At 44.3% G+C, this 72,089-nt stretch overlaps 2 protein-coding genes and 3 pseudogenes across 3 annotated transcripts; 3 read left to right on the forward strand and 2 right to left on the reverse strand.

Moving 5' to 3' along the window:
* Window positions 1-7,072: 7,072 nt before the first annotated feature.
* LOC147464353 (uncharacterized) lies at window positions 7,073-10,301 on the reverse strand. The gene is made up of 3 exons (XM_086517646.1): window positions 9,209-10,301; window positions 7,345-9,101; window positions 7,073-7,276 (listed from the first exon to the last, which is right to left on the reverse strand). The coding sequence occupies exons 1-3, from the start codon at window positions 10,299-10,301 to the stop codon at window positions 7,073-7,075; spliced, it is 3,054 nt and encodes a 1,017-aa protein (XP_086373772.1).
* Window positions 10,302-11,910: 1,609 nt separating this feature from the next.
* LOC147464354 (uncharacterized) lies at window positions 11,911-12,539 on the reverse strand (annotated as a pseudogene).
* An 18,701-nt stretch (window positions 12,540-31,240) lies between these two features.
* LOC147464355 (uncharacterized) lies at window positions 31,241-31,787 on the forward strand (annotated as a pseudogene).
* A 5,113-nt stretch (window positions 31,788-36,900) lies between these two features.
* Window positions 36,901-37,542, forward strand: LOC147464356 (uncharacterized). Its single transcript, XM_086508971.1, has one exon. The coding sequence runs from the start codon at window positions 36,916-36,918 to the stop codon at window positions 37,540-37,542; it is 627 nt and encodes a 208-aa protein (XP_086365097.1). The 5' UTR covers window positions 36,901-36,915.
* A 4,944-nt stretch (window positions 37,543-42,486) lies between these two features.
* On the forward strand, window positions 42,487-45,095 carry LOC147464357 (scarecrow-like protein 33; annotated as a pseudogene). The gene is made up of 2 exons (XR_015187593.1): window positions 42,487-42,945; window positions 43,025-45,095. The product of XR_015187593.1 is annotated as a scarecrow-like protein 33 (transcript).
* Window positions 45,096-72,089: the final 26,994 nt, after the last annotated feature.

The raw sequence follows: 72,089 nt of genomic DNA on the forward strand, positions 1-72,089 counted from the left end.
CACTAAACCTAGGTTTTTTTTTAGCACTTAAATACACAATAGTTTTCCCAAAAAAAACTTGGAAAACCTACGTATGATTACAGTAAGCGTACACTCAAATACATTTCTACGTGGGATTGAACTAAACCTAGCCCTTTTTCCAGCATTGGGATACATAATATCAATGTTACAAGAGATGAAATCTTTGAGATTTTTAGTAGGGAGAGGAAGGTGTCGCAATGCCTTATGCATTATTTGTTGAAGGTGCCATTGATCCAATATCTAATGATGATGGTGAAGATGGAGATTATCCCTCATCTAAACCTTGCAAGATGTTTAACACATTAATGCTTTCTTGAAGTGTTGGTTTGCGTGAATGTGGGATGTGTATGGAGATGATCCATTGAAAGCTAGTGGCCCAGCAACATGCTTCTATGTCCATAAACCATTCTTCATTTCTTCCTACATCAAGTTAGGGGCCAATCCCATGGACTTGAGAATGTCGATTCTGATGTGTAAGTCATCCAATGAGAAAACATGAGCTATGCTTCTTTTCACCTCTTCTAAAGGCTTGGGATTATCCATCTTTAGCATACCAGCTCGATGTGAGTGCAACCAAGGGGTGATGGTACTCCTCACAAGATGGGCTCATTGGGTGGCAATGACACTACACAATGTCTTCACTTCCATGGCCAGCTACATCTCTCAAATGTGGTACACATAGGCACAATCATCGTCCATGTTGACCAAAGATGTGCAGCATCTCCTTTGAGAAGCTATTTAAGGTTAAATTCTCCTTCATCATGGAGATAGCAGGCCCTCTGTCGCTCTCTTTTTTCTCAGACAATTAGACTCTCTCTCTTTCTCCCCCTCTCTCTCTCTCTCTCTCTCTCTCTCTCTCTCTCTCTCTTTTTGTGTGTGTGTAGCATGCTTCTTAACAAGAAGCGACTTATATTGTATGACAAACACCATAAAAGTTGGAGATTTCATGAATTGGGAGAAAAGCTCAAGAAAAAAGTGTAATGTCACCTACAAAATTTGAAAGGTTACCTCTAAATTTTAAATTAGAAGGTAAGAAAACCTTCAAAATATGAAGGAATTTAGTATTTAAAGGTTTTTTTGGGCATTGGGGGGGAGAGAGAATTAAACAACTGCCACCAACCCAGAGAACTATCCAATTAAACAGAGACAATGGAGGAGGAGGAGTAGAATAGAAATATTAATCTGTGTGTGTGTGTGTGTTCTCTTCAATAGCTATAAAGAACCTAGATCCATTGAATAAGGGCTAGAAAATCCTATGTAATGTGTGAGACCTTCCAAGATTGGTATTAAAGGAATATTTGTTGCCTCTTGGATGTATATCTTTATTTGAGAATCCATAGAGAGATGTTGTGAATCATTTTTTTAAATTCAAGAGAGTGTGTACATGTAGAATAACAGAATCTATATAATTTTTCACATTTGTAGTTGTAAGAATAGAAGACATGCATTTTCTAACCGCAACAACTCGCGGGTCACATACTAGTTTTCTTTACGTTTCCTTTAGCCTGTTCTTCTCTTTAGAGTTTCCTTGCACTAATTTCCTTCAACATTGTCCCCCAAGAGTTGGTCTAAGAGTAAGGCTTTGGCCTATCACCCTACAAGGCTTCATTGGGTCACCTTGTGCTCACCTGGTTCGTTGCTAGGGATCTTGCCCTTGGACACTCGAGTGCATCCTCTTCTTGGGGTGGGTCACTTGAGGAGGAGGTTCCTAGCTGGTTGCTATGAGTTCTTTTCGTCGTTCCCAGCACATGGTGCATCAATTAGGTGGCCATAGTGATGCATATGCATGGCTCTTGCCCGATGGTAAGCAGATTTTCCTTCAACATTTTCTCCTCTTTAGATTTTTATTGAGCTATTGTATTCAAGTTTTGTTTGAAAGCCATGAAGAAGAGATATAGATATAAATAAAGCTATATAGATGACATCCCTCTTTTATAGATGTCACAGATGCATAAGAGCACCAACCCATAAGTTGAATAAAAATAGGGCTGCAAAGAGGACCTCTTAAGTAAGAGGGCTATGTTTAGTCGCATATGCACTCCCATAAACGAGGTTGCAATTGGATATAGTTCCTCCAATGTTTAGTCATTGTATTTCAGTCCATAGAGCATTGTAGATGTTGGGTCACTAGCAAGAACCAATTAAAGAGGTGCTGTAGAGCACTAGAAGGTGATCCCAAACACTGGAGCAAATGGATGGTTAAGTCACGACTCACATGAGTCGCATCTCTCTCTCTCACACACACACACACACACACACACACACACACACACACACACACACACACACACACACACACACACACACACACACACACACAGAGGCCCAAGATAACATGTGGCAGAGCACGAGGGCCATCTTAAGTTAAAGGGCTACTTACAATCGCATATGCACTCCCATAAATGAGGTTGCACCTGGACATAGTTTCTTCAATGTTTGATCACTATCTCAACCTATATGGTTTGTTTCGGTCATTACAGCATTGTACATGTTGAGTCACTGCCAAAAATCGATTAAAAAGGCACCTTAAAGCAATGGAGGGTGGTTGGACCACCCTTCGATCTTGGGGCGACAACACTTGCGAGTTTTACGTGATTTCGATATAGGGTTGTATTTCACCATTGCACGGCCCTTCAAAACAACCTCACTTTAAAATGCTACCATGCAGTGTCTCTTCTTGTTGGATCTCACCTCCCATTATATCATTCATACGTACGTACATATATTATAAAGACAAGGATAATTTTGGAGAAGTTGATTACGTCAACTATTGATGGACATTTGTACGCAGGCACAAGTAGCGTTTTGCTAACGCTATTGGTTTTCGGCTATTTTTGTGAAACAAAGCTTTCACAAGGTAACTCAACCAAAAACGGCAAAATTGGCTTGAGCAAGGCTTCATTTAGCTGGAAGACGACAATAGGCAAGGAGACACTACTAAATTGCTAGCACATACTCTTGCTCACATAGCGGACTTGCAACAACAAACTCAATACTCTAGCCGTACTATTATGGCTTGGTCGCTACGATATGAATCTAGGGCAATTTTTGCTTTCATGTGTGGACCCTTTCACCACACCAACAACAAGAAGTAACCCTCACACCATTGTAGGGACCCCAAGCGAGAGAGAGAGAGGGGGGGGAGAGAGAGAGAGAGAGAGTATATGCGCAACACGGACCAATAAACATTCATCAATTCACAACGAGTAGATCTCCCTACGCACATGCATTCCCGGTTGCATCCCCACCGGGTGAGGCATACTGCATATTGGCACACGAGTAAAGAAATTCTGGATGCTGCACCAATATTCTCTCCTCACAACCCCCAAAAACAAATCCACGTCAGATGCCCCCTCTGTCCCACACGTGTCTCCTCAGGCCCCTCTGCTCGTGCAGCTCGATAGACCTCCCTCGCCCTGCTCCTGGCCCCGCCCCGCCGTGCCTGCCAACTACCCCCTCCACTTCCCTAACCTCCCGCGTGCACACTGCAGCACTGGAGGAACTATCCCGTGCGAAACAAGAAGAGCAGAGAAAGAGAGAGCCCTTCGGCTGCAGCACTCAAGGAGCTCTCCCCTGCGATCGGCACAAGAAAGAGAGCGATGAGAGAGAGAGAGAGAGAGAGAAAAGAAGAAGAAGAGTATGTGTGGCTAATTTTGAAAAAAATCGCCAAAAGCTAGCATCTTGGTCAAATTCGACTTTTTTAGTGGCTGCTCTCAGGTGTGGCTCTCTCCCTCTCTCTCTCTCTCTCTCTCTCTCTCTCTCGCCAGGCGTCTGGGTGCCATGCGGCTCTGAAAGGTTGGGCGGCAAGTGGAAGAATCCACAATGAGAGTGCGCAGTAGATGACAGGTGGCCTCTCTCTCTCTCTCTCTCTCTAACCCTGTTTGGGCGACGGTACGTACTGGCAGCTCTCGGAGACCTTCGACAAGCAGGCTATGGTATGTGAGCAGCCCCGCAGGAGGATCAGAGAGCAGACGGGAGTGTGGCCTCTCTATGGATGAGGCGATGGAGGTGGATGGAGAGGCAGGCGCACAGAGGTGTCCAGTGGAGCTTCCTGCCTAGGGTAGTGATATGCGTGTGTCTCTCGCTCCGGCAGCTACCCAGGACCTCTCTCTCTCTCTCTCTCTCTCTCTCTCTCTCTCTCTCTCTCGCGTGCGCATGACGCCGTAGAGGAGCAACTTGCAGACGGTTCGAGGGAGGTCGAGTAGGCGTGGAAGCACCGTAGAGGAGAAGGCGGGGGGGGGATTAGAATATCTGCATGGTGCTTCTTTGCGAGCACCTCTTTGCCAATACGTACGTGATGGGTGTGTAGAGGCGAATGGCGACAAAGATCGAGGAAAAATCAGGGGGCCAAGGCAAACTCCAGGGAGGACGACAGGGCGAGGGAGGACGACAGGGCATCGCGAGCAGACGAGGCCCAGGAGATGGGGGGTTTCCGACGTGGAATTTTTTTAGGGGTTTGGGAGAGAGAATATTGCATCTCTGAAGAGATTGAATTTCTTTATGGGTGTCCCAGTAAGTACGGATTGTGGTATGTCTCTCACTTGACATTAAAAGAAAGGAGAATTAGGAGGAATCTTTTATAGATGCTTATACTCTCCTCTCTTCGTCACTATATGGCACGGCTCTGGCCAGGGGGGATCTAGGGTCCAAATTTGGCGGCACGAGGCGGCTTTGATCTCGGTCGCCGGAGCACGCAGTGAACTTGGGGTGAACTAGGGGTGAACTCGGGGCAAAAATGGCGCCCTGAGTTCACTCCTAGTTCACCCCCCTAGTTCTTCCCTAGTTCACCCGCCTCGCAAGGTGTGGGTCGAACTGGGACGTCTCGGTTGCCACACGAATGCCTTACCACCACGCTAGCGAGCGTCACTATCCATGTTGACATGGCACATGATCATACCTTAGTTTATGTGCCCTTAGTTCACCCCTAGTTCAACCACCCCTAGCTTACCCGCCCCTAGTTCACCGTTAGTTCACCCCCAAATCATCCACCCCTAGTTCACCCCTAGTTCAGTGCATGATCCGACGGTTGAGATTAAAGCCGCCTTGCCCCCCCAAATTTGGGCCCTAGATCCCTGTGACCCAGAGCCGTGCCATATAGTGACGAGGCTCTCAATTTCAAGTTACAACCCACAGTTTCTATTGCAGGGTGTGCGAGCCACACCCTCTCTCTTGTCTCACCAACTTGCTATTTGACGCAAGCCGCATGTAGCCTCTCTCTCTCTCTCTCTCTCTCTCTCTCTCTCTCTCTCTCTCTCTGCGGGCGCCCGCGCATAGGGATGCTCTTATGACTCTTTGTCCTTGTCCAACCACTTGCAAAATTCCTCCCTTGTCATTTGAGTTGTATGTTTGCCTGTTGCTGCCGCAATTAAAGGAAGGTCGACAGGGCATGGGAGAGGCGAAGAGAGGACATAGACATGGATTAGAGCGCGTCCGCACGCTGGGGTAGAACCCCCGCCGGCTCAACTCCCGTCCAACCCCCGTCACCCCCGCTGCCTGACTTTGCACAGCGTTCGCACGCTCGTTAGCAAACCGCCACGTGGACGTTGTTGACGCTTGGCTAACCGGATCCAGCCAGTGGCGCTCCACAGCTGAGCCGAAAATGAGATGTCCCTGTTGACGCCCACACGCTCAAGTGAATGCGCCACTAGTTAACTATGCTGAGGATGGCCAACTCTGCCGTTTTTGACAGAGTTGAGATTTCCACGGCTTCGTTCAACGATGCCTTTTAACTACGCCGCGTGCGAATCCAAATCACCCCCGCCAAGTTGGAGTCAACCCCCGCCCGTGCAAAAGTGCCCTTACTTTGTGTGTTTTCTATTGTGTGAAGGTTTGAGGAGGATCTCAATAATTAAAATATTTTTTAACATTCGAGCTAGTATGTGACTACGATTTTAAAAAAAGAAAAGATGTAAGAATCTCATGAGATGCCTTGAAAAGAAATGAGTGGAAGCAGGCGACGTGGATGGAGGAAAATGAGATTAAAAACAACGTGAGAACTCACAATGGCCTGCAGGAAGCAAGGGAAGGTTGGTTTTTGGCGATGAGGAGGTATGTAGTGGAGTGATCGGACCAGTAGTTGTAGTTGGTGCCAGACATGGTTTGGGGCAGGTCATTGCTAACCCATACGTGGTCTAGCATAGAGTTGTGCACTGTGGTTGGATGGTGTATCAATTGGTGGAGACTGTGCTGAAGAATGAGGTTGGAAAGGGTTCTATATGTGTTGGTTTCCTCAAGTGCGTTAATGTTGAAATCTCCCATTAGGATTAGTGGTCGTATGGTGCGGGTTGAATCAAGAAGATTGGAGATGCTATGCAGGAATCGTGGGAGTGATGATATCGGTGCCCTGTAGAGTGAAATGACTGTCGCCAGGCACTTGGTGGCGCAGTGGAAAGTTGCATGGATCGTTTCAAGTGTTTGATTTATGCAGATGTGTATTTGTGTAGGTACTAGGTTGTTTTTATGGAGAATGGAGATGCCGTGTAGTTGTGTTGAGGATATGCTGTGGAAGCCTGGAATGGTTGTCGCATGTTGTCGAGTCTCTTGCAGGCAGAGAATGTCGGAGGCCATCAGGCTTTTGTCGTGGATGATATCGTTTGCATGCTTTCCAAGGGAGACGACGTTCAGTGATTGCACAATGTAATGTGTATCTTGGTGGAGATGTAGCTACTTCTGGATGGGGGAGTAAGCTGCTTCTGTTCTCAATCTGTGGAGCTCTTTGAGGACAGATGCGTCGGTGTGAATGTTGCAGGGTAGCAAGCTCTCTATCAAATATAGATTTTCAATGTCACGAATCCGTGTGAGAGCAGTGTATGTGAGGCCGTGAGACCTAATTCCTTTGGGGTTGAAAGCCAGTGTGTTGAGTGTAAGCCCTTGTGATCGATGAATTGTGCGGGCCGCGGCGGGCTACACTGGGAATTTCTTGCGTGTGAGGGTGTTGAAGTAGTTCTTGCCAATTTGGAATTCACGTGCGATACGGAGAATCGGCGTCCAACCAAGCAATGTGAGTGGGTTGCGAAGATGACGGTGGTCATATCTTTGTTTTTTCCCTATGCTAGGGTTGGTGAAATGAATCCAAAGGCATGTCGTGTCGGAGAATGTAGTGCAGAGCTTGTAGACGCCTTCTGCACCGTTCACAAGGCCGTCGAGAATGTCCAGATTTCCAGCGCATAGCTCGACTACTAGGCATGGCTTCAGACACAATGTTGCTTGGAGACCTGCAGTTTGTCTGACATCCAATGGAATTGGTATTGTTTTGCTGCAAGAACCAGCACGCTTGTCAATCGCTTTGAATATGTGTGGCTCACCGGGCAATTGTGCGAATACCTTTTCATTGTGTTCATCCTTTGCCTTGTTAGAGTAGAATAGGTCTGATATGGTTATGTCAGCAGGCAACTCTCTGTGGAAGGAGTTGTTAATGTATGCAAGGTCGCTGCTGGTGTGCGAGCCAATTCTCATTCGGTTGAGCACCTCTATAAACTGTCCATCGGTTTGTCTCATTGTCATCGTTAGTTCGTAGCACTTAGGGAATTCATGCCAGTACGAAGGTGCAATCGCCTCTAGAAGAGGCTGCTTGCTTGTGAATATCCAAGAGTCTTTGACTGGGCTAGCTTGGTAGAGGTCACCACAAAGTATGAAATCAAGGCCACCAAAAAGTTGGTCATGTTTTCTCTTGATGGCACGAAGACGTGAGTCAGCCAATGAGAAGACACTTGATCCTATCAAGGAGACTTCATCAAATACTACAAGCTCCAAGTCTTGATAAAGTAAGGACAATGCATCTAGCTTTTCTGCTCCGAGGCTTGTGTGTGCCGTAGTTATCAAAGGAAAATGTAAAGCTGAGTGTATAGTTGTACCACCAATGTTGAATGCTGCCTTGCCTATATATGCCATCAAGAGTGCCTTAGGAAAGTCAGGATTGTCGCCCGACTTATGTGTGTAGAAACAAATGAGGGCTTCGACTAGCAAGAGCAATGTGAATGTTTTTCCAGTGCCTGCTCCACCTGTGAGGAAGAGATGTATCTTTTTTGACGGCGCTATGCGTTTTCTGAGCATGACATCATCGAGGATAAGTCGCTGTTGTGGGTTTAGCTTCTTTATTGATGCGTGGAAATCCTCATTGGTCATGCCAATATGTTTGGAAAAATGCAAAGCAAATGGTTTCTTCATCGGTTGCTTTGATGGGGTGTTGATCATCACGTTAGCATTGTCAGAATCGTTCAAGGAGCTTACACTTCTCGTGCTGCGTGAGGTTGTGATGGCTGTTGCGAATCTGTCGAGCGAAGTTGGTTCGACAACGAACTGTGATTCATTGCTTTTCACTGTCTCAATGTTCAAAGTGTAGACATCGATCCAAGAAGAACCTTCGGGTAGGTGCTCATTCTCATTGCTTGACCACGGCAAAAAGAGAAGGCATTGTTCTCTATAGTGGCTGTCAGGGTCTTTGGATTTATTGTATCTAACGTAGCGTATAATGCGTGCCCTCCGCAGCAACGTGTCAGGCCTGGAGGGATTTTTGGTTGTGGAAGCGAACTGGGCCAAGCACATAGCAAAGAAAGAGTGTGGTCTGGAGGCATATTTGTCAATGATGGAGGCAGAGAAGATTTCTGTCGTGTCGGGGTGTATTTTCTGCAAGGCATTCTTTGTTTTGAGAACAAGAGCACGCTCTTCAGGTGGATTAGTATTTATGTATATGAATTCTCTAGAGGATCTATGCAATGGAAGTGACAGACATATGTAAGCAGCTTGCTGTGAACTAATCTGCTGTGTGTTAAGGATTGTGCTACCAACTTTTCGTAGTCTCTCCAATGTTTTTGCATTGTTTGTGACACAGTGATCAACCTGTGACTTGATTGCTTCTATTAATGTGACTTGATTGCTTCTATTAATGTATTGTCCATTTTTGTCATGTATGAGGTGCAGTAGCTTGCAGCTCCATGTGCGTTTAGCACGAACTGTATATCTGTGTTTGCATTCCAAAGCAAAGCTATTGACTTGTTGAAGTTGTTTGTGAATATATCTCTTGGTTTGCGGTTGAGGAAAATAGTGGGTCCCGAGATAGTTGCTTGCAATGCAAGCAAGTACTGTTCCATGGAGAGTTGTACTTGTTCCAGCCATTCTTCAAATGTAGGGGCATTTTGTAAATCAATTTGGTTGAGTTGTCTTTCCACTCGTTACAAATAAAGCTTACCTTGTCTAGCTATGTTCGACTCAAGTATTCCTTGCCGGATAATAGTTGTGAATGGCATGGGGAAACGTGGAAATCCAAAACGGTAACTTTTGCTCTTCTTTAGGCAAGTCTTATGGTGCTTGTGCTTGTAAGCTTCAGAAAGGTCATTGGGCAAGATGGATCCATCTGTGCTAATGTGGGTATCTACAAACTTTACAATATCTTGATCTGAGTGTGTTGTGAGTGATGGAGCATTTTCTAGCCACAAAAAACCATGATCATGTTGTCTACCGCGACTTTGGAACTCCGTGATGAAAAAGAAGTCTTGTATTTTGCCACATATGGAGGAATCAGTCCGCAACAACCGTTTCATTGCATTGAACCTGTTGACGTAGAAACGAGCAGTTGTAATGGGATCGGCACGAATGAGGCGACGTTGGTACGAGCTCAGGCTCTCCGCGGGCTCTTGGCTCAGCGGGATTAACTTCTCTAGTGCATCAAGAAGCTCTTTCCATCTCCGCTTTGCGGAGGAGAACGTGACAAAAAATGTGGGCGGTCCAAGTTGTCGGATCATTGCGAAGACATTTTTTTCCATCTTTTCCTTGTAGTCGGGGGATGTGCCCAATGCCTCGAAGTCTCTGAAGCCTAACCTTGAGTTGAGAAGCCTCTCTATGTTTGTGTCTTCTACAACTTGCCTTGCAGTCAGCACTGCACCTGCTAGCTTTCCCTTGCGCATTCGCACCCAAACAGAGGAAGCAACTTGTTGTGACATGATTTTGATAGACTTGAAAAATAAATTCTCAATGTCCAGGGCGAATCTTCTGTCGACGTTCAGGAGCTCCCACTTTGCAATTGTTTGGTAATCTTTGGTTGCGGCTTCTCTATATCTTCTAGGGGACCCAAAGAAAAGAGTTGGGAAGCTCAACTCCTCGTAATACTCGTCCGTGAAGATGCTCAACGGTGAATTTCCCTCGCAAGGCGCAACATGAAGAATCTTGCCACTGTAATCGACAACCTCTGCCGCACTTGTGACCGCATGAAGCATGACATCAGTCTGTTCATCCTCAAGCTCAACATCATGCGCATTGGCCTCAAGGGTATTCATAGGAGCCATACTTAGACTAGAAAGGTGTGCAAGCCACTTGTCGTTGATGGTGACACCTTCTGTCGTGTAGAGTGGTGTGGACAATAGCGTAGTGGTTGCAGGCATTGTGAGCAGGGGTCGCACAACACCGCTTAGGTAACATCTATCGTATTCGAGCTTCCGTTTGATTCCCACAAGGACAAAAGCCTCATCCTCAATGAAGCGAGGCAGCACAGCCTGGCTCTTCTCCAAGTTGGCAAGCAAGCACATTGACAACGCTACCTCTAAGCCCGTACTGACCATCATACGTCAGTTCACGTATCTTGGCAAAGGGGATACGAATGGAGACCAAGCGTGCCTCTACGAGGTTAAGATCTGACACGAAGGGAAGCGCTGGATTGAATCCTGTCTCTTGCAAGCTCCACATGCGATTGCTATCACTTGTCAAGTGTTTCTTGCACTGGCTGCAGACGTACACATCCCCATAGCGTCTTTGCTTCCTCGAAGTCGATCCCACAACTGAACCCAGCTGGCGTCGGAATAGCAAGCGTCCACATTTTTCGCAGGGTGTAATGGGCTTGTCCTTGATTCTTTTGTTGTATCTCTTAATTGGCTTGCTCAAGTTGGCATGGGTGCGTCGTATCTGAGCACCAATGACCAGGCCCTTCTCTTTCTTCAGGCGTGAAAGCTTGCATTTCACGGCCTGGGTTGTGTGCAACGTGTGTGGGTGCTTGGCCTGGAACATGCGGAACACCTCGACATCAGGCAAATCCTCATGCAACAAGGATAGCCTATGCAAAGTGGCCACCTCATCTTCTTTCCATCCAACACGTGCATGGCTTGAGCACGTTGTGAAGGTGGGAAGGTATGCGATGCCATTGCTTGTTTCGGAGAGCAAAATGCCCTTTGCAAGAAATGATTTTGATGGCATCCCCAAGATGATTGTTCTCATGCTTCCATTTCTTTTCAAATACACTTTTAACCTACAGGTCGCAAAGCAAGCAAAGGCCGTTAACACGTCGAGGCTAAGAGCAAGTGAGTTGGCGCATGTTGAATACAAAGATGAGAATTTTGTGGCCGTCATTGCGTTAGTGGCCCTGTCAGCAGGGAAGAAGAGGCATGCACCCGGGACATCACATCTTTCAAGCAAGAAGCTCTCAAACAAGTCGTTGAGCAAATTTGATCTAAGGTCATGCGGTGCACCTGTCGAGTTTTGGAGATGGTGTAGCGCGAGGAAGATGTCTGAATTGTTCGGAAACTGTGCCGAAAAAACGGTATCGACATCGTGTTCGGGCAAGTTAGTCATTGAAAAGACACGGAAAGATTGTAAATATTCAGCCATCTTGTGTGTTTGTTTGTGTGTGTGTGTTAGAGAGAGAGAGAGAGAGAGAGAGAGAGAGAGAGAGAGAGAGTGCTTTGGAAGGTTGAAAAGATGGAGAGGAAGGAAGAGTAGAGAGCGAGTTATGGAGAGACACCACGGCAACAAGGCTTAAAAGCAGGATACCATTTTCTTATGAAACTCGATATACAATGGACAAGCCAAAATTTAGTTCATCGATTATAGAGGGATCTAGGTAAGGAAGCATAGTTATTCGTGGTGAAAGGCCAAAAGCTATGGAAATCCATGCTCTCAAAGCATCTAGGTTTCCAACAGAGGAGTGAAAGATATCATAGACCCATTTGTGCCAATTTTGAACACACCCTCGACAACAGATGTCGATAAAATATCCCTCGCCTCTGGAATGCTCTCCATGTACACCTCCTTAAAGCTCCTTGGCAAGGCCAAAAGACGATCCACCATAGACCCTGACACTTGAACCGCCACAACACTTCTGTCAATGCTGCTTCGGATCTGTGCCTCCAGCCTGAGAGTCGTCTTGATGACGTGATCTTTATCGCAAAGAGAACAACACAGACGACCTTCAACTTTCTTCACCTTCGGCGAGTCACAAACTGAGCACTGGGAATGCAAGAGAGCTCTATTGAAGTTCACAAAGCGCAAAGTCCCCACAACCTATAAAAAAAACAAACGTGTAAAGACCACTAAAGATGTCTTTATCCGGTTGAGTACAAAGCATGGAAATTCACCTCTCTATTCTAGCCGAGAATCTCACACTGTCTATGAAATGTTGTGGTCAATTCTTGCTTTAAGCGTGATCCTCGCACGGGGGCCAAAGTTGTGACGTCCAGAACAGACAATGTGCGCACCTTGCCAACAAAGAGGCCAATATTCCTAGCCACAAACATAACAATGTCCTCCCTAGCCATCTGGGCCATGACTTGATCATAGTCATGCTTTCGAGAGTTGACAAATCTGACCTACATATGACAAAAGGTTTGTCAATATCGAAAGAAAGAAACGTTGAAGTCAATGCTTCTGCTACATACAACTGCTTTGTCGTCTGGGGTAAAAATTAAAAAAAGCCCAAGCCCAAGCCCAAGCCCAGGCCTCAGTCCTCAGTCTTATGATATATACCAGACTCACTCTTATATATATACCCTACCCCCTCAAGAGGGAATGAGAGCATGTGGGGCAAGTCCTCCACTCTCCTCCCTTCTCTTCCCACTTGCACCCTTAGACTTTCTAATTTGGGCCTAGTTCCCTACTAGAAATTGACGGTTTTAGGGATTTCGAGGGCATAAAGTGACCAAACGGAGGGTTGTAAAGCAGCACGGCACGTCCCTCTGACCGAGAAGCTCGTTTTGAGCTATCATACGTTCTATTCTATAGATGGGTCAGAAAAAAAAGACCAAAAAATCAAAAAATAAATAAATAAGAAAAGTCTTGGGTTGCAAAACACCCAAAATTACTAGGTGAGCAGCCTTCACGGGCCCTCACTGACACTTCTAGGGGATCCAAGTCATATGAACCTACGCTCTGGACGAGTGTTAGAGCACGAGCATATTGGTAGTGCCTCCATTTACGCGGGCACCCATTATTCCTCCACCCTAGGTTCTGGACCTTCGGCCGGGACTCAAGGTAGCGCGACCCAAGATCCTCATATCGCATCTAGTGATTCTTCCTCTGACTACGAAGTCATGGAGGGGTATCCTACACCAAACTTTGATATTTCAAGTCAAGACATGCATGCCATGGGCCCACGGCCCGGGTCCAGCGTGTTTAGCCGCTTAAAAGAGACCCTTAGTAGAGCTACTCGCTCCGAACATGCGGTTAATGAAATAAATGAAGGGAGTGGGGAAGTAAATTCGTCATTCATGCCTAAAATGGACCCTATGCTTCTTGAGAGTGTGCATGTGAATGTTCCATCCACTGCACCTCCTGATCCTTTAGGACTATCTCCCTCTGAGGTTTTACTACCCGATGGTAGGAGTCTTGCCAAAGTACAAGAGATCGAACGCTATATGCAAGCAACAAGGGAGAGGGAAATTGAGAACCTACGAAGGCTAGAACAAAGTCGAGCCCTGAAAGCAAAGGCTCCTATGACAACAATCATGCCAGCCGAGCAACCGAGTGCTCCCAAGGTAGCAGTCACGGAGGGGCAAGCTATGGGGAGCAATAATGCTTCCACTTCAAGGGAAACCTCCAACACGCCAGGCCTAGATGGGATATTCCTAAACGAAAATTGGGAGTAATAACTACAAGCAGAAGCTTTAACTGATCGGTACACAGGACACACCTATCATGTGGGTTGGTTAGATGTTCTACAATCCACATCGGGTGCTACTAGCATAGATGAGCAACAACAGAAAGTCTGTGATGTCCTCCATAGGATTGTCGAGTTAGAAAGACAGAACACAGGGATCAACATGCCTTCAACAGGCCTAATGAGATTCTTGGATACGGGAAAGGCCAACCAACCAACCCTGTCACAAATGGAGACTCCCTCAGTGAGCCCCATTGATCCTTCATATGTTGTTTCGCCAGGAGCCTCAGTACAATCTGAGCCCACAAGTGGCAGCTTTACCTTCCCAGATCTAGCTCATCTTTCTCTTAATGACACTACGGCTACCATGCATATCCCAATGGTGAGCATGACAAGAAGTACACCATGGAGTTCATTTGTTAACACTGCGCCGATGCCTAGTAGCACAGTGCCCCCAACTATACCTACATGTATGTATCAATCATATGCACGTGTCGTACCTCAGCCTCATGTAGCTCCTACACCTCCGATTATTCCAAGAGCTTACAATCCACAATGGAATTATCCAAGCTCTTATACAAGTGGAGCCATGCCATTTAATAATCACATGCCATATCAGGCACCCCCTATGCCTAGGGCCACGCCTGTAAACTTTGGACCACCGTCTGGTACACCACCATACGAAATTTGGGACCCAAGAGCCGCGCGTATGCCAAGGCCAAGGCCAACTCCCATCTCACATGTGGTTCCAGGAGCACATACACCCATTATACCTGCTCAAATAGGAGATTTGGCAGCATTTGCTCAAACTATCAATCGCTCTATTGCGGAAAACATGCGTAGTGCACCTGATAGAGAGCCTAGGAGCAAGGCAGTTCAAGTAGCTAAGCTCACACAAAAATTCAGTGGACACAGAGATGCTAGAAAGCATATGGAAGTCTTTGAACATGTGTGCGATTCCTTGGAAGAGCACAATGAGCTACATAAGTGTAAGGCTTTGAGTTTGACCCTAAGCGGAAAGGCTGGAGATTGGTATAGAACCTTAAGAGTAGAAGAGAAAACGATCTACTCTACTCTTAGGAGACTGTTCTTAAAAGAATACATACGAGAGGGAGTACTTTGGGGTGTAGCCTCTCAGCTCCAGAAAGCCCAACGAGAAGAAGGTGAATCCGTGAGAGACTTCATTAGTCGCCTAAAGAATTTGAATTCTCGATGCAATCCAAACGAGCGATTCAACAACAAGCAATTGCTCGATAGATTCATTAGGGGACTATGACATGAAAGTATCTATAATGGCCTAGTCATTAGAGGTATCACTAGTTGGGAAGCAGTCACCATGAATGCAATCCAATTGGAGGATAATTTAATGATTGTAGGAGAAAGAGTGTCTGCCGAGCCGAAGTCAAGTAGCTCGCAAGCATCAAGGCATGAGCCAATAAAGATAAAGCCAATCGTGAAAGAGCAAACGATATCTGAGATGACTTTGGCAGATCTCACCAAGGCCATCCAAGAAAGCCTTAGGGGTAATCGTGCTCCACAAAACACTCATATGTATCCAAGAAGGGAGCAACAATGGTGCTCAATTTGCTTGGGCCCACATACTACAAGTGAATGCCCTACTTTCAGAGTAAAGTTTAACGGGACTTGTAACGCGTGTGGTAGGTATGGCCATCAAGCGAAGGATTGCCTAATGCTTAAACGCATCATGGAAAATGGACCGCCTATAGCTTGGACAGACTCACCTCGAGTTCCTGCATAGATGCCTACCCCACCCATGGAGCAACAGGTCCCATTACAGCACATGGTCCCTAGAACCCAAAATGTGGTCCAGGCCACACCGTTGCCACCTCCAGTGCTAGGACCGCAACCCCCTCATCCAAGAGTTACACCTATGAACCAAATAGGTTGCGAGTCATCTAGTACTTATGTAGATTGCGAAGGGGACATAGACCCTAGTATCACCTATGGAGTCGACATGCTTGAGGAGTGTCCCATGTACTATATGGAAGACCATTGGGGACAAATCAAACCGGTATATCAAGCTACTGCGCTAGCAGCAAGAGGCCAAAATTAATAGTTTTGCCAGGAGACCACCTCTTCAATGCTACGAATGTGGTGGACCACATCGAGTAGCTAAGTGCCCCATTAGAATGCAAAAGAATGCTGCACTAATGCAAACAAGTCAAGGGAGTGCATTGGCAATGCCAATACTCATTTGTAATCGTTGTGGGATAGATCATTTGATCGCACAGTGTCCTAACAATCCAAACGCACCGAAAATCACACCATTGAACTTAATAGAGATTGTTGATGGGACACCACCAACTATAAACATAGCACCAGTGAATGCACTCACACGGTCGATGCTCCAAAAGCAAAATTACATCCTCGAAGAGAGAGATGCTGCATCCATTGGCCGAGCGAGAAAGAAGAAAACACGAAGAAAGAAATCCCTTAATGCTTCTAGCTCAAAACCTAGTTCAAAGACTAACATAGGGATAGGAGAGGATCCCGTGTATATGAATGACCCTGAGGATGACTCAGATTCGATAGAGACCACGGAGACCAAAACTATTACTACAAAGGAACAAGCCAGTGAGGGGGATCACGAGAGGGAATTACGACGAACACCAAAAGAGTATTCAAAGTTAAACCACCCAATTGCGAACCCCCAAGATAAGCCACGAGAGACGAAAAATGAGGATTGCAAGAGAAAGATTGGAACCTATCCAAACCCAACAGTGGAAATTGAACGAGTCCAACAACTGAGGGGTTTGGTGGAAGAAACTCAACGAACATTAGAACCTGAACCCAAACATATCCAAATGTCGGACACAGTGTTTCCCACACAAGTTCAACCTCACAAGAACTACAGGCCGTTAGCTATACCCAGTATCATTCAGGAAGAGAGTGAGGGTAGGACATCTGAAAGTGGACACACACCTTTCCTACTAGAGAGAATGTTTGGTGAGGGAATGCCCGACCCCCTTGAGGAAGTGGAGATTCCATCTTCACCATTCTCTTGTCAGGGTCCTACGTCTCACAAGATGCCATTAAATGTTGCCAAATTGATGGATTTCATGTCTTCAGAAGTTAGAACCACCATCATTTCCAAACTATATAAAGACCCCGAGCTAGTCTCAGCTCTTCGAGCCTTCCTCAATGGAGAATTACAGGCCGGATTACCACAGTTTGCACATATGAACAAACCTGACTCGGTAATGAATGATGAGGAACATTTAGCACCACCATCTGACCTAGCGGGACATGAATCTGTAATTGAAGTACCCGTTAACAAGTTGGGGCAATACTTTGAAGGTGATGAATCTAATGCTACTCTGCCAATCACTACTAAAGGATTAACTGTAAAGGGAGTCCTTGACGGTGGTGCGGGAGTCAGCATGGTGGCAAAGAGTTGTTGGGAGTCTATGGGGCGACCTCACCTTGAAGCCACAAGCGTAGTGGTAAAAATGGCTAATGGATCTATTGTTATGCCTATTGGAATGCTTAAGGATCTCAGGATCAAGGTCTTGGGACACAAGGTAAGGCAGACTTTCATTGTTATGGATTTTTCCAAGCATCCTATGTCATTTGAGATGATCTTAGGGCGTCCATTCATGAGGGAAGCAAAAATGGTGCATGACTGGTCCAAAAACCACGTCTACTTACAGTTCCAAGACTCTGTCATTCGAGTTGATCTTTTAAGTGGTCGAACGCATTCTCTAGGAAATAAATTCATCATTGATAATCGATCAGACACAACAATTCACTCAGCTCCATTACAGTATTGTTACACGTGTAACGAAGACACGGATATTGGGGAGAACTCTCCTTATATGGATATCCTACCCGGAATGGCTGAGTCAGACAATGTCGATTGGTACACCTAGCGGCAACTATAGATACATGGGGAGCTAGAGGAACAACCTGGGTAACACCAGATGGGAAAGAGATACCACACATTGCACCAGTAAACATGTTAGGTGTAGCGCATGTAACATCCAATGATAAGAAAGAGGCACACCTACCTGAGAGTGAAACTGATGATTCCTCAAAGACTTCAGGCCAATACACATCAGAAACGGAATCTCAGGGAGAAATGGATTCAGAACTTGAGGAAACATCGAGTGAGCCAAGTATAGAAACTGAACACTCAAAGGTCTAGTACGACCATCTATGGTAATTTATATGAGAGTGAAGAAGATACAAGCGAAGACCTATCAAGCGAGTCGAGTTCAAACATTTACCAAAATCAAAACCTTAACAAGAAACAAAGGTCATATAAGAGACGACGATATCGAGCAAATGTGAGAGCTAGGATAAACAAGGAAAGATCTACTGCAGAATGGCTTAGCTATCTAGGGGCATGTGATGCTCATCGAAAGCTAGTAGACAATTGGGGTGAACATCTCCAGAGTGTCATGTGGTGCAGCCCGCGACCCATTGACCTCGCTCAATTGGAGGTTACAGAGCCGAAATTGAGTCAAACTATAAGAAGACGTCAAAACCGAGAGTTAGCACAACAACAAAAGGAGGCAGAACTAAAAGAAAGGTCTCCGTCAGGACAAGAGCCTACTGACTTACATACGGCTCCTGAACATTTTAAATCTTATACCATGGGGGAGCGAAAGGTTGTGTATGCCAAAGCCCAACGAATACCTACCAATGGAAGCAGTGGAGTCTATGATGGTCCAGCGGTAGTTAAAGAGATAGAATTAGCAGAACCAGGTGAGGAGTCTAAACCAGTCTTTATTGCTCAAGACCTTACCGAAACTGAAGAGGTTGTACTTAAGGAGCGCCTCAATGAATACAAGGATATCTTTGCTTGGACATATCATGACATGAAGGGATCTCCACCTTTTGTGGTGCAACATACAATTCCCATGATCAACACTGCTAAACCCGTCCAGCAACGACCCTATCCAATGAATCCTAAGTACGCCAAAATTGTACAAGAGGAGATTGAAAAACTTATCCAATGTGGATTCATATACCCTATTGAGCACTCATAATGGGTTTCTCCAATAGTCATTGTGCCAAAAAAGAATGGGAAACTAAGAGTGTGCGTGGACCTCAAGAAAGTTAATTCAGCCACTAGGAGAGATCATTATCCCTTGCCATATTCAGAACATGTGCTTGAAAGAGTTGCGGGCAAGGAAGCTTATAGCTTTTTAGATGGGTACTCTGGTTACAATCAAATCACAATTGCATTAGAGGACCAAGCTAAAACTGCTTTTATCACAGAGTTTGGAGTGTTTGCATTTCGTGTTATGGCTTTTGGCTTAACGAATGCCCTTGCTACATTCCAACGATTAATAAACACTGGGTTTAAAGAATTTCTAAGGGAGTTTTGTGAAGCTTTCCTAGACGACCTTTGTGTTTATTCTTCTTGGAAGAAGCATTTGTTATATCTACGAAAAATATTTGAAAGGTGTAGATTTTATCGCATCTCATTGAACCCTTTCAAATGCCAATTTTGGGTTAAGCATGGAGTCATTCTAGGGCATATAGTGTCCAAGAACGGGATATCCACAGATGAGAGTAAGATTAAAGCCATTGCCGATTTGCCACCACCTACTAACTATAAAGGAGTTCAAAGATTTATGGGCCATGTTGGTTATTATCGAAGGTTTATTTTAAACTTTGCCGAGATAGCGCGTCCATTGTACAAGCTCCTTATCAAGTTTCACTGGACGGAAGAATGTCATCAATCTTATGAGTTATTAAAGAAGGCCCTAACAAGTGCTCCAATCCTGCGAACACCTGATTGGAATGTACCTTTTCATGTGCATATTGATGCATCAAATTTTGCTATTGGGTGTGTTCTAACTCAACCAGGAGAACATAAATTGGACTACCCTATTACCTTTGCAAGTCACCAATTAAATGATGCTGAGATGAACTACACTACTACAGAGCGCGAAGGTCTAGCTATGATTTACGCAGTAAAGAAATTTCGCTATTACCTTCTTGCTACCAAGTTTGTGTTTTATGTTGATCATCAAGCATTGCTATATTTGGTAAACAAGCCGTGTTCCACAGGTCGAATTACACGATGGTTGTTAATTCTTCTTGAGTTTGACTTCACCGTTGTTGTGAGGCCTGGGAGGAAACATGTCATGGCAGATCATTTATCTCGTATCCCTAATGGCGAAGCTCCTACGGGGGTTGATGATGAATTGCCTGATACTCCTTTGTTCATTGTTGAGACAATGCCTGAATGGAGTGAAAAGATTGTTAACTTCTTAGTTAATGGTTTTCCACCCAAAGAACTACGAAAAGATATAGCTCGAAAATTAATCAAGGAATGCGAACCCTATTGCTTACTGGCTGGAACTCTCTATAAGAGAGGAAAAGATGATGTTCTTAGACGATGTGCCCGCGAGGATGAGTATTTATATATTCTACAAGAGGCACACATGGGCGTAGCTGGTGGTCACTTTTCAGGAAAGTTGACTGCCCGAAAGATCTTACAGTCAGGCTATTGGTGGCCTACTCTGTTTAAGGATGCATCACTTTTTGCAAAGGGATGTGATGAATGCAACGCTTCAACAAGCCACAAAGAAGGGATAGGATGCCTCTACATCCCATCAAGGTAACCCAACCATTTGAAAAGTGGGGCTTAGACTTTGTAGGACCGATTAGTCTGGCTGCACGTAACACGCAATCACGATATATCATTGTTGCTACCGACTATGTAACCAAATGGGCTGAAGCAAAAGCAACACGAAAGGCGGATGCAAAAACAACAGCTAAGTTCCTCTTTGAGAACATTATCACACGTTTTGGATGCCCCTTTGAACTTGTGAGTGACAATGGAACTCATTTTATAAATGAAGTAATAAAAGATATCTCACCACAAGTCTACACCCTATTATCCCCAAGCAAATGGCCAAGCTGAGAGTACCAACAAAACTCTCATCTCCATTTTGACAAAGACAGTCGAGGCTCATCGCACTGATTGGGACCTAAAGCTTACATCAGCTTTATGGGCTTATCGTACTGCGTATAAATTTGTTAATAATTGCAACCGTTTAAGATGGTGTATGGCCAAGAAGCAGTTATGCCATGGGAGTTTGTCATTCCTAGTCTTCGAGTAGCTTCTCAAGAAGGTTGGGATGGTAACCCCTCAGTGGAGCGATTATATATCTTGGAAAGGCTAGATGAAGAAAGGCAATTAGCTGTGCGAAATGCTCTAGTGGACAAGGATAGGAGAAAGAAGTGGTTTGATAGCCATTTAAAGGATAAAGACATCAAGGTTGGTGATAAAGTTCTTATGTACGGGGTACGTAATGAAAAGAAGAAATTGAAATACGCTGGTAAGGGACCATATCGAGTGTGTGAAATTACTCCGCAAGGTACCATTCGTGTAGAGACTCTAGATGGAGTTGAAACCATTGGATTCCTTAATGGGATTAAATTCAAAAGATATTATGATCCTCTAAGCCAGGAAGAGTTGCAAGCCATCCATCAAAAGAAGGCTGCCAAGGAACAAGCAGAGCTTTAAAAAATCCAAGCAAGAGTTGAGGCTCGAGAACGACAACAACGTCTTAGACGCCAACGAGAGGCTAATCTGGGAATCACGCAAGCATTTTTCGAGGACACAGATGACGACTCATTAGAATCTGAGCCACCCGTACGATAACCAATTGAGCTAAATAGCCCCTATGGGAAAGTACTATACAATGCCTTATTAGATACGGGAGCTAAACACAATTTGTTATCCTCTAGAGTTTGGTGTCAATTAGGGAAACCGACCCTATCCCCGAGTACAATGCAAGTCAAGGGCATTAATAAAAAGAAAACTGCTATTCTTGGAGTCCTTCAGACCCCTGTTGTCTATGACAATGGAAGCATAGTGCAGAGGTTTCTAGTCATGCCTGCAGGAGCTATGGAAGGCAACGTAAACCTGGGACGCACGTGGATGTTGGCAACCAAATGCACTATTGATTAGGATACTGGTAGTGTCACGACGCGACCACCGACTCTTACCCCAATCATTCAAGCAAAGTCACCTACGTTGAAAACTCTAGCAAAGTTGAAGGATAGCCAACATTCACAAGCCAAGGTGGTTAACTCGTCTTTGCCGGCTACCCATGAATCTAGCACTTCAACACTTGTAGTTGCAGCAAGCAGTAATATTGCAAGTACTCAACCTGCACGACCTAAGAGTACATATCAATGGGTCCCTAAGGCCTTACTTCCAACTACCACAACCCTCCCATCCATTCCAAGAAAAAATTTCCGGGGAAAACCAAGAGCGCGCCCTAGGAGAGTCAAGACCAAATCACGATGGATTCCAAAACCACTATTAGAAGCCCAAGGCTACTATGATGGAAATGAGCAAATTTGGGTACCTAAATGTAAAATGTGTCCTTCCCTATCGACAACAAACCCATATGAGTCAAACAATATACGCTAAAGCCAATGGCAGACCGTGGGAAGGGAAAGATCACAGAATGCTACACACCTAGTCTAGAGCTAGTTTGGGCTCCAAGGCAAAACCAATTTATTCCACCTAGCTCAGGAAGGGGGGAGTTCCATGAAGCTTCTAGCTCCTCATGTAATACATCCATAGAGGTAAAAGCTTCTACACAGCCTCCATCTATAGTAGTAGACCTCCATGAAGCTACAAAAGAATCCACACCTCCCAGTGTTCAAGAATCACTTGATGAACCACTTCAAGTTCGATCCTGGGAGAGTACCTTACCACCCTTGCAACTTGACGAGGCACCTAGGGTAATAGAAAACTCCTGGCAAAAATCCTCACCTATTACCAACTGGAACAATTGGTTTCAAAGGGTGATGACATCATTTCAAACAATATGATCTACCCAAGGAAGGGGGGAGTGTTTGTGGACATCCATCATTCACTTGCTTCCCTCTCAACCTTTCTCCCTGACCTCTTAATCTCCGATCTTAGGGAATGTATATATAAAGCCTTATACTCACAAAAACAAGATAAAAAAGTAAAAGAGCGAGCCATAACACAAATCATAAAAAAATTATGCACAAGAGCACGACCCTTGTAATATTTTCACTCTAACCATCATCTATTTGCGTGTACAGATATGGCTAGTACGCTAGGGTCATCCACTCCTGCCTTGGGTGAGAGGTACCTCGTTACTTTTCACAAATATTTCACATGGTCTTTCCAGTGCTTGCATGTGAATCACTACAAGAGGCTCTTCATATTAGCGACGCTCATAGCGACGCCGGCTGGGGTAAAAAAATAACCGAGCGCGGCCAAAAACTCAGATCTCATATCTGAGTTTTTCGGCGCCCTCAAGCAAGGAGCAGGTAACGCTCTTCCTCACTCTCTCTCTCTCTCTCTCTCTCTCTTTTTCTTCTCCACACACACACACACACACACACACACACACACGAGGAGAGGAAGGAGAGCCAGGTATGCTCCTTCCCTCTCCTCATTCTCATGTTCCCTTCCCCTCTTTCTCTCTCCCTCTCTCTCTCTCTCACACACACACATACACACACACACATAGTGTTTTTGAGAGAGAGAGAGAGAGAGAGAGAGAGAGAGAGAGAGAGAGAGTACAAACAAAAACAAAAACGCGCACACACACATACATAAACAAAGAATGCACACACACATTGAGAGAGAAAAAGAGAGAGAGAGCATGCATAAACAAAAAACGCACGCATTGAGAGAGGAAAAGAGAGAGAGAACATGCATAAACAAAAAACGCACACATTGAGAGAGGAAAAGAGAGAGAAAACATGCATACGATCCAAAAAAACGCACACACATTGAGAGAGAAAGAGAGAGAAACTAATTTAACGTTGTAGGAAACTAATTAAAATTAAAAGACCTAAAGATCTAGTCGACGAGGAGTTGAACTCAAGACCTATTATTCAAGAGGGAAATGGCATAATCAATCTATCATACTTGGCATGGGTGATAGAAAGGTTATACCATTTATCTCTTTTTATTGGCACACACATCCACACACCGCACACACACAAGAAGAAGAGAGTTATAACGTCGTAGGAAACTATCTTAAAAGACGTTAAAGATTAGGTTATATGTAGACTTACATTAAATTAGATTTAGGTTTATTTTTAACTAGATTTACGTTTATTTAAGCTAGATTTAGATTTACGTTATATTAGATTAGATTTAGGTCTCCATAGACTACGACGCCTGCATGAAGCGGGTGAAGAAAGCCCTCAATGGAATATAGGGTATTGCTGCCTTCACTCATGGTGGGCTCCGTCGATCCAAAAGTACTGGTGAAATGTCTTCAGAAGATAGGGAAGAAGGTGGATCTTCAAGGCGGCAAGAGTCACTACATCCCCGACACAATGACCATCTAGACAACCTCTAGTCATTAGACTTACGTTAAATTAGATTTAGCTTTATTTTTAGTTAGATTTACGTTTATTTAGATTTACGCTTATTTACGTTAGATCGAGTCCACGCAAGAATTACTTACGGTTTAGGGTTTAGAGTTAGACGAACAGTGAAAAGATCTACTGTGAAAAGATGTTAAGATGAAGTGAAGTGCTACAGCTAGAGAAGAGGCAAAGGGGTTTTGTCCACTACATGCAGTATCATGTAGACGTGGGTGTTGTCCAGGTTATAAGTTTTCTATCCTCATTATGAGTAGCGACGAAGATGTGGGACCGTCCAACCGAAACACCTATCTCTCAACGAGGGTCTTATGTCCTTGTAATCAATGCAAGCATGCTGTGCGACGGACAAGACGTGTTTCTTTGCAGCACGTTCGCGAATTTGGCGAGTTCGATCCATCTATTATAGATCGAGTTGTTGCCAATTATAACTCGTCGGACTCTGACGCTGGCCAACAAGCAGCAATCTTGCAATCCAATAGACGTGTTCGCAGGCGCTTTGGTCAAGCAGCATATGTGAGGCCACAAGATGTAGCCTCTGACAGCTCGGGGGATGATCATGCAGAGCACATTCCCAACGAGGCAATGTTTGAGCCCGAGATTGATGAAATGATCGAGACGATCATGGATTCAGAAAGGCTTATCTATGATGATATGAAAAGTGAAGCCGATACGCCATTGTATAATGGAGCACGTATGTCTAGATTGAAAGCACTCCTGGTTCTTTTCAACATGCAGGCAAAGTTTGGATGGAGTGACACTAGCGTCACAGCGCTTTTCAGGTGATCTATTACAATTAGTTTACTTTAATAGAACTCTAAATGTATAATGATCTGATAGATTTTTACACGACTGTATCATATTTTTATGTTGTGTAGATTGCTGAAAGAGCACATACTACCAGCTGACAATCTGATGCCAGATTCCCGAGATGAAGCAAGAAAGATTTTGCGAAACTTGGGGATGGATTACAATTCTATCCACGCTTGTCCTAATGACTGCATTCTTTTCAGAGGGGAATACATAGACATGGAGAAGTGTCCGAAATGTGATTCCGAAAGATATCGAGTAGATCTCCACGGGACAAAAATTCCACAAAAGGTTTTGCGACATTTCCCTCTGCTTCCTCGCATCAAGCATTTCTTCGAATGTAAGTCCATGGCCGCCCTAGCATCATGGCATGAGGAGAATAAATCTTCGGATGGTGTGCTACGAATTCCTGCAGATTGCGTAGCGTGGAAACATATAGATGGAACATGGTCGGATTTTGCCAGGGAAGCTCGAAATTTGCGCTTAGGCCTGGCTATGGATGGCGTAAATCCATTTGGTCAAAGATCAACATCTTACAGTGTATGGCCCGTTGTCATCGTCAACTACAACATTCCCCCGTGGTTGACTACGAAGAAGGGGCACCTATGGCTAAGCTTGATTGTGCCAGGGCGATATAAAGTGGGGAATATGGATGTGTATCTTCGTCCACTATTGGAAGACCGACAACAACTGTGGATTGGCATAGAGGTGGTGGATATGAGCCGACACACAGGACGACGGAATGCTTTGATCAGAGGTATTCTAATGTGGACCATGCATGACTATCCCGGGCTAACAGAATGCTCAGGTGATCTATTGACACTCCTCTCTCAGACACTGTAAATCTTGTTTTTCCCCATAGTTGATCTATTATCATGTGTATACATGCAGGGCTTCAAACAAGCGGATACATAGCATGTGTCACATGTGGACCTAGACTGAATGCACGTAGGGCACCCTCACTGAAGAGGCAAATCTACGAAGGTCATCAAGCGTATCTTCCAGAGAATCATGTGTTACGCGACGGCTTTTTGGGAAGAGAGCCACCAAGGATGTCTGCACAAGCATGGTTAGAGCAGAAGGAGATGTGCGATGAACAGTCTAGTCGACGACGTTCCTCTGATGCAGATCCTGTGGTGGTGGAACTCACTTACTTCGGCACGCTGCAAGAGATTTTGAGGATCGATTACAGAGGATTTTTTGTCGACTTGTTCGACGTGCAATGGTTCAAGATAATCATGGAGGGTCGCAACGCTACTGTGCGTAGAGGAGAGTCTGGTTTTCTTGAGGTGGATTCTACTAAGAAATGGACTGACCTAAGAGACACTTTCGTACTACCCGAGCATTGTGAACAAGTAAGTATGTAAATAGTTAACATCCCCCTTTTACAAGTTATGTGCTTGAAAGCTCTCATGTAAGTTATGTGGCTCTGGCAGGTAATATTTCATCCTACAAAGTCTACATCAAGCTGGTGGTACGTCATAGAGGTAGCCCCTCGTAGTGCAAGGACGTATGAAGGCTACCATGTGCCAATCACAACGACATCAATGGAGGAGATCAGAGAAGATGCTCAATCAGAAGCCGCTGCGGTGGTGCCAGACGAGCATCAAGATGCTACTACTCTATATGGGGTGCATGCAGAGGAGCTACAAAATGAAACAGAGGATATGTGTTTAAACGGAGAGCTCTATATAGATATAGGAAGTTATGTTGAGTTATGCGAGGATGAGAGAGAGATCTCTTAAAGCCACAAATATTGTATTTGAACAATTTTGCTCCGTGTTGTAAAAGCTCTGGCTCTCTAAGTACCTTCCATGGTGTATAACGCTCTTTTCTACTCGCGCTCACATCTTTTGATTGAAAATTCTGAGTTTTCGACTTGCCTCTTCTATCACTCGATTCATTGCGTCATTGTATTTATATGCGTCATTACGTCATTGTATTTAATGGTCTTTGCGTCATTGTCTACTCTATTCATTCAATATTAAGTTTAAATATTCGTGTGTTTAATGCAGATATGGATGATGAGGAGTTTCTTTCTTCTTTGTCACCGCAGCAGAGACAGTGGTACGTGGAGCGTCATCGCTCTGGCGCATCATCGCGCGTTCCTACTCCATCCGCATCTCCCTCTCTTTCGGAGCATTCGGCGCGCTCCGAAGCTTCGGCGTCGACGAGACGAGCTTCACACTCGTCTAGACACCGGCGCTCTAGTGGTGGCGGTGGCGGTTGTTGTGGGGATTCCGCCACCGATGCCTCCACACCGCCTCGTGTTCGACGAGGCTCTTTACCCTCCCCTTCTTTGCCTGCCCCCACACCAGCCACAGCATCGCCATCTACGCCAGGTTTTGCACGGCTGACTGTTCCTAGAAGCTACACACCTCTGCCTACTCCGCCAGGAGCCACCCCACTCGACACTCCTCGCTTCGGGGCCCAGACGCTGGTGGAGACACCTGACGTCCGTACCCCCATCGACACGCCGCTAAAGACCCCTGCCGGGACACCCAGGTTCACGCGTCACCGGCCAAAGGGCTTGCCTTACTCCGTCGACATTAGCGGCGGCATCATCATGGATGATGACGGCAAGAAGGTGATCTCGCGCATACGTGGTCTTTGCTCTCAGCTGTTTAGACACTACATACTAAACAAATGGAGTGAAGTACCAAGTGATTTAAAAAACAGAGTCATCAGCATACTTCATGATGAGTTTTCCGTTCCAACACGGGATCAACGCTTCAATGAAGACCTGATGAAGATTCGAATGCGCGAATACTGCAAACACAAGCGTTCCGAAGTGCAAAAAGCAATCAAGAATGGGTGGAACAGGCCAGATTGGCTGGCCAAACAAGATTGGAAGAATGCGAAGAAAGCAGCGCGCGAGAATCCCGACAAGTGGAAGCAACAAAAGGATGCATCCAGAGCGCGAGTAGAGGCAGGGAGCTCGCACCACTTGGGGAGCGGTGGATGGGCATCATTTGAGGCCGATTTTGTAAGTGTTTTCACATTGCTCTTTATACATGTTCGATAGTTTAGGGTTTATGAGTTTTTTAGTTCTAACATAATGAAATCTTTATATGTTTTGACAGTGGTCGATGACAGGACGTGATCCCACACCGTACGAGCGCGAGTACGCAGGCAGGAAGGGCTTAAACGCCCTGATGGACATTCTCAGTTCTCGCGGCGGCATGGTTAGTATTAGGTTTTACTTTTTTTTATTTTTTGTATTGTTTTATAAATGTCGTTATATGTTTATACTTACTGAAAGCTGTCTTATTATCTTTTTTTGCAGAATCCGACAGATACGCCGCTTGGACGCGATGAGACGTCTGACTAGACGACGTCAGTTTAGCCGTAGCTAGATAGCATTAGTTTAGGGTTTCTCATAGCTTATGTATCATGAGACGGATTTCATACGTCTCTTTGAACCATGTATATTATTACATTTGTCACTGTAGTTCCTTTTGCCAATCAATTCTTTATGCCTATGATGTTGTACAATTGTCATTATTACATTTGCCAATCAATTCATTTTGCTTATGATGTGTACAATTGTTAATTTTGCAAACAATGCGTCTTGTGGGTGACTATTTTGGGTCTATTATCTATCTTTGCACTTTTTTTAAAAAGTGAATCAAGTACAATATGGTTGATGGGTGGCAGGGCATTCAATGTCCTGCCACCAAAAAAAAATTCTCTCGGGCGTCGCTATAAGCGTCGCTATTTATGGCTCTGTAGCGTCGCTATGAGCGTCGCTATAGTCTTCTGTGTAAACATCGCTATAGGCGTCGCTATATGCGTCGCTATATAGCGACGCTTATAGCGACGCATATAGCGACGCTCGTAGCAACGGTTTTAGCGACGCCGGGGGTTATAAAAACCCAGTGTATTTTCGTCGCTAACAGCGTCACAAGAGCACACAACCTCTTGTAGTGAATGGGATTTGATAGGTACGCTGGCATGTGAGAGGAATTTTGAGGAGTTAGAATGGCTGATACGTCTCTTGACCACGTCTGATCCATATTTGGTAGAGAGAGTTTCTCCCATTGCACAATCCTACCCTTTTGACCAAGATGACTATAGGCGTCTAGTGACCTTCTTAGTAAACATGGGCACCTATGATGAAGAAGAAAATTTACACGACTACACGGATGGCACATATGGTCTCATGGATGATGACTTTGTTTATCTCGACGACGAAGATAGGGGTTTAGCCTTAGGGTTTCCCCCCAACCTCTACAATATCCTATTCCCTTGACTCTCTAGGGGGAGTGCAAATAATTAGGTTAGGGTTCCTTATGTTTTTTGTTGTGTTCAATAAGTGTTGGTACCTTTTTCCACTAATGTGCCTCCTCGAGGTATTCCTTTTGTTTCCTAGTGTGTACAGGAGCGTGTTGCTATTGGTAGGATTTGGACCTTTATGGAATCTTTATCTCGACTCACTCTTCAAATCAAGCGCGACCATCGACACAAACAGGTGTTTCTTGTCCATTAGCATTGCCCCTTATCTTTTTTGCATCTATGATTGTCAGTTTTAATTGTGATTGGTAGCCTAATATTCACCGCATTTGCTTCGTATCAAACATTTAATTCAATGTAATTTTTTGTCATAATCACTTGTCTAGGTTTAAAAATCAAGCAGTCCAACAAACTAGTTTGATCAAGTTAGGTGTTAGAAATCTTCTCTTAATACCATGGGGAATGCCTTCCTAATAATTAATGGTTACTTAGATTCTTAATCCAATTTAGGCAGCATTGTGTGAAATGTACTAGGGCTTTCTAGTGGGCTTGACCCTATTGACCTTTAGCTTAAGTATTATAAAGGGAGTTTACTAGTGTGATGAGCCTGGGGAGGTGTATCAGTGTTATATGACCCCCCAAAGTTACAAAATTAAAATGCTGAAAATGAAAAAATCAAAAAATCAAATGAACATACAAAATAAGCACACACATCAAAATTGAATCACTGTGAACAGACTTTGGGGGGTCAAAGAAAAAGTAATCAGTCAGGCGATGATTTCATGAGAAATTCCTTTTATGGTAGCTTAACTACAAGGTCTTCTAGATATAGCCTCTAGTCAGCCCTCGAACATGAATACTTGGCTCTCGCGATTAAACAACTTAATTGACCACAGAAAATTAAGAAGCTTATCCATGGTATTAATCTTCGATCTCTAGTGCCTTTCGACCGTCTAATTAGCGACCCCTAACTTGTTTAATTTTTTACCTTTACATCTGTTTATGAATTTGATTACATTGCAATTTAATGTTCATTGCTGACAAATTGTTTGAAATTCTTTTACCAATCAATTTGTCTACCTAAAACTGCATATGCTTTTTAATCACTTATGAGAATGCAATTACTGTGCCAATGTTGTTTGATTTTGCAGTGACTGAAGAAGGCTAAGGACATTCATCTCAAATGCTCTTCCACCTCGACGAACGAGCTTCAACTCAATAGCTTCCAAGGACGGAATCTACATCAAGAAGGGGGGCACGTTAACCCTCACGGCTCACGGACACCCCATCACCTACGACGGACGTGTATTATGTATTTGGTAGAGTCAGGTACCGGGCTTGTCGGACCAATAGGAAAAGGGTAAGAGTGATCGCCGATGAGAGGCACACTTTAACTGGGACATTCAATGGATTAGTTGGCTAAGCATGGGCGCCCAAGTGTGAATGGGGTGAGCTCATATAAAAGCCAACTAAACCTAAAATTCACTCATTCTCTCATTTGTGCAATAGAAGAGTGCTCTTGCTCCATCTTCTTCTTCTTCACCTCCTTGTGTGTGTGTGTGTGTGTGTGTATGTGAGAGAGAGAGAGAGAGGGAGAGTGTGTGTGCGATCGAGCATTACGAAGGCACGACGACGGCGAAGCGGTTGAGCGCGGCACGTCTGCAGCTTCTTCTTCATCGCGGCGAGGAATCCACCACGAAGGCGAGCGTAGAGCGGTGAGTGACACACCCTTTGCTCTCTTGAGCTTGCTAGATTAGTCTTGTTGTGTGCTTGGAGCCATTTGTGGCTCGCACACGGTGTATCGGCAAGTCCCTTGCTTCGACAGTGCGGCAAGGAGCGCACAAGGTCTCAATGAAGGGATCCACAACGACGACCGTGATCGTGTCGATACAATCGGCATCGACGATATCGAACTTGAAGTAACGTGCATTTTTTTTTTGCCCAGGGGAGATGGAACGGTATGTGCCATACCAATTCAAGATTTTCCCCTCTATGGAGAAAGGTTTACTACCCTCATCTATATCGCTAATCACGAATAGCGGCAAGGTTTCCTTGACTAACAGGCTTTTTCCTTTGTCCAGCAGCTTTCCGTTGTCCAAGACATTGTGAGCAACTGAAGATTGGCCAACTTCAGAAAATGAGGCTGCAACTTTGCTTAATTCGTGAGCTGGGCAAGGAAGTTCTTGTTGAGACGAAGACGGTGCTTGTGCGCACTCCTCCCCTAGTGGAGAGTATCCTTTGCCTGAAAAAAAAAGCAGAGCACCATCTTAACACAACTCAACACTCAAGAGTGCATTGTAGCGAAGAACATCGTAGACACGTCAAGCCTGTTCCACAAAGAATGATTGTGCACGTTGGCCATACCTGCACTGCTAGTGGGATTGATAGCAGGGCTTCCTTGAAGCAAGGCACGCCTACACCTCTTCCCAGCTGAGGTTTCCTTGAAGCTCGGACTTGGGGGCGACCCGACAGAGCTCGACACCACCAGGTGCGATGAACGTTTGCCTGCAGGACATGGAGGGGACTCAACGAACCTGCGTAGCTCTGTAGGAGGAAAAGAAAAAGAAGCATCCAATTAACCATAGCATTGACTAGTTGAGCAAAGCAAAGAGGGAGTAAAAAACATCCTACAAGCAGCACACTCGTAAAAGGAAAGGAAGAATGAGCCGTAGAAACGAAGCTCTTGAAAGGATGCGAACAAACTTGCGCCAAATGTGATTTCTTTTTGGATGAGCAAGCAAGCGAGTTGTTTAATCTTGGAAAATGTCACGTTTCAAATCCCTCGGTAGGTTACATACACAAGAAGATTTAGAAATTTTCTCATGTAGGAAAACGAAGTCTCTCAATGTTTTTCATACAATGCATAATATCATGAGCTTCAGCTCGAGAGGCAACGCATATGGAGGCCTGCGAACCAGGTGGCAAGATTGCGGGTTACTCAAGTGAGGATGATCATAAGGATCGTCAGGTGGACCCTGGCGATTCACTCCCCTCATGCGATGGGGAAATGCGAGCTTGTGTACACATGCATAAGTCAAAAGCTAATGAAGGACTGATGCCCGAGGCTTGGCTTTACTTGGGTTTGTGAGCTGTTGCAAGTAGAGACGCGTCAAAAAAGGTATAACCAGAACATAAAAAGGTTGGGGCTGTGGGATACGGGAGAACCGTTGCATGTGCATGATGCTAGTGCCATGATTAGCAAAGGAAGAGGGTCGTCGAGTGGGGTCTATGCAGGATTAAAGGAACTAGAGGCAACACCTTTGGGGTGTTGGGGTATAAAGCCCAATGTGGTCGCCCAGGTACAGCATACAGTGGGAAATTTGTGGATGTATGACTTTGTGGGAAGTCTATGTACTGTCAGATTTACTACAGCCTTTGTTGAGGGTCGAGTGAGGTTTTATTGAGCTAGGGGATTCTTGAATGTTGAGATCCTTCCGGTGATACAGGTCTTGGAGCGATCCCTCGAGCACCCTTAGATAGGCAGCTAGGATGTATTGACTATGAGTTAGACAGTTGGGATTGCATCTTTGCTTTACTGCCGTTGAGGCATTGTCGCAGTCTTTGCTTACAGGACAGTGACAGGACAGTCAGAGACAGTACAGGTGCAGGACAGGTTTACCCACAGCTTACAGTGTTAGAGAGACAGTGGTTTTTTGAGTTGTTTTTTGGTCTGTTTTTAGTACACCAGAGCCAAATGGTTTGAACATAGCAGGTGTAGAAGGAAGTCTGCTTACTGAAGAAACCAATAGAAAGACAATGGACAAAGGCAAAGGAACAGCCTTAGTTGTCAGGGGAAGGACCAAAGAAAAGTACAAAGGTGGAAAGAGGAATCAGTCTCGTAGCAAGTCCTACAGTGCTAAAGGCAAGAGTGACATAGAATGCTACCATTGTGGCACGAAGGGTCACATGAAAAGAGACTGCAGAGAATGGAAAGCAAAAAAAGGCAAAGAGAAAGATGAAGACCATGGTGAGAAGAACAAGTCCTCAGTGAAGATTCAAGAAATAAATGTGACAAACACTGTTGCAGTGGATGACAGTCTAGTGTTAGGAGACATCTACTTCTTGAAGAATACAATGGACTCAGCTCTTCTTACAGCATCTGATGGAAATGCACTGAGTGACTGGATTATAGACTCAGGGGCATCACTTCATGTGTCTCCAAACAAGGAGTGGTTTACCTCTTATGTGCCCACTAAAGATCATGTTCGGCTAGGCAATGGGCAGACATGTGAGATCTTAGGTGTTGGAGATGTTCAATTGAAGTTTCAGAATGGCTCTTCTTTCACGCTGAAGAATGTGAGACATGTTCCCGCAATTACAAAGAGCTTGATCAGCACAGGTTTACTTGATGATGCTGGCTACGTCACCACTTTTGGACAGAACATGTGGAAGATATCCAAGGGTTCTATGACAGTAGCACATGGAGTAAAGTCTGGAGGACTTTACATGATTTATGTATCAAATGTCTCTAAAAATGTAATCAATGTAACCGAGCAGCCGAACGTTTCTTTGTGGCATAGCCGGTTAGGACATATGTCCAAGAAGGGAATGGAAATCTTGTCTCGTTCTGGTTATTTGCCTGGCTTTTCATTTAATGATTTTGAATTCTGTGAACATTGTCTGTATGGTAAGCAAACACAGCAGCCACATAAGCATAGAAGCAGTAGAAGAGATACACAGTTGGCACTTGTTCGTAGTGATTTGTGTGGACCTATGCCTAACCTATCTCTAGGGGGAGCTTCTTACTTTATGACATTTATAGATGATTACTCGAGGAAAGTATGGGTTTACTTTCTCAAGCACAAGGATGAAGCGCTTAGTGTTTTCAAAACGTTTGTGACACTTGTGGAGAATCAGAGTGGCAAGAAGCTTAAATGCTTACGCACTGACAATGGTGGAGAGTATGTTTCAAAGGCCTTTCAGGACTTTTGTGAGTCAAAAGGTATAAAACGTGAACTTACTGCTCCTTACAATCCTCCTCAAAATAGTGTTGCTGAGAGGATGAATAGGATCATACAAGAGAAGGTCAGAAGTATGTTGTCTAATGCACAGCTGCCAAATGGGTTTTGGGCTGAAGCTGTATCAACAGCTGTTCATCTTGTAAATAGATCTCCTAGCAAGGTTTTGCAGAAGGATTCAGTGCCAGAGATGGTATGGTCAGGCAAAATGCCCTCATACAAGCATCTCAGAGTCTTTGGCTGTGAGGCATATACTCAAGTTCCAAAGGAATTTAGGAACAAACTTGAGCCAAAGAGTAGAAAGTGCATCTTTCTAGGCTATGGTAATTCTGGTGAGATGGGGTACAGACTTTGGGATCCCGAATCCAGAAAGGTTGTCCGTAGCAATGATGTTCACTTTAATGAATCCAAATATCATTCTAAACCAGAGAGGGTTGAGGAGATTAGAAGAGTTGTCTTCCAAGAAGATGGACCTGCACGTGCAAGACAAAATGTCAGGGCTCAAGAGGAGCAAGGACAGGATAGAGTGGAACCACAGGTTGTGGCTGAGCCTGAGCCACCTATTGTGCGTAGATCTGGACGTGTCACGCGACCTCCTAATAGGTTTGTTCCATCTATGAACTATGTCATGTTGACTGATTGCAATGAGCCTTCATGTTACAAGGAAGCAGTGCAAATGAAGGACTCCGGGAATTGGCAATTGGCCATGCAGTGAGAGATGACAGCTCTGCATAAAAACCAGACATGGAAGCTAGTTAAATTACCATGGGGCAAAAAGGCTCTACCCTGTAAATGGGTTTACAGGTATAAGATCACCGCTCATGATAGTCAGCCAAAGTACAAAGAAAGGCTTGTTGCCAAGGGCTTTAAGCAAGAACAAGGCATTGACTTTGATGAAGTCTTCTCTCCGGTGGTCAAGATGACTACATTGAGATGCTTTCTTGCATTGGTTGCCATATTAGATTTGGTGTTGCACCAAATGGATGTCAAGACAGCGTTCTTGCATGGTGATTTAGATGTGGAAATTTACATGCAGCAGCCAGAAGGGTTTGTTGAGAAAGGCAAGGAAGATTGGGTATGCCAGTTGTTAAAGAGTCTTTATGGCTTAAAAAAATCACCGAGGGCAGTGGGTAGTTTGATGTATTCAATGATTTCTACTCGCCCAGACATTGCATTTGCAGTGGGAGTAGTAAGTCGATACATGTCAAACCCAGGCAAGAAACATTGGGAGGCAGTGAAAGGAATATTGAGATACCTGAAAGCTACAAAGAGTATGCGTATATGCTATGGGAGTCAGGAGCTAAGTGTAAAGGGTTTTACAGACTCAGATTATGCAGGTGACTTAGACAACCGAAGGTCTACGTTAGGGTATGTCTTTACATTGTCTGGTGGAGCAGTATCATGGCGTTCTAGATTACAAGATTGTGTTACTCAGTCTACTACAAAGGCTGAATATGTTGCAGCATCAGAGGCATGCAAAGAATCAATTTGGCTTAATCGACTAGTAACAGATTTGGGAATCAAAGAAGAGATGCCTGTGTTATATTGTGATAGTCAAAGTGCTATACAATTGGCTCGCAATCCAGTTTATCACTCAAAGACAAAGCATGTGGATGTGAAGTATCATTTCATCAGGGAAATGCTCGAGGATAAGCAGCTTCAACTTGTCAAAGTTCACACCACAGAAAATCCTGCTGATCTACTTACAAAAGGACTTCCCTCAGAGAGCTTTGCGCATTTTCGCAAGCAGTTAGGTGTAGGGTAGTACATCACTTCTCTACATCTCTTGTATATTAGCTTGTATAGTAGCTTCTCTCACACTTAAATTACCACATTGGACTTTAAGTGGGAGGTTGTTGGGGTATAAAGCCCAATGTGGTCGCCCAGGTAAGTGGGCGGGCCGCCAGGTATGTACACATATTCTTTTGTAAAAACCTAATAAGAACTCACTATGCTCTACACATTACAGTAGAGCAAGTTCCCCATATCGTCGTGCTCTTCTTCTCGCACTCTCTCTCGCGTCGCACTTCCGCTCGTACTCCTTCATGGGGTTGATCTCAATGGGTATGCGCCTTGGCAGGCAGGGGCAGATTATGGCGAGCGTGCAATTGTACTTCGATGAAGATGGCGAGGTGCCCGTTCGTGAAGTATTCACAAATCCTGGCCATTAGGAGCTGGGGTTTTCAGACCTGGTTTGACGGATCAGATGTGGTGAGGTTGGAGGGTTCAAACTCCCCTCGACTGAGGCGTCCCGCGAATCAGCAGACGGCCAAGCATGTTATCCAGATGGTTTGGGCAGGTGAGCGGTGGTCAGCAGGAACTGGTGCCCTAGTCGTAATCATTGTACTCACTCGATACATGGGAGAACTGTCCATTGAATGGCAAGCATGGAGCAAAGTTTGGACTTTTTTTTTTTTTAGGACCTTGAGCCCCCTGGCCTGGCATGACTGGCCAGATATGATGCAACCAAAGGGCTGGCTGTCCCTTTAGCTGAGACATCCTACAATACAGCAGGTGATCTCCTCGATGGTCAAGATGGCACGGACAAGTGGAACCTGAACTAGAGAGCCAGGCAAAATGCAAGGAGGTAACATGGTATGGGCCGAGTTTGGTTTCAAACATGACAGTAATTGAGGGTCTTGGGAGATCGAGCCCAGATTTGTTGTGATGCTCATGTTGTGGTATTGGGACCTTATGCTCACGGGGAGCAATGTTGAACGGGGCAGCCATCGAAGCCATGGATGGCGATCAGGGCTACCTGGGTTTGTTGATAAGGAGCCCCCTAGCGGGGTACTCAATGGGATTGAGCAAGGCCTACTAAAGTTGAAGACATGTGAGATGACTGGTTTCTTTTTGAGAACCCTGAGCCAAGTTGTGGCAATGACCAATGGTGGCCCTCCAAGCGGGCGGCTTTACGAGGTCTTCCAAGCAGGTGAAAGCAGGTGTTTGATGCTTTATGGATGGGGCTCCGTGGCGGGGTCGCTGGCTCCTCTGGGTCACTTAGGTGGAGAGAAAAAATGTGGGAAGAATGTCGTATGGGACCCGCGAGAAGTTAGCCAATGTTGTGATGCATTCGGTTATGATATGACCCGCATGCGTGGAGGTACTGAGATAACAGCACAACGAAATGCGCATGGCCGATGCAAGGCTAAGCCAGGAGGATTAGGGTCATTTTCGGGCCTTGATAGACGGGATGCACAAGGACAAGCATTGCACTCAATGGATCAGCGGAGGCTTGTTCGAATGCGGGCCACAAATGGCCTATTCCTTTATGCAAGATATTTTCATGGGTGATTCATGATCAAATTGCTAGTCGATAGCTGTTGGGGATGTAGATCATACTCTATGCCGTTTTAGAGCCCCTAATCCCCAATGCAATCTTTTGCCTTCACACCACTCAAGTCTAGCATTATTTGCATGCTTGCAACTGTCTCATGCATTTGATCATCGTGTTATAGCTCAATGCCACCTTTTCCTTATATCAAGGCCACTCCACATGCTCTCAAATTTTTGGTTTCACTTCTTCCACTTTTGTGGCCCCAAACACGTGAGTGACCTGATGCTTGAAGGTTTTGTTGTTGTTGGTTAAAGATGACAATGATTTGTAGAATGTCAATTGCAACATATACATGATGACAATGATGATGTTGAGCACTACAAGACAAAGAGAAATTGTTTTGATCTCACTGTAAACACTTAAACGGTTCATGTTTTAAAAAAACAAATGGGCCTTTGGAACAATGGCTCAACCATAACAATACCTTTACCTAGCCTACTAAGCCTCCGAATGAATTGAGGTTCAAGTAGAACCCAAAGTCTCTTCACAGCCTCCAAAGACTATTGATCCTCAGGACTTAATGTTGCAACACAGCTAGATCCAAAAAAAATGGCCTAGAAGTGGGATAGGCCAAGAATTTGAAGCCTTTAAAACAGGTGCAAGAAATATTAAAGCTTGAGATGCAAAATATTGCCAAATTTCTGCCACTACATCATGTGAAAGAGCATCCACAACATGAACAAGCTACAAAAGAGCAGATCAATTAGTGAGAATGCTACAGATATACTAAAAAACAAAAGCAAATCAGCATGTGTTGATCAAAGGTAAAATGAGTTACATAAGCCATTTTAGATAATACATCAAAGGAGTCAAAAGGACATTGAAAATAGGAATGCATGTGTGCAAGAACCATCAACCATGAATACCTTTGTTAGCAGCAGTTCTTAAAGTTAGCTAGCATTGGGAGAAAACATCAAAGCCAAACTTGCTTGGTAGCCAGGTTAATAGACAGCTGGACCAATCTTCCTTTGTCTCTAGAATTATTCGTTTTTAAGGTCACCAAGGATTGAAAAGTTTGAAAGCCAGTTATAAGATTCTCGACCCTGGTTACATCAAGCCGCTCCTTCCTCGCATAGACAAAGTACTTCAATGATTCTCTGGTCCTTGGACTATTAGGAACTACAAGCAATCAGCTCAAAAACACCGACTCACCCCATTACAAGCACTATGGCTTTGTTATCTAAGGCTCCAAGCCGACGAGAGGCCTTCGTTGTGGGAAGGCTCTGTTAGGGAAAGGCATAACGAGAACCCAAGCAGGGATGCTACGTGAGCACGAGCCCTTGGTGTATTATCTCCAGCAGGGGGCTGCTCGCACAGAGAACTCAGAAGACACAGGTTTTGAGCAGGGCACCGCGGATGCACTCGGGCCGTTCAGTCAAGCACAACAAGGTGCTGCACTGGTCTCCAACTGACCCAACAGGGGGGACTCAGTTTGCTTCAGAGACCTGCCCTACAAGGCTGTATATCGAGCGCACAACAGGTCGTTGTGCTGCCAGTGATTAGTCCACACAGGAGGCTGCATGCCTTACAGTTGCAGCAGGTCAGAGGGGCAGCAAGGGGCTGTCCCCTATTTTCAATAGTGCCCGGATTGGGGCTGTGGCGCAGGATCTACTTCGCGAATACAGCAAGGCCCATCAGGTCGAGTTCTCACACAAAGCTCCAGGAGCTCGGGCAGGTTGCGTATTGCTCGTCGCGAGCTGACCCAGCAAGGCGGCCACATGTTGTTGATCATTGCACAACCAACGAGGCTTTTTCTCACACAGGAGGTTGCATGCCAGTTGGAACTATTGACAGGGCAGGTGACACAGAATATAGAAAGGGGCTGGGCCTCTGTGACTTGCTCCATCACATGCCAAACCTAACCGCCAATAGAGAAAACAGTCAGCTCAAACAGTGGTGCTCCTAATGCAACAGAAGCAAATGGAGAAACACTAGCCCACAGTAGACAGGACCATCTCAAAAAAGCAGGGAATGAAATGATGTCACCGCAACCGTCTCGAGTACATCACTTCCAAGCAGAACAGAAACCAACCGCCAGGAGCGGGAAAAGAACGCCAGCCCAAGAAATGTTTTCGAGCGCGACGCTCGCAAGCAAGAAGAAACCAGAACCGACATTCAAAACCAAGACCAGCATAGCGCAAGCAAATCAATTATTGTCATACATAAGCATACAAGAAACCGTCGACAAGGCAGAGAAACAAACCTCCAGAGAAGTCCATGCTCTCACCATCACTGGGCGAGGCATTGCTTGCACTCCCTTCACCACCACCAGCAATGCCATCATCAGATTCCATGTTAATAAAAGATCAAGCTACTTTAAGGCACAACACACAAACCCTCAAAGTAATCCACGGTAGACGCTCAGCAAATTTCAACTCCTCACGAGCGACAACAACTTCTTCGACAGCATTTGGCAGAAGAAAACATCCGTTTGCATATGGTGACTCGACTCGGTTTAAATTTGGAATTGCAACATATCAAGACATAGAAATTGGATAGCAAACAGAGAATCTTCCACCAAATAGTGATAGCTCAAAGCTTAAACATCAAAGCAAAGATTGCGACTTGCTAGCATATTTACAAAAGCAGGATAGAGAGAGAATCTTCCACTAGATACATAGCTCAAAAGCTCAACAGTAAAAAAAACTTGAGACTTGCTGCTACATCTACCAAAGCACGACACAGCGTAATAACAACCAGCTGAGACAAGGGCTTGATATTACACTGCATTTTTTTGGCCTTTTATACAAGCTACAATGAGCACGTGGATTGTTCTATTCCAAGCATTACATTCCAAAACGTGCTCTCAAGCATAGAAAACGAAGACAAATAGTGCTCACCACCTGAGGCTACACAAGGACACCATTGAATGCAGTCGCCCCTAAAAGCATACGGTTCAAGTATCTTGAAAAGCATCCAGACAGCGGCCGCCTTCGGCATTAAACAAGCACCACTGCCGTATCGAACACCTGCACCACTGCACCACGTCCTCTGGCAGGAGCAGCACGAAAAGAGCATACCTGTTGTGCGCCATCTTCTCGAAAGGACGGTACCCACTGCACGCGCCACCTTCTCTGGTAGGAGCAGGGCAAAAAGGCACGCGACCCGCCAGGAGCAGCACGAGAAAAGAAGTTGCAGGTTGGGTCAAATGAAACTTTAGGAAACCTAATGGCACGTGGCAGCAATCCAACAACAACATCAAACGGCCTGAAGTTTGCAACAAGTTTGCACCTAAAACCCTATGGCCTTCTGCAGGCCAAAAAAAAAATTACGGGTGGATGCCTCGAGCAACAGACGCCGACGCACGCACGTGGGAGGCAAGGTCACCCTCAGCTACGCTTGAGATGGAGAAGGGGTTGGGAGGGGGTCGAATGTTTTGTATTCTAATTACAGGTGTAATGTAGGACTCAGTGAAAGTTGCGTGCTCAGGTGGTTAGAGCAGTGAAAGGGAGTTGAGTCCGTCCGCGTTCGAAACCACGGTGATTCCTTGGTTTTGCTGCTCCGTGTGCGCTAGAGAAAGCCAGGAAAGGCGTCAGCGGAGATTCGCGTGCAATATCATTTCGAAGCTACCGGTCCACCTATTTTGATATTATATTCGTTTCATTGTGAGATTCCTCTAGATTCCATTGCCCCAGGCCTTCGAATTCAAAACTCTCTCTTTCTCTCTCTCTCTCTCTCTGTCTCTCTCTCTCTCTACAAAAGGGTTACCCAAGATTCGAACATGCACAACCTGCAGAAGAATCACTCGCAGGGGACTCTGCTAGCCAATCCGCCACTCCAATTTCGTTGTTAGGAAGCGTCGCACACACATAGAAAAAAATACTAAATGCCGTCTGCGCCCCCACAGCAGCCAGGCCGTCTGTCAACTCCCTTGCCTCCTCGCTAGCGCCCTCTGCAGGCTCGTCTGTTGATCACAGCTCTACCTCGATTGTGGCCTCAGTGTCGTGCCTCGTGTGTCAATCGTCCGCTGCATTGCTTGGCATCAATTGAGATTCCGCTTTTTTACGGAATTAACGCCATCTGGTACCCCGTAGTTGAAGGAAATGGGATTCGAGCGCAGATTCCCTCTCCCCGTTTCCAAGTCGGCATCTGGTCGGAGAGAGAGAGAGAGAGAGTCTGCTTGCAGACGTCATGAGAGAGAACCGGCTTTCCCGCTGCCCCCATCTCAAAAACTAACGGAGGAAGTTCGCCTACGACTCCAGACACACTAAAAAATGCCTACTGGCCTGGCCTCGCCCACCTCCTCATCTCTTTGCTCAGTTCGCCCTGTTGCTGTTGCTGCTCCTCATCTGCAAACGAGAGAGAGAGAGAGAGAGAGAGAGAGAGAGAACCCATTCCCTGCACGAGCCTCCATCTGCTCACGTCTGCAGGTCGCATAAAGGCCAACCGCCCACCGCCTGGAGAAGTTTCTGGGGAGAGAGAGTTCCACAAAGAAACAGAAAGATGCTTTTCAAGAGTAAAAGGTTGACACTTTTAACATAGCATACACAACACAAGAAAATGGTTTAAGTTCCAATTGGAGGCGTGCACACTGCAATGGGAGACCACTGCGTTGCTCCGTCGAAGCAATCTGAGCATCAAGGGCTTGACTCCAAGAAGGGCGGGTCGCCTTCCATGCAAGGCTTCCGAGTTTGCCTCCATTCTCAACCAGGACTCCCCTGCTTTACGCTTCAACTTCACTCACCCTTCTTCGGAATTAAGCTATCAGGGTTTCCAGCGCTCCTGCCAGAGCGGGGCTGCACTGACACAGCGCTTTCTACCTCCGTCGCTTCCGCAGGTGATCCCGCCAGCTCTTCTGGGCTCTAAAGTTGCTGAACTGCCTGCCTATGGCGGCCATCAACGCTCCCAGAACAAACATAGTAGCAGATTCATTGCCCTGGAAGCTGACTTGAAGACTGGAGTTCCAAGATGGCTACCGAAGAAATCCCCCCTACCTCTATGCAGACATCCATGATATGATGATAGAATGTGCGCAGGTAATTGGATGTGATGATACAAGCTCGGCCGCTCAGCTACTCGGGCAAGTGAGACAGTTTGCATCAGCCAATGGAAGCGGAGAAGACCGGGTAGCATACTACTTTGCAAAGGCATTGGATGCTTGCTTATCTGGTATTGGTCAGGAAATGTATTCCACATGTTTGGAACAACATGGGCCTTCTTCCAACAGCAAATTGAAAGCCATTTTCATGTACATGTCAAGTTGCCCCCTTGCAAAAGCACTCCACTATTTGCTGAAAGAGGCGGTGCTGGATGTGGCGAAGGGAGCTAGGACACTGTATATTGTGGAGCATGCCGTCACTGGGTTCCCATATCGTTCTCTTCTCAAGGCCCTAGCAGCCCGCCCAGGTGGCCCGCCATAGGTAATTTTCAAAGAGGAAATATGGACCTTTAGGAAAATTCAAGTATGAGTGTTTTGATGATCTTTTTATGTCTGTCCAGGTTCGCCTTCTTGCAGCCAACATGTCTCTCTTTGCAGCGATCAGTGACTATAATTTTGTGCTTGAGGCATTAGAGGAAAGGGGCCGCCAGCTTCCAGCATATGCTTTATCATACGGGGTGCCATTCCAATTCACAATATGGCCGGGAAGTGCAGAGGCATTGGAATGTGCAGGTTTCGTATGCCCACATCGACACGAGGATGAGAAACTATTCATATTCTCTGGCTGCCCATTACATTTTGTTTATGATGATTTTTTGGGCCCCCAAACAAAGAGAGCTGACCTGCTGAAGACGATGAGAACCTTTAATCCTGATCTGTATGTTCAGGGCTTCGCTGTTGGTTCATACAATGCACCCATTTTTCCTAGGCGCATGAAGGAGGCCCTTTTCCATTTTAAGTGTCTGTATGACATGATCGACACATTTATTGACAGAGAAAATCTGGATAGAAGTGTTTATGAGAGTGAAATATTAGGGAAGTCTATTTTGAATGTAGTCGCCTTTGAGGATACGACTATGGCGCAACGTGTCACCATGTACAAGCCAGCACAGGCACTCACAAGGAGGGCAGGTTTTAAGCAGTTAGGTTTGAGTCAAGCGGCCACTCAACAGGTTCGGCGCATGCTCAAGAGAGAACACAAGATTACACAGTTGTAGCAGACGTTGAATATCTTTTAGTGGGGTGGAAGGGTCGTATGCTACATGCGCTATCGTTATGGACCTGTGCTGACAGATAGGGCACGGAATAGTGTCTTTGCAAAGCATTGCCCCACGAGGTGCATGGATGTAATTTTTGTCAGCTTTTATGCCTACATGGAGGCTGTCAAGTGAAGAATTAGGCTAGTTTATTGAAGCACTAGGCACATTATAGTGATAATATTGGCACTTTGGCAACAAATATATGTGTGTGTTAGACACACCAATCGCATAACATAGCAAGTTTCACTTTGGTGTGCTTACATGGAGAGAGACCATTTTCCCACTCAAGAAACTCTTCCACCCTTAGAGCAGTTGCCCTCAAAATCCTGTTGATAACTTGTCCAAAGCCTATACAAGTAATGTCCTTTAAGAAAAAAATGTTAAGCTCATGAGATACATGAGCTTATTTTGAGCATTTCTTATTTAACTGCTGACATATTTCACTGCAAGCAATGTTAAGAAATGTTATATACCCGGTGATCTCATGGCAGACATAGAAAGTGAAAATTTTATCAACCTTAACAAGAGCTATTACTATGGAAGCTACACCCATTGGCATGGAAGGTATCCGCCGATACTCATACATGCATACTGTGACTCAACTATAGGAAAATTTCACCTACTCAATTTTTTCAATGTGTGCACATTGTGATTGCTTGATATACTAGTACTTATAATTAAAGTCATACTATTTTCTATTCCCATGATTGTAGTGAAACAGAAGAAGCTATAGCCCTTGATATGGTATGTTTGCAGTGTTGGGGAATAGGGAGAGGATGCATGAGACCGACACTTTTACCTATTGTAGGCATCACTTTTTGACAAACCAAACAAGAAGAAGCAAGTTCCCTTTGTTCTCTTGAGCTCAAATATACCACTTTTGTGCAAAATGGCCTTCAAATATCAGGTTATGACCCAAAAACACTGTTTGCAAACTTTGCTCACGAGAAGTCAAGCAATTGGCTATGTTTTTGTGGGAATTTTTGAGAGTTGCATGCATGAGGATAATTGTTGGCTACTGGACTATAGTAGCCAACTTTGCCAACAATTATACCCCTACTTTTTGACACTTTTTGACTCGGGTCTACTTAGTCATTTTTGACATTTTTTTGTTGGCTTGCTTCCTTGTAACATTTGGAACTTGTTGATACCTTGTATGAATGAATTTAGAGTTGTAGACCTCTTGTAGGGTACTTGCACAATCCGAAGGTCTTTGACTTGCACTTTTTGACATCAGAGTTGACTTTGGATTCCAAATTGATCCATGCAAATTTCTATGGCTTGCCAATAGGTTGGTGCAACTATTAGGCCATGAATTCTTGACTTTTACACATGATTTGCTCTAAGTTGCACACTTTAGCTTTATAGTGTCTTTTTGTCTGTATATTGTTCTATAGCCTCTATGGGTCCCTAGTTCAAAATGTGATGTGGTCTCTAGAACTTGTGTGTGGAGTTTGGTCCATTTTGATCCATCTTTGTCCACTTTGGTGCAAAATGATTCTTTGTAGGCCATATGGTGATATTGATTATATTGAGACCATTTTGGTCCCATTGGTGTGATCCAAGCACATAGATGTGTTATATCAAGTGATACTGGATTAGCCGCACCGCCCTCTAGCACGGCTAAAGAAACTAAAGTTGGCCGAGTTTTCGAAATCAAGGCCGCAAAAATCGAGACATTCGGGAAGCCGGAGGTAAAGAAACAACCAAAAAAAAACATTTTTTTAAAATTATTGCCGCCACCAACTCGCGCGCGTGAAGTAGACCGCCACGCCTCCTTTTGGCACCACACACATTCCCTCTCATCTTTTATTTCCTCTCTCTCTCTCTCTCTCTCTCTCTCTCTCTCTCTCTCTCTCTCTCTTCCATCAAGCCCCGTAGGGCGCATAAAATATCACACTCTCTCTCTCCCTCTGGCGGGCTGCCAAGCTTTACAAAAGTCTCCCTCTCTCCCTTCCATTATTCATATTAGCTCAATCTTCACCCTCTCCCTCTCCCCTCTCCCTCTCCCCTCTCGTCCACACTCCCTCTACCTCACTCTCCCCTCCCTTTATCCCCCTTGTCTTTCTCCTCTGGCGGACCGCCATACACTTCCCTCACACACTTTCTTGCCACCTCATTAACCCCCCCATCTTGTTTGATATACGACGGGCCGACCTTTCTCACTCTCTCTCTCTCTCTCTCTCTCTCTCTCTCTCTCTCTCTCTCTCTCTCTCTCTCTCCTTCCTTCGTTCTACCTATCCCCCTCGCTCTCTGTGAGAACGGCCCTGTAAGGGCACAACCCGATAAGCCTCTCTCTCTCTCTCTCTCTCTCTCTCTCTCTCTCTCTCTCTCTCTCTCTCTCTCTCTCTCTCTCTCTCTCTCTCTCTCTCTCTCTCTCTCTCACACACACACACACACACACACACACACACACACACAATACACCATACCCCCCCCTCGTTCTCCTCCGATTGACCAACCCCCCTCTCTCTCGCTCTCTGTCGGCCACGCTGGGCCCGAGGCCGCTCTCTCTCTCTCTTTCTCTCTCACGCTCTCTGTGTTCAGTCCACGTAGAAGAAGGTCTCTCTCTCTCTCTCTCTCTCTCTCTCTCTCTCTCTCTCTCTCTCTCTCTCTCTCTCTCTTATTCACACCCCACCCCCGCCATATCACCCTCACCCCTCCCTCTCCCCATCTCACCCTCGCTCTCTCTGTCTCTCTCTCCATTCATCAAGCCCGCATGCAGTAGAACCGAAGGTTCCCTCTCTCCCTCTCTCTCTCTCTCTCTCTCTCTCTCTCTCTCTCTCACACACACACACACACACACACTCACTCTTCACCCCCCCTCTCTCCCCAGCATCCGCGCTCTCTCCCTCTCTCACTCTCGTTCTCTCCCTCTGTTTCCCTACGCACCAAGCACGTTAAATATATATATATATATAATTTTTACCTCCTCTCTCTCGTTCCCACACACACATACTCTCGTTTACACACACATAAAACCCCATAGTACATACGCACACACAATCACAAAACAAACATACACACTCACATATATACGAGCACACACGCACACGCGCACACACACATTCAAACAAGCACATGCACGCCATACGCACTCAACGAAAAAATAAAAAATAAACGAAGGAATCAACATCGACACCATCGACAAAGAAGGCCAACTCAAGCAAAGCCGACTCCAAATCAAGGAAAGGCGCCGAAGGCGCACCCCGGCCGGCATCGAAAGGAATGACACAAAGCATCTCGGCATCACGCAACAAAATACCAATTCTGGCAGCATTAAACCTCACACCGGCCACCCGAACCATCAACAAAACCCCTTGTAAATGCCCCGACCCCCCACTCTTCGCTAATAACCTAGCAAGTGGCTAGTGGATTGTTTTTTTTTTAAAACTCTTCCCACCCCACTCTTAGCTCCTCTCTCTCTATCTCTACCTTCTCTCCCTCTCTATCTCTCTTACTAGAGAGGCATCTAGACTTTCTACAGCGACCAATGGATATTTCCAAGTACCATTAGATAAGGACCATCTCTCAGGCCTATATAAAGAGGCCTCCGCTAAGCACAAAAGACACAAGGGAAGGAAGAACACACTAGCTCCATGCACTCTACATTTCATGCACCACTAAGCACGTAATGCACCTCCCAAGCTAGGGAGCTCATGGCATCATGTTTTGTTGCAAGCATGGGATTTTAGCATTGGCAACATCACCGTCATCCCATTCTCCACCACACCATGGTTGAGTTACTATTCATGACCACCCATGCATATAAGGAACTCACTATCACCCCCACAAGGCAACATGAGCATGTTTGAATTGAATGCACCGACACCATGCTACCCCGAGCCATTCTCGATGCTGGTGATTGATGTCGTCGGTGGCTACATCGTCTTGATGTTTCCCTCAACTAACCTCCCACTAATTTGCTAACCTCTCACTAACTTCAAACTTCGCCATGCACCATATGGCACTCGCATTCCATCATGCATCCCCAGTGCTAAGAGGAAGGTTTGGTAATAGTCAAGACCACCATTTGTAAGTATCATCATCATCAATAAAAGTGTGCAATGTTGTCTCCATCTTTGAGTCCATTCTCTGTTCTCCTCAGTTTTGTTTTCCCCACATTCACGGGATGTTTCATCTCTTGTATATCACTCTGCTTGTGCTTCATCACGTGCTTCATCACTCTGCTTGTGCTTCATCACGTGCGGCCTCTCTAGTCAGTCAGTAGGCTCCATTCTGACCTTGTCACATATCTCTCTCGTACACACACTCCGGACTGTTGACTAGGCTTTTTTTTTAATCCAGACATTTGTTTATCACCATTTCATGTTGGTTACCTAGAGGGCATCTCACTTTTGCTACCCTAGGTCATCTATGTCTGCGTCCTAGCTGCACTTATGCTAGGTGGTGCCCTCTCTAGTTATAGGATTACTCCTACCTTGAGATGATGCTTGGGGATGTTCAGGCTATGTGTGGTGTGGAGGCCACCCCATATGGCTTGTCTGTTTCGGTTATCATTTTCTTGGCGCCCCACCGAGGATCCTTTCATGAAAACCCTCCAGTTTACAAGACTGAAACCCCTAAACTTTTCTGGATGGATGAATGGTTCGCAGGGTTTGCTAACTGGACGATAGAAGAAGAAGAGCTCCAGCACAACTAGACGAACTTCACATCTCCATCGAAGCTCGAGTGCCAGGCGTAACGGTAATCGATTTGCAGTGGGAGAGTCAACCAACACGTCAGACTCAGTGGATGTACATAGGCCGTGTGCCGAGGAGAAGAAGGAGGAAGTCAAGACCATGTCTGCAACTTATGACCAACCCGCAACAACAAGATGGAGGGAGCTCTGCACAATAGAGAATCAACACTATTCTACTTCGAGAATCGGGTAACTCAAGTCACCGAGGCAATTATCACAGTCAGTTTCCAAGTTGCACCTGATGCTGTAGCACAGATAACGAAAGCACATGCTCATGCTCTCACTAGAGAGACTAGGGATCTATTGAGCTTGTTTCAGGAAAGAACACCACCCTCTCCCACAAACTTGGACAGTGACTAAGCACCTCTAAGCTTCACATGAATTAGTACAACTTACCTCAAGGTAGATCACACATTCTGATACGAGTACGCTCAATCAAGGTAATACTGGACTGGAAGGCTCACTATCAGCACATCATTGACAACATGCTGGGTGGGGAGTGCTTCTTTGAAGTTCTGGCGTTAGATCAATCATTTGTCTTACCTTTAGTACGAGGCAATGTACCGTTTGAGAGTTTAATCTATGTTCTAGTATAAAGAGGTCATAAACGCCTCCTTGTAAAAAAAGAAAAAAAAAGAATCTTTTGATTGCAAGCTAAGCAGTGTGTCTTTCTAGCTCTCTCTCTCAGTAATCATGGCAAGTGTTGCATTTCCAACATTTAAAGGAAATAAGGAGGAGGATTTGGTAACAGATTTCTTAGATGACTTTGAATTAGCAGGTGTAGTAAGCAACAAAGATACAGATGAATCATGGGTTAAAAATCTTTAAGCATCTCATGAAGCTATAAGCTACGTCATGGTACAACGCACTTCCACAAGCAAGTAAGGATGACTGGGAGCCTTTTGAAACTGCTTTTAAGAGGTGCTTTGGGGGAGGTACCACTTCAGAGAAGCTGTGGGACAAGCTGCGAGACTTGAAGCAGGAGGTTCTTTTAGAGTATGCCACCTATGAGTCCAAGTTTGTGGTTTTGTGGGAACGGTGGGTTGAGTCACTGGCAAGAGGGGAAGTTGCACCTGATTTCCTCAAAACGGACTGGTTTACGCATTGCTTGTGGCCGCTTATCAAGGAGAAGGTGAAGGGTAGATTCTCGGCTACGTACGAATTAGTCGTCAAGATTGCTCACCTTAAGGACAAGAAGCTACGGATGAAAGCCAAAGAAACCGAGTCAACAGAAGCAGGAACATCGTGTCGACCAACAACCACGACAACCACCATTCCTCCACCACCACCGGTTCCTGGGGTAAGAAATGACCAGCAAGATATGTTGGCCCACATTACTAACCAACTGCAGAATTTGTATGTCCACTTGATACAGCAAGGAAGGAATCGGGAGAGAGATCAAGACCTGGGAAGAGCATGACGACAAAACAAGGAGTATCACTACTACAACTACGGAGAAGATGGTCAGGGTATATACTACTATCCGAAACCATGACAAAACTATAATAGAGGAGGTAGGAGAAACCAATTGTCACCCCCTAGAGAGAGAACACCTCCACCCTGAGCACCAGCCCCACCAACCCAAATTCTATGTCCACCCCAGGCACCACCACAAGCACCCATTCCACCTCTTCCACCGGCACCACCACTTGATCGTTCTGTAAACATCATAAGGTTAGAAGAGAAAGGAAAGGCCGTAGTAGTGGATCCACCCAGAGTCAAGGAGAGAGATAAGGGTAAGGAGAAGGTAACCTTTGAAGAACCATTTGAAGCCATGACTATAAAGAGAGCTAGGAGGGAGAAGACTACACAGTCTGATGATGAGAGAAACATGAAAGGAGAGACTAGCAAAGGGCCGTCAAGGCCACGACGGGAAATTAGGCATCACCGACTTCTAGTTAGGGGAGAGTTCTAGGCTCTAAGATCTAACATTGGATGTGGCAGAGCAAGGACCAAAGATTACATTGGATGTGGCAGAGCAAGGACCAAAGATTAACATGGATGTGGCAGAGCAAGGACCAAAGATTACATGGCCACAACTGCCACATCTCGCACCAAAGGTAAGGCGGCAATGGTCCAAAATGGTAAGTACAAGGCGCTCCAAAACAAAGGTAGTTGGAGAAATTTCAGGTTGCAACATGGATGACATCTAGGCACATCAAACAGTGTCGTGTAGCTCCACTGCCATGAAGAGAAAACAGTAGAGGAATGCAAGCTAAGCTTCTTTGAAGCCTACACATTAAGTGAACAGTGATGAGGGCTTGTTAATAGGCCAAGTTTAATTATTAATGTATGCCAGATGCGGCTTATAAGGGCCAATAGATGCTTTAATAATGCCAAAAATGAGTATGTTTGAAGTGAACACAGATGGGATATTATGATCTAGAATTGTAATGCTTGAAGAGCTCTACGTGCCTGTCTTTACGGCTCGTCAATCTGAGCTACGGATAGGAAGTTATAGCAGTTTGAAGCTCAAGTCGATTGCAGATCCGTACCAGATTGGGCAACTGCAGTTGAGGTGACAGAGATGAAATAAATGCACGGGCCTGAAGTGCTCAATTTCTGGAGCCCGTCGGTCTTTTCAGATCGGTGATCGGGATTTCGGTTAACAAGATATGGCCAGTTTAATTATTGCCGGGGGTCGGGTTCGAACCACCCTGGTCGCCCTGATAAATCATCCATCTGGCTTAATGTAGTGCGGTGTCCGATGTGTATGCCAAATGTGGTCCGATGCGGGAGCATTTTTATCATATGCTTAGCTTTGACGGACAGAGATACTTGCATCTTGGAAGCCGTGGTGTCATTCAACACACTAGAGTGGGCAGTAGAATTCAAGGTGATATTGCTAGTCAGGGGATCTTGGAAACTGAAGTCGTGCGAGGCATTGCCTTGGCCGAGATGTATGCCATGTGTGGTGCCCAAGTGCGATGCCCAAAGCCAACCTAAAGGCAAGGCCGCCCACCTAAAGACCCCGGCCGCCCACTACGAATGGCCACCCTAATTAAAAAGGGTGTGAAGCCAAGCAAGGAGGGGGGCAGATAGCGAAAACGGGACTGCGCAGGAGGAGGAAAGCTTGCAACAGTCGCAGGCGATCTCGGACGAGTGCGCGACAAAAACGGAATTTTCTCAGCATGCCGGTGCGACGATATTCGGCCCTGTTTCCGTCGAATTCGTCGCTCCTCCTCGCTGGACTGCCACGTCATCAAGGGCTTTTCCCACGCCACGTCGGTAGCGCCCGGCGCTACTGCTAAGGGGGAGAGCCTATTATTAGGGGGTTTTTAGGAAGGGCTTGCAAGAAGTTAACGAGAGAGGGGAAGCCAACGAGGGAGGTCATGGCATGAAGAGAACAAAGGAGAGGTAAGCTCGAGGGAAGCCTGAACAAGGAGAGCAAGGCGAGGCGGGGAACAGCTCCTGCATAAGCAAAGGGAGTTCTCCCTCTCTCTCTCTCGCTCTCGTTCTCGAGGCAAGCAAACGAGAAGAGGAGGGATTGAAAGCAAAGGAGAGAGGAGGTAAGAAGAAGGTAAGTAAGAAGAGTTCAGGGAGGGCTTGCCGCTCTCTACCTCAAGGAGGGGTTGGCCATCGCTCTTTCTCTCGGCAATCAAGCTCCGTCTCTTTCGAGCTTGTTCACGACATCTTTCGAGCTTGTTTACGGCAACTCTTTGGGCTAGTTCTCGGTTAGTCTTAGGTACACAAATCAAGAAAAGGAAGGGAGAAGAGGAAAATATAACGAAGCCAAAGGAAAGCTAGGCAAAGGAGAAGGGTAAGGGAATTCACCGGATGGGCTTGGTCGAGAAAAGAAGATCAAGGTCGAGGCTTGAGCAAGCCGAAGCAAGAAAAGCATAAGGCAAGCAAAGGAGGCTTGACGAGGCAGGCAAAGCAAGGGTTAAAGCGTCAGTTAGCAATTGAAGAGCAGGAGGGAGTTAAAGTGCAGAGCATGAGGGAGTTAAAGTGCAGACCATGAGGAAGTTAAAGTGCAGAGCATAAAGAGCCGGATAATCGATAATAATTGAGTCTTCATGATTGAGGCAGTGAACTGACTTGAAGCTTGCAGAATCTAATGTAACTTGAAGCAGAAAAAGCGACAAGAGATAATTATCATCATCGTCATCAGCTAGAGATTGATTTAATATTCTATTAAGTCCGGTGTCGTTAACAGCCCGGTTAATCCTATAAACAGGAGCTTAAACTCCTAGTTATCAGATGATCCAAGTGACGGCACTGTTAACAGCCCGCCATGGCTAAAGATTAAGCTATACTCAGATGTATTAATCGATTAATTGATGAGTGCGGTGATTGCCAGAGTTATCAGTTGTTCTTGTTCTCTCTCTTTTACACCTCCCACAGCCAGAGGCCTTGCGCCTGCCCGGCTCACGTAGCGAACAGATATCCCCCAACATCTTTAATGAACCCGACGCAAAACGATCCGGGGTGGGCGGTAAAGATGGAGAATTTAGAGCAGATGATGAAGATGATTGCAGAATTAAGTGCGAGCAGTTTTGATGATAAGACAACAGTTCCAGATTTTGCAAAGATGCTTCAATTGGTTCAAGGATCTCTGCTTGAAATAGAGACCGTAAAGAAGAAAAATCAAATCGATGAAGCTTTGGATGTAGCTTTAGATGCAGTATACAACGAGAGACGACTCTTTGATGGATACGATCCAGAGGGCTACCTTGAGTGCTATGAGCTGGAAACCAAGGTAAGAGGGATACCAGAAGAGTTGATGATCAAATCTTTTGAGCGGTTAGTGAGTTCAGATGTGAAGGAGCAAATTCAAGACGTTACGAGAGCTTGCAACGATGACTGGGAGTATTTCAAAGAAGCTATTGTGCAAGCACGTTATGAGGAGTATGAAATCTATCAAGAACAAAGTTCAAGTCTACCGGACTACGCAGATATCCGAGGACAAGTACGATCAAAGTTAGAAGCTGTGATTGCTAAGTTTATTCTGCAGGATGCTACCTTCTTACAGGCTAATGATGAAGACATTGTTGAAGCTGTGTATGCAAAGTTGGGTTTTGCAGATGTTGTGCATGAAGTAGAAGTCCTTGACGGTGAGTCTCTACAACCTCAAACTACGCAAGGTGAATTTTTCAAAGAACATTTAGCTGTAGTACAGGAAGGAAAGAAATCATGGGGTCAAGACAATGAATTGGCTAAAGCTCATGAAGATGTGCAGGTGAATGAGTGCAGTCGTATTCAGGTAGACATGCATCAAGATTCAGTAACAGTTGATACTTTTACCACTGAACCAGAATTAGAGCAAAATTTTTCTGGTGCAGATTCTACCATAGAGGTAATTGAAGATATTGGTACAGGTTTTGCCAAATAGTTGGTTAATGATACAGATATTCTAGGTCAAAGCAGGGCTGATGTTGAGAGCAGCAAGACCATGGATTTTGATATACCAGATTTACCAAATTTGGATGTACCAGATTTTGAGGACTTGGCTAAGCAAGAGTATGTGCTTGAAGATCTGCAAAATGTTGATTTAGAAGGGATGCAGACTCCTTCATTGACAAGGTTTTGTGAAGCACAGCTACAAAAGTGGAAAATCGGTCTTGAATGTGATGATAATGAATCAAAGGGGGTGCAGACTCCTTTGAAAAGTTTCTGTGACCTAGGGCTACCGATCTGGCAGACTGATCCTGAATTTGATGATGGTGATGTAGAGAGGGAGCAAACTTCTTCTCTATCGACAATCTGTGACACATGGCTGACACTATGGCAAGATGATCATGAAATTGATGATGCCGATTCAGAGGGGGTGCATAGTGACGTGCAATCTCTTGATGTTGACTATGATTGGTTTCATTGTGCCGATGATACAGACAGGGCAATAGATGAAATTTTCAATGTGCATGCTGAACTTTGTGCTACAGAAGTGGAAAGATATTTGGATGAGGGTAAAAGACTTGAAGAGCAGTTTACTGCAGATGCGTTTAGTATGCATGTCATATGTGAAAACCCTCGTTTATTGCAACAACCTGAGATGTGCAGGATTGAGGAACCTTCTCAAGCGGTGGACCTGGACCTTATGTGCTTACTCGATGAAGATTTGGAAGGGTTCTCAAACACAGATGCTAAGGATACCAATCAATCCAGATTCATGCATGAGAAAGTTTGTTCAGATGCAGCTGATGATGATCTGATGCAGTTGTTAGATGATGCACTACTTGATTTTGAGCCTCTATGAGATAGAGAATTGATTTCAGAATCATCTTTTGAGCTTAATGAAGAGGATTTTATGAGAGACTTGTTGTATTCAGATATGCATGATTGGAATTCCAATACTAGTGAGAGTGAAGATGCACTGCCAATGCTTTTACCTGTGATTGATGATCGACAATTGGGTGAGCCAATTGCACAGGGGATATGGCATTATCTGATGCTACCTGATGCTATATGGAATCTGATGCTACCCTACGATGTAGGAGATTTTGAGCTAGCTTTTGACCCAGGAGGTGACATATATATGCATGGTCCTGGGCAATTGCCTTATATGCCATATGATCCAGGCGGTTTGTATGAAGATTTGTGGGTTAATGTATGTTTATGCTGTAATGATTGGAAATTCCTATATTTTCCTTATGATCCTGGAGGATGGTGCAAAATTTTTAAAGGAATGCTCACAATGGGACAAATGAGTGGTTTCCGGTTTGATCCTGGGGGCTACTAAAGTGCCAGTTGTGCAGATTTGAAGAGTACCAGCTATCTGATGCAGCAGGTTGCATGGTACAAGATTTTGTTTTCTAGATTTATGCTAAGTCAGAAGTGTTTTGGTTATGCGTTCAATAAGATCACATGGCTGGCTTCCAGCTGACTTCTTTGGACAGTTGATGAAGTATCTCCGGCTGTGCAGGTTCAGAGGGGGTGGATGTCATGTAGCTCCGCTGCCATGAAGAGAAAAGAGTAGAGGAATGCAAGCTAAGCTTCTTTGAAGCCTACACATTAAGTGAGCAGTGATGAGGGCTTGTTAATAGGCCAAGTTTAATGACTAATGTATGCCAGATGCGGCTTATAAGGGCCAATAGATGCTTTAATAATTCCAAAAATGAGTATGTTTGAAGCGAACACAGATGGGATATTATGATCTAGAATTGTAGTGCTTGAAGAGCTCTACGTGCCTATCTTTACGGCTCGTCAATCTGAGCTACGGATAGGAAGTTATGGCAGTTTGAAGCTCAAGTCGATTGCAGATCCGTACCAGATTGGGCAATTGCAGCTGAGGTGACAGAGATGAAATAAATGCACGGGCCTGAAGTGCTCAATTTCTGGAGCCCGTCGGTCTTTTCAGATCGGTGATCGGGATTTCGGTTAACAAGATATGGCCAGTTTAATTATTGCCGGGGGTCGGGTTCGAACCGCCCTGGTCGCCCTGATCAATCATCCATCTGGCTTAATGTAGTGCAGTGCCCGATGTGTATGCCAATGTGGTCCGATGCAGGCGCATTTTTATCATATGCTTAGCTTTGACGGACAGAGATACTTGCATCTTGGAAGCCGTGGTGTCATTCAACACACTAGAGTGGGCAGTAGAATTCAAGGTGATATTGCTAGTCAGGGGATCTTGGAAACTGAAGTCGTGCGAGGCATCGCCTTGGCCGAGATGTATGCCATGTGTGGTGCCCAAGTGCGGTGCCCAAAGCCAACCTAAAGGCAAGGCCGCCCACCTAAAGACCGGCCGCCCACTACGAATGGCCACCCTAATTAAAAAGGGTGTGAAGCCAAGCAAGGAAGGGGGCAGACAGCGAAAACGGGACTGCACAGGAGGAGGAAAGGCTTGCAGCAGTCGCAGGCGATCTCGAACGAGTGCGCGACAGAAACGGAATTTGCTCTGCATGCCGGTGCGACGATATTCGGCCCTGTTTCTGTCGAATTTGGCGCTCCTCCCCGCTGGACTGCCACGTCATCAAGGGCTTTTCCCACGCCACGTCGGTAGCGCCCGGCGCTACTGCTAAGGGGGAGAGCCTATTATTAGTAATTTTTTTAGGAAGGGCTTGCAAGAAGTTAACGCGAGAGGGGAAGCCAACGAGGAAGGTCATGGCATGAAGAGAATAAAGGAGAGGTAAGCTCGAGGGAAGCTTGAACAAGGAGGGCAAGGCGAGGCGGGGAACAGCTCTTGCATAAACAAAGGGAGTTCTCCCTCTCTCTCTCTCGCTCTCGTTCTCGAGGCAAGCAAATGAGAAGAGGAGGGATTGAAAGCAAAGGAGAGAGGAGGTAAGAAGAAGGTAAGTAAGAAGAGTTCGGGGAGGGCTTGACGCTCTCTACCTCAAGGAGGGATTGGCCATCGCTCTTGCTCTCGGCAATCAAGCTCCATCTCTTTCGAGCTTGTTCACGGCATCTTTCGAGCTTGTTTACGGCAACTCTTCGGGCTAATTCTCGGTTAGTCTTAGGTAAGCAAATCAAGAAAAGGAAGGGAGAAGAGGAAAATATAACGAAGTCGAAGGAAAGCTTGGCAAAGGAGAAGGGTAAGGGAATTCACCGGATGGGCTTGGTCGAGAAAAGAAGATCAAGGTCGAGGCTTGAGCAAGCCGAAGCAAGAAAAGCATAAGGCAAGCAAAGGAGGCTTGACGAGGCAGGCAAAGCAAGGGTTAAAGCGTCAGTTAGCAATTTAAGAGCAGGAGGGAGTTAAAGTGCAGACCATGAGGAAGTTAAAGTGCAGAGCATAAAGAGCAGGATAATCGATAAAATTGAGTCTTGATGATTGAGGCAGTGAACTGACTTGAAGCTTGCAAAATCTAATGGAACTTGAAGCAGACAAAGCGACAAGAGATAATTACCATCATCGTCCTCAACTAGAGATTGATTTAATATTCTGTTAAGTCCGGTGTCGTTAACGGCCCGGTTAATCCTGTAAACGGGAGCTTAAACTCCTAGTTATCAGATGATCCAGGTGACGGCGTTGTTAACAGCTCGCCTTGGCTAAAGATTAAGTTATACTCAGATGTATTAATCGATTAATTGATGATTGCGGTGATTGCCAGAGTTATCAGTTGTTCTTGTTCTCTCTCTTTCACACCTCCCACAGCCAGAGGGCCAACGCCTGCCCGGCTCACGTAGCGAACAGATATCCCCCGACAATAGCAACCCTCTTTAGATATCGAATTTTCAAGTATCATGGCTTGCCAACATCCATTGTGTCGGACAAAGATCCTAGAATGACCAGTAATTTCTAGAAGGGTCTCTTTGAGAATCTAGGAAGTATATTAAATTTCTCTTTCTGCCTATCATCCACAAAGGGATGACAAAAGTGAAATAACTAATCTAACGATTCTTGAATCTACTAAAAGCCTATGTCATGGAAGTAGATCAATGTTCTCAATGAGAAAAGTATCTACCTCTTACAGAGTATGCGTACAGACTATTATGGGGAAAGCACCATTGAAGGTTAAAAAGGGAAGATCCAAAAGTCCCTTACTACTTAAAGTACATGGGAAGATCTTCGTTGCAGATGAATATAGTCGAGACTCACAAGAATCTTTTCCAAAGATTAAAGAGGGTATATCCATCTCAAAGCAAAGGCAAAAAGGGCTGCTGCTAATAAGCACAGAAGAGCTTTAGCTTTTAAGGAAAGTGATTGGGTCTTGCTAAAGTTTCTCAAGGCTCGTCTAAGGCATACTACGGGCAAGAATCTTACGAGCCACAGCGAGCCACAAAGAGTATTCTACTAAGCTAGCAAAAAAATACTATGGTCCTTTCTTTAAAATTCTTAAGCCAATTAATCAGATGGCTTATTAGTTAAATTTGCCCAACCATTGGCTCATTCACAATGCTAACTATGTGAGCATACTCAAGCCTTACAAGGAGAGCCACAAAAAGAACCAATAATGGAGGACCCGCCAGAGATCAAAGATCAAGAAGAGGTGTTGCAGCCAAAATCGATTCTTCAACACGAAGACAAGGTACTAAGAAACAGTAACATTATCCAATGATATCTTGTTACGATTAAGAATTATCCTATTAAAGATGCCACATGGATGCAAGGAACCTAGCTTAACGATAATATGAACCTTGTCAATGCTTACTGCTACACTAGAGTAAGCAAATGAAAATGCATTTTAAATGAACAATGTTTTTGTCTTATAAGACTGATTCTCTTTCTTTTATTGTGCATAAAATTAAGAAGTATGCATGCTTAGGATCATGTTTGTGGTGACGGCGTCTCCCAAACACCAAGTAGAACTTTTCACTCTACTTTGGAAGTATGATATGGACTAAAAAGCAGATATTCTTGTGGCAACTAAGTTTCCCGAGCACCAAATGGATTAGTCATCCATTTTGAAATTATGTCATAGGGTAAAAAGGGATCCTCCACCCCCTAAGAAACATGGACTAATGACTAGGCTTTATCTTCTCTACCTCATAGTCAAGGACGACTATGATTTCAAGAGAGAGTTAATGTCATAAAATATAATATCTAACTTTACCAAATTATTTTCTCATATTAAACTGATCATTCAATCTGGGAAGATAAAAGGGAAACAAGAGTTAGGATATAGATATGTGCTTCTAGACCTATCTCAACAGGGGACCAAAAGGAGAAATGGTTGCATCTCAATAGGGGTCCAAAAAAAGACGGTCTACCAAAGAGCAATGTGCAATAAGTGATTCTACATTTATCTCATCAAGGGACCAAGAGGAGAGATGGTTACATCTCAAAAGGAGGTAGTCTATCAAAGAGCAACATGCATTTAATCGAGCTTAAAAAGACCTTAGGGTTGGCTCCATTAAAGACCTCCAATAGTTAGTGTTAAAAAGTCCTTTGACCTTAGGCAAGCTAGGGCTGACCTTGAGCTCGGAATCCTACCCAAGCATGAGATGCTTGTCAGCTTGCTAAGTGTTTGTGCAAACCTTGCCCAAAGTTTAAGGTGATATTTATGCTTAAAGGAATAAAGTTCTTGAAGTGTTCAATTTAAAGATAAGCTCTCAAGAGGCATAATGTAAGGTCTCTGACCCCGGTCAAAAAGAGCACCCTTGTACCATGAAATGAATATAATGGAATAAGTTACTATTTTTAGCAGTTTTCCAAATTCTGTCAGTGCCATGATGTTTAGAATGTTTCAAAGCTTCGAAATGTGAATTAAAAATTTTTGCAAAAAAAATTCAAAAATAGTAAGTTTTGGTCGCCCGACCCATCCAATTTTCATCGTCTCGAAAAACTGCACTCGTACCCCGAATTTGAAAAAATGCAATTTCGGATCCCGTGGGCTGCTAAATATGGCAGGTACTCGGGCCAGTACACCTTAGTTAGAGCTTGCTATAGCAATTTTCGGCATCAAAATCCGACTCGTATGACCCGTTTTAGCCTAGAACCAAAATTTCTCAAAATTGTCCGGGGAGGTACCGGGGGCCCGAGACTGTGTGGGAACAGGTCCCAGCCCACTCCATATCAGCCTTAGCAGCTAGGGGACGCCCTCTTGCCTTTTGGGAGTCTTGGGAGAGTTTCAAAGCCAGTAACTAAGTCTCAGAGTCAGTTAACCTAGCCAACCTGACACTTGGTGGGTAGGGGAACTGGACTTGCCAATGCAGAGACTGAGTGCTCCTGCAGATGCATTTAGCAAGGCTGGTCGATTTTCAGCCTGTAGGAGACTATTTAAAGGCGTGCTCACACACACACACACACACATTTGCTCACACACACAGTGCATACACACACACCTACACACACTCGGAAGGTGCTGCCGGTACACACACCTATTGAAGGAGAAGCAAGGAAGGGAGGTGCTGCCGAATTCTCGCCTCAATAAGCTCGATTAGATCAGAGAATCGAGAAGATTATCATCCCTTAATCACGGTAACCACGGTTTAATTAATGCCTTCTGTAAATTCTTTTCATTACCATCTAATTTCCTCGTCTATTATGCTTATTCCTAGTCGTAATTCTCTATAATTACTCTCTAATTTCTCCTTAACCATATTCTATTATGTAATCATCATCCCATAGCTGAATTATCAGCCATTCCCACTCTCGATTAATGATTAGTGCATGATTATTAGAATTTTCTCTCTCTAGGTAGCATAGTAATTAATCGGTAAGCTGGTAATTGTGTAGATTGATGAGAATCACTCTTTCTATCACGCATTAATATTGTAGCTGAATTAGATTCATTTCTCTTATGCATCAAGATATAATTATGGTAAGATTAATCTGTCATTAAGTCTCTAAGAGGTGGTTTTTTTCTCACACCTATGCATGCGGTGATTCTGCACCCTCTAATTGCTAGGAAAGAGATTAATCATGCTTAATTCGTCTCTCTGGTAATCCCATTAGTGAAATCCTATTATTCTTAATCATGTAAACCCAGTAATTATCTTTAGAGCCGGTTCCCATAGGATTATGTGTCATCCATAATGATTGCTATATAAAAAATCTAGACCTCTCATATAGGAGGGATTAATTGATGTTACTAATCTATCTATTGGGTTGTTGTGACGCTTGTGAACCTTAGCTTTTTCTCCAAGCTAACTATTTAAAGTAGTGAGTGAAATGGCCCTGGTTAAGAGAACTCGCTTCGGTGGTGCCCACGACCGCGAGGCAGGAACAAGCAATGTCAACGGAAAGGGAAAAGCTCCCATGGAAGAAAAAATACCGGCCATCTCACGGGCCATTGACGAAGAAATGGAAGAGGTAGGTCATAATTTTATTCAAGTCGTTTGAATTAACATTGCACATGTTTAGTTAGGAATGAACATATCCCCAAACATGTTGGAGAAATCCGACAGAAACCTCGGCATTGAATTCATTGTACATTAAGTTCTAAAAGTAGGAAGGAAATGATTGATGGATATGCTGTTTTCAAGAGGAAAGAATGTCTACTAGGGAAAATTTAGCTCGACATGTTCCTTTTACTTCCAATGTTGAATCAGTTATGACCCCCCCTACTGATCACAGGGGGCAGAGTTCCTCGTTAAGGGCTCTTGAATCCACGACTTGCTTTTTATGCGGTGGATACCCACGACTTGCTTTCTATGCGGTGGAAACCCACGTCTTGCTTTCTATACGGTGGGAGTGTCCATGACGTGCTTTCTATGCGGTGGACATACCTAGTTGTATGGGCAACTAGGCAACAACGGGAGGAGTGAACTCTCGCTGGAGGGGGGATGTTGTACCTCCAGAACGTTGGAATTTTAATGAATAAGTTTGAGTAGAATTTATACTAGAATACTATCTTGGTGTTGTTTGCAATACTGGTTGAAGCGTTGTCTTAACGAACAATGTGCTTCGGAATTAAAACAAGGAATGTTTATGTTGAACAACCTTTGTGGTAGTAATTAGGTCACACAAGGACGAGTGGCTCTGTGGACCTGTACCCGTCCAAAAACACTGTAAACCTGTGAACCTACTACTTGCAAGCTATATCTAGCTCAAGCTGTATCCGCAAATGCATAAATAGCATAAGCTACACAAAATCGTACTAAAAATTATCTTTGAGAATGCCCCACACAATCATACATAGTTTGCACTGCAAGAAAGTGAAACTTGTGACCAAAACCGACTGGAAACTGGCACACTATGTCGTTGATCGATAAGCACGATGATCAAAAACAAAATGCAAAGCACGACTAGCTACCCATGGTCAAAATCATCGTCTAAGAGCCACACTCACGGGAACAATTGCTCCAAAATGGACCATCGGAGCTGTTATGCATTGGTGAGTGCCACTGAAGCTAAAAATTGGGGTCATCGAGGCTGAAATGGCCGAATCAAAGCCGAGATGCCGGGGATGTCGCGAAGAACCATCAAAGCCAAATCGCTCTGGATGAGTATGTGGGAGGGAAGTTGATGGGGCAGGGCTACATCGGAGGAGAGCCAAACCACTCTCACTATGTCAAAGCCGAGAAAACTTTCGATCTCGCCTTCCGCCATTGGACGAAAGAGATCGTTGATGCAATAGCTGCCGATGTCGAGGAAAAACACCGATATCATAGCCACTACCGAGCCGATGTTGAGTCATAGAAAGCCAAACAGAACACCAAAGCCGAAGAATTGCCTATGTTGGACTGATGTCGAGGGATGACCGAGCTTACTCGCCAAGGCTCGCACACGATGTCTATATGTGTGTTCCCCCCTGCACGAAGAGCGTAGTAGTCCCCTCTCTTTTCCGTGATGGAGAGAACCCTCTAGCTTGCTCTCTCTTTCTCTTTCTATCTACATTGCCGCTTTCGTATCGATGCACGCTCTCTAAGACTTGTAGGTGATTTTTTGTGTGAATGCACCCTTAAATAGGTTTAAAAAACATACTTCTTCACTAGTGCTATCTGCCAACGGATTTGTGTGTGTGTGTGTGTGTGTGTGTGTGTGTGTTCTGTTGTGCTCAGGTCTGCCAAGTTTGTTGCTCATTGGTTGCCTTGCCAACACACATAAGCCACACACCTTGCTTGCTCGTCTAATTCACTCCCCGTGCATGTCGATTTTCCCCGTTGTTTGATTTTCTTGCCTTTTGCTAAGCTTTGAATGCCCAATTTGCCAAGTTTGTTTGTGTGTGTGTGTGTGTGTGTGTGTGTGTGTGTGTGAGAGAGAGAGAGAGAGTGAGAGAGACACCACCACAAATTCCCAAGCTCTATTGACTCTCCCCACGGTTTCAATTGCTAGCGTTGTTTCTCGCTTCACATGCTTTCAAGGCTCCAATTTCCTTTTACAGAGCACTCTTGTTACCCATCCAATGCTTCCTCCTTTGCTCGATTCAAGCTCACAAGCTTTCAATTGCTCAATGCTATGCAACAATAAGGCTTGCAAATTCGTGCATGTTTTCCAAGCTTACTTGGTGTTAGACTTTGTCAATTCTCCTCAAGCTTTACTTCAAGCTGGAGATGCTTTATCTCTGCTCTCCTCGATTCTCTGTTTCCTACTCGATTTGGCTTGCTTCCTAGCTCCCACTCAAGCTCCTGGTCATGTTCTCCACTGCCCTCGATTTCCTTGAAGCTCTACAGATCTCGACACCTGCTCTATTACCTGCTAGATCCTTATTTTTTGCACAGATTCCTTAAGAATCCTCGAGATTCCCAAATCCCAAGAGGGGCTGTGCGCGTCAGGGATCCGAGATCCACCAAATCTACTCCAATCTGGTTCCTCCGTGCAAGATCTATCGTCGCCCGAGCTTCATTGCTTTCATCTCGTCACGAAGTCATCGTGCACGCATAATAATTGAGACATAGCTCTGATACTAGTTGAACTGTGTGTGTGTGTGTGTGTGTGTGTGTGTGTGTGTGTGTGTGTGTGTGTGTGCACGCGCGCGTGGATGCATGCGTGCACAGTCCGGTGTGTGGTGTGAGAAGGGGAGAGGAGAGAGGGAGAGCTGCATCCATCCAAACAAGACAACAATTCAGTTGGCCGTGGATGTGTTTTACAAATATTAATGGACTATACCAGTTGTTATCCATGTCCATCTTACAAAACTTTTTTTTAACCCTTTTACAAGCTAAGTCCGAAGTATAACAAAATATATACTTTCTCTCATTTTCTGAAAATAATCCCAGTGTTTCTAGTCAAAGAGAACTATTTTGTTTAGAAGGCAATCACCCCTTCTAATCCAAGTGTCAGACTTCCCCTTCTACTCCAAGTGGTATGCTCCCCCCAAAAAAACAAACTACTTGAGTTTTTAACTGCCAAATTAATGAGGTTCCATCAGTAAACAAGCCTAAATACTGTTTATCGAGTTTGTTCTATGTTTCGAGCTGATAATGTTTATGTTTCAAATGGAGTCCAGTCCTTCCTAATTTAATAAGTCACAATCTCATAGCAAGCCAAGTGGTAGAGACCTTTCGTGGTATCCTAGCTCATCCAACTGTTTAAAAAAAGGCAAGGTCAAGCTGTGAATGCAAATAGTGTATTGCATTGTCTCGAACAATCAAACTAATCTCGAATAGGTCTATACATAGAATGCAACTGAGCCATATTACCTCCAAGGTTACCATAAAAATATGCAACATTAGCGTGTTCATGGGCAAAAAATACTGCCCAAAAGTTCAATATGCCACCCCATACGGAGGGTTTTACCAAATCCCATAAGTGACAAACATCATGAGACCCAGTTATAGCAGTGACAGTACTAAGTATAAGAATTAATACTCATCCGGGGTATACCCCCCATCCCAAATCTCCATTAAGTATCGATAGATACTTACCATACCAATGTCAAGCCAAGCGGTAGTTACTGTAATCTTACCTTCAACATCAGCGCGTAAAAAACCCCCTTTTTTGGACTTTATTTAACCCAGAAAGGTGGGTTTTACCAAGATTAAAGCCACAGTGGTCTTGATGCCAAGCTTAATTGATAGTCCCGACTCAAAAATTCAATATGCTCAGTATCACATAGTCCCCAGGGCTTCCAATGCTAGAAAAGCCAGAAAATAATCCCCATTATTCATTAAAAAATGCAGTCTGACAAGATTTTTTTGCTAATAAACCACTGCTGAAAAAGTCTGCAAACGGCATAAACCTGCAGAGGCTACAAAAAAATCCCCAAGTTTATTGGTAATCACAAGACCATAGACCAAATGTTGGATCAAAATTAAGTCTTGTTGCGCACAGCGGCCATAAAGATTTAACAGTAGGATGTGTTATTAAGAAAAAAATCATTTTTCTTACGACAGCAGTAGTTATAAGCAAAGATCAAAAAGCCAACCCTTATACCGCAGAAAATACCAGGCAGTCGATACCAGAGGCAAGGTTCAGAGAAGTGTTTATACCATTATCATGCCAACATCCAACATCCATTTATACTTACCTTGTTGTAACGGCCAGAACCTGATGTATGTTTAATGTATAACTGTAAAAAACCAGTAAAGAAGTAAGCATGGGAAAGGAAAACACCTGAGAAACATGAGTAGTGAGCTCCATAATTTCGTGTTTGAAGCAAGCAGTAGGTTATTTAGTTTAAACAAGATAGAACAACCTGGGCTAAGTGAGGGGCAAAGATGCGCCCTCACCTGTTTATATAGGGGAAGGAGGAGGGATTGCCAATCCTATGTCATGAGCGGGATCCATAAGTGAGGAGGGCTGTCTTCATGGAGTGTGTGTGTGTGTGTGTGTGTGTGTGTGTGTGTGTGTGTGTGTGTGTGTGGTTGCCTGGTTGGTGCGCAGATATCCATGAGTGGGGAGATCCACAGCGGGGATGGTGAGGCCTCCTTCGAAGTGTAATGAAGAGGAACTCCCAAAATGTAATCACGCTCGGCCATGCCAGAGGTAGTAACACTACATAGTTCATAGGTTAATTACAAGGGCTAAGCCCCATGGTGATAATATACGACAGTGGTTTTTAATAGGATCTCAAGTATTTAGGCTGCCCAAGTTAAAGAGTTGTGTGTATGTGTTTATCATTGCGAGAAAAAACCTCCCAACAGGTCCCGAAAGAAGGGCTAGGTCTATGTGTGGTCGTTTTAAGGTAAGCTAAAAAAAATTTAAAAAAACCAAGAGTACTAAAGTAACAAAATGTGTGTGTGTGTGTGTGCGTGTGTGTGTGTGTGTGTGTGTGTGTGTGTGTGTGTGTGTGTGTGTGTGTGTGTGTGTGTACCCACCCTAACCCAGGCGCCATACACAATGGGTTGGTAGTATGCCCATTGTGTATGGGCCTACTACCTTATTAGAGAAATGAGAATCTCTTGGTTAAATTGTAACCGAGGCCAACTAAGGTGGGTGAGAGTCTATGTAATAATGTTGCAGACCTGGTTTCTATTAAACCCATTAAGGCAATACTTTTCGATTAGTAGATCAACCTCCTCCCAAGCAAGAAAAGAAGCAGAGGAAGAATAGCAAATCAAGTGTAGCAGACTGATACATGAGTTAATAGTAGCCTTGTGAGGCCTATTGCTATTCTTTTTTATAAATTCCACAAGTGGTAATTTCAGGCGATTCCTTTTCCAAACAAACCTTAGGTCATACCCACCGATAGATGGGATATGAAGGGAGATAGAAAGAAAGGAATTGAACCGATGTGCAAGAAGCCCCATTGGGTGTGATGATCTCATGTAAAGATGTGGGGTCAATTGTAAGGCAGTGAGGATAAATTAGACAAATTTCTTTGAGGAAGTCTCTATTGTTGACACTAAGTAGGTCATCCATATATCTAAAGGTATGTCTGAATTGTGAAAGATTATTTTTGCACGATTCCATGGTTTTGAGAAACCAATTATTTTCAAAGAAAGCAAGGTAAATATGAGAATCCCATGGAGATGCCTAGGCATTGGTTGAAGCAAAGACCGCCGGAAACTATAGTGCAATTACAAAGCAGCCAGGAGATGTAAAAGCAAAGCATAGCTTCATTGAAGTGTAAGGAGTGTAAGGAGTGAGTTTTTTTTATCCACCTGGGTTTTTTGGAAAGAGAGATGTAGAAAGTTTCTTCTTTCTAGAATTGGAGAAGGCCATTTTAATCACCTTGGCAAGAATGGTCTTAAGGACAAGATCCCCTTCAAGGGGAATGTTTTCGTAGCATTGTGTAATGTCTGTAGTAAAAATGTGAAAGATTTGCTGAGGAAGATTAAGCGAGACTTCTATAGAGTTTCTTGTAAGCCAAAAGGGATTGTACTGAATATGTAAGAAGTCCTGGCAGATTTTCTGTTTACTGGCACAAATAAGCTCAAATTCGGCTAGTATGAGATCAAGGCATAGCGTAATATCCTTGGTGATGTCAGTAAAGATACTATTGGAAGCATCAGATATCCATCTGAACTTATGCTTATGAATTTTATAGGTGGGAAATAATGTAGGTTACTTAGTGTTCTATATAGGGTAGCCTAGATTCCCTAAATGTTTTACGATATTATCGGTAATTGTTTGTAGTGAAGAATTCCTTTGCAGATACTCGATCGCGGGCGGCCTTCCAAGCAGGGTATTTTCATAGAATAGTGGGACAGTTAGAACTTTTGTCGAGCCCGACAACAACCCATTCATCAGAGATTTTCTGAAAATCAAAAGCTAGCTGAGATGTAAGCCAGGATTCATTAGAGGATAACCTTTTTCTAGGTAGTTGTGATATGTTTTGAAGGAAGCAATCCTTCGCAACTTCCCTTAAGTTCGGTAGGACTGTCATCTCCAATTGGAGAGCACTGACAAGGTCAGTGAGGCAGCTTAGTATAGCTGATAGAGCAAGGTAGGGGTTTTTTTAAAAGTTAGGTATATGATTGAGCCCTTTGGCCAAGATTCTACGTATTTTAATATTTCCAATAATGCTAAGATCACAGGTACAAACATGTTTACCATATGCCTCAAAATTCCTGTAAAAGGTGGTAAATTGAAAGCATGTACAATGGGGAATAGAATTCTGTCAAAGAAAGTCATTACTGTAAACTAAATTCTTTATGGGATGTTGATACTTACATCCTATGAGTATATTATCGAGTAATTTGTGATTGCCAAAAAACAGTTCAAAGCACTCACAAAAAAGATTTTTTGGTTAAATCCGATGGAGGAGTACATTGTGAAAGAGACAGTGTATGTAGATGAATCCATTGTCCGGATCCCCTTTGTTGAGCATTCTTCTTCCGCAAGGGCTTGTAGTAACCTGCAGTATCACCAAGGTTTACATTTCAGGGAAATTCCTGATGGGGGGAATCCTGTCTCTACCCCTTGTGTAGCTACGAGATTTTCTCCGATTAGAGGATGAGCTCGGTGTTAGAAAGGAAGTGAAGGAGTTGAGGGTAGTCAAAGGGTTGGGTCTTTTAAGAGCAAGGGAGTCATCCTTATCAATACAAGGTTTAAGTAAACTAGTGATGATCTTAACACCCTTAAAGTTAGCATAAGTAGTTAAGTAAATCCCAAGTTCATTAGATTTTAACTCCTTCCAGATATCCAGCATTAATCCACGGAAGATGTTAAAGGCAATCTGCGCAATTACAATTTGCTTAGCTTGGCCACCTAACCAAGAGCAAATGAGGGAGAGGTGAAAATCCACAGGTTTTTCTGGGAAGAGTAAGTCCAGATGGTTGAGAATAAATCCAGATGGTTGAGAATAAACCAAATGGTATGATCGAACCACATGATGCTGGATTCACAAGAGGTTTTAGGGTCAAGAAATCTGCAGGCACATTTTACATAAGGTCAAAAGACATTCCAGATGGATTCAATGTAAAAATCCGGATTACTCTTGGCAAATTCCATGTTTCCTTTGGTACGGATGTAGAGGCCGGTATTGGAGGGGCATTTGGAGTGGTCCATGAGATTGAGGTTGAAGGGTGCTTTGATAAGCTCCCCTTTGTCCATAAATTTTACTTCTCTTAAAATCTTGAGTCTACAGTCTTCCACAGTAGAGGCAAGGAGGTTGGCAAGGTAAACCCAAGTTTCACTCAAAATTGGTGCCAAGAATGCTTTGTTGGGCAGGACCCAAAGCTGATGGTCAACCCCAAGACAAGAAAAACTTTGGAAATTTTAGGCACCATCTCTAGGAGGTTAGAGTGATTGAGGGAACAAAGATTACTCTGAAATTCTTTAACTGCTTCAAGGGATGCACTATCCCGAGAAAAGATACCACCAATTTGTGGAATAGTTGGAGTAGCCGGTGTACAAACAAAAGAGGGATTGAGACTACACAACTTCCTTAGAAAGTTAGACAGATCAGCACCAAAGGAAGAAAATAGGGCAAGCTCTTGTTGGTATTGTGAGGAAAGTAGCGGAAGCTGGGCTATGTATTGGGTAATTAAATTCACCCCTTCCATGGAGTCTTTATCCAAAGTAGCGAATATTTTGACCCAATCATTAAAAGACAGCATATGTAAGACTTATACTTTCTTGTCAGAGGTTAGAGCCGAGTCCTATATTAGTTAAGAAGCATCCAAGTTGCTAATACATCTGAGTACAAGAGAAGTGGCCATTGAGAGGGGCTCAGAGGTCAATTCCAATCCTTGTGAGAGAGCAAGAGTCTACAATAAGACAAGAAAAACTTTGGAAATTTTAGGCACCATCTCTAGGAGGTTAGAGTGATTGAGGGAACAAAGATTACTCTGAAATTCTTTAACTGCTTCAAGGGATGCACTATCCCGAGAAAAGATACCACCAATTTGTGGAATAGTTGGAGTAGCCGGTGTACAAACAAAAGAGGGATTGAGACTACACAACTTCCTTAGAAAGTTAGACAGATCAGCACCAAAGGAAGAAAATAGGGCAAGCTCTTGTTGGTATTGTGAGGAAAGTAGCGGAAGCTGGGCTATGTATTGGGTAATTAAATTCACCCCTTCCATGGAGTCTTTATCCAAAGTAGCAAATATTTTGACCCAATCATTAAAAGACAGCATATGTAAGACTTATACTTTCTTGTCAGAGGTTAGAGCCGAGTCCTATATTAGTTAAGAAGCATCCAAGTTGCTAATACATCTGAGTACAAGAGAAGTGGCCATTGAGAGGGGCTCAGAGGTCAATTCCAATCCTTGTGAGAGAGCAAGAGTCTACAATATTTCAAAAAAGTGTGGTGAGGTTTACTATTACTTACCGTAGGAAGTAATACAATCTTTGGCTTTCCTAGAGAGGAAGGGTCTAGTTCTAGCTACCAAAGCATTATTTGGTATACAATCCTTAAGGTATAGCTTAATCTGCTCGAGAATGTTTGCAAGATTCTCAGGGTTGTGTTTAGTGCTCATGCGCATTGTCTTTCTATAGGGTATGCAGTCCTGAAAAGGGATCAGTATAAACATAAATAAAAGCAAAAACAGTAACTGTAGTTTTGGGCCTGCAAACCTTAAATTGGCAAAGTCAAAGACTATAGTAGCTATGAGCAGGGGACCAGAAATAGAGTCTACCAAGGACCACCTAACACCAGTCAACCAGTCAAGGAATTACAGACTATGGGTCCAACCTAGAACTCAATTTTTCATAATATTTTCCAAAGCCAACATCCCAGTTTCTCTAGAAAGAAAAACCTTATGTATAGGATGTGTGTGTAGCTGTGTAATCTTAGATAATAAGACATAATTGAACTTTTACATTCAAAAGACAGCTAGCAATGGAACGAATAGTATATAAGTACAAAAACAACTTAGTATTAGAATTATTTAAGGACAATGATTGTAGGAAAGAGGTCCTCTTTCAGTATACAGATAGTAAAAGAACTTCTCATTTCATACGTGAGTGTTCCATCTAGTGTAGGACAGCTTTCCAAAGTGAAAAAAAACCTTCAAGGATAAGATAGAGTCCTTACCTGCATCCATCCAAACAAGACAACAATTCAGTTAGCCTTGTATGTGTTTTACAAATATTAATGGACTATACCAGTTGTTATCCATGTCCATCTTACAAAACTTTTTTTTAAACCTTTTACAAGCTAAGTCTGAAGTACAACAAAATATATATTTTCTTTCATTTTCGTAAAAGAATCCCAATGTTTCTAGTCAAAGAGAACTATTTTTTTTAGAAGGCAATCACCCCTTCTAATCCAAGTGTCAGACTTCCCCTTCTACTACAAGTTTTATGCTTTCCCCCAAAAAACAAACTACTCAAGTTTTTAACTGCCAAATTAATGAGGTTCCATCAGTAAACAAGCCTAAATATTGTTTATCGAGTTTGTTCTATGTTTAGAATTGATGATGTTTATGTTTCAAATGGAGTCCAGTCCTTCCTAATTTTATAGGTCACAATCTCATAGCAAGCCAAGTGGTAGAGGCCTTTCGTGGTATCCTCGCCCGTCCAACTGTTTTTAAAAAAAAGGCAAGGTCAAGCTGTGAATGCAAATAGTGTATTGCATTGTCTCGAACAATCAAATTAATCTCGAACAGGTCCATACAGAGAATGCAACCGAGCCATATTACCTCCACGGTTACCATAAAAATATGCAACATTAGCATGTTCATGGGCAAAAAATACGGCCCAAAAGTTCAATACGCCACCCCATACGGAGGGTTTTACCAGATCCCATAATAAGCACAGACATCATGATACCCAGTTACAGTAGCGATAGTACCAAGTGTAAGAATTAATACTCATCCGGGGTATACCCCCCATCCCAAAGCTCCATTAAGTATCGGTAGGATACTTACCATACCAATGCCAAGCCAAGCGGCAGTTATCGTATACTTACCTTCAACATTAGTGCGTAGAAAACCCCCTTTTTTTGGACTTTAGTTAACCCAGAAAGGTGGGTTTTACCAAGCTTAAAGCCACATTGGTCTTGATGCCAAGCTTCATTGATAGTTCCCACTCAAAAATTCAGTATGTTCAGTATCACATAGTCCCCAGGGCTTCCAGTGCTAAAAAAGCCAAAAAATAATCCCCATTATTCATTAAAAAACGCAGTCTGACAAGATGTTTTTACCAATAAACCACTGCTGAAAAAGTCTGCAAACGACATAAACCTGCAAAGGCTACAAAAAAATCACCAAGTTTATTGGTAATCACAAGACCATAGACCAAATGTTGAAACAGAATTAAGTCCTGCTGCGCACAGCGGCCATAAAGATTTGACAGTAGGATATGTTCTTTTAGAAAAAAACCATTTTTTTAACGACATTAGTAGTTATAAGCAAAGGTCAAAAAGCCAACCCTCATACCTCAGAAAATACCAGGCAGTCGATACCAGAGGCAAGGTTCAGAGCAGTGTTTATGCATTATCATGCCAACATCCGACATCCATTTATACTTACCTTGCTGGAATGGCCAGAACCTGATGTACGTTTAATGTATAACTTTAAAAAACCAGTAAAGAAGTAAGCATGGGAAAGGAAAAAACCTGAGAAACATGA

The sequence above is a fragment of the Adiantum capillus-veneris genome, chromosome 1 (genome assembly GCF_014529385.1).
Source record: "Adiantum capillus-veneris isolate H3 chromosome 1, ASM1452938v2, whole genome shotgun sequence".
In the NCBI taxonomy this organism is placed as follows: Eukaryota; Viridiplantae; Streptophyta; class Polypodiopsida; order Polypodiales; family Pteridaceae; genus Adiantum; species Adiantum capillus-veneris.

What these genes read in the sequence shown, in the direction of transcription:
- LOC147464356 (XM_086508971.1), top strand. Translation starts at nt 36,916, where the DNA reads ATGCTCATGTTGTGGTATTGGGACCTTATGCTCACGGGGAGCAATGTT.
- LOC147464353 (XM_086517646.1), bottom strand. Translation starts at nt 10,301, where the DNA reads ATGGCTCCTATGAATACCCTTGAGGCCAATGCGCATGATGTTGAGCTT. An exon ending in GTCGAACATAGCTAGACAAG is followed by an intron (nt 9,102 to 9,208) that starts GTAAGCTTTATT and finishes TCCATGGAACAG; the next exon opens with TACTTGCTTGCATTGCAAGC. An exon ending in AGGATGAACACAATGAAAAG is followed by an intron (nt 7,277 to 7,344) that starts GTATTCGCACAA and finishes TGGTTCTTGCAG; the next exon opens with CAAAACAATACCAATTCCAT.